Here is a 64178-nt window from a genome sequence, read left to right as displayed (position 1 = left end):
CGTGAAAGTGATTTACAGTATAATCGTAAATCTCCAAAAACGACTCACTTCTAAATCTTTTGTAGTTGTTTTTGTATTACTTTAGTGTAAATACATGTTCATTTGGATTAATATGTAGTTTTTTTCTGACTTTATTTGAACGAAAAGACACAAATTCGCCCGTTTTCTCATTGGAAATGGGTACATTTCAAAATATCACTGTCCTGGTCAAAAAAAGTTTGTAGGGAATAACAGACATTTTCTAGAATTTTGAGGCATAAGCAATTAGGGAATAACACTTTGTAACACTGTTAAAGGATGGGCAAGGAGGAGGCGAGAACCGGCTTGTCAACATAAACAATATTTAATGAAAACTTAAACCGAAAGCATCAACATAAACACACACATGACGGACATGCCCATAACTCACTCTCTCGAACCATCATCACCGGCCGCCTTTATCCTCCGTGCGCCTCATCAGGCCGATTGGGGACCGGGCGCGTGATATTCCGCCCCGGCCCCGCCCCCTTCCGCTCCACACTCCTCCCGGCGTTATCTCAGGCCGGGGTGCCACCGGCATGATGTACACCCCCCCTATCCCTGGGGCGGGGTGTATCTTGCGTCCCGCGTGGTCATCCCCACCTTCTTCGCCCTGGGAGGAGACAGGAGGGGAAGACAACAACAACAACAACAAAAAAATAGGTGAGGGCAAAGGCCAACACAGTGCAAAAGAGAAAGAGAGAGGAGAGAGAGAAGAAGGTCACTCACCGGTTCTCTGATGTACCGTCGCGTGGTCCTCGAACTCTCCTCCACACTCAGGTGGACGACAGCCGCGCCAACCCCGGGCGAACCGGAGTCAAACCTTCAACCCCCAGCGGGCAGAACGCCCCTACGCTTTTCTGGCAGCAAATGGGGACACTCCTCCGCCCCTGGCTCTACCGCTCCAGGCGATCGGAGAGTTTCTTCCCTCCTCCCCTCGCGGACGGGGGTCTCCCTCAACCCCTCCGCGTCTCTGGGGACGGCAGGGCACTCCTCCGCCCTCGGCAGCGGCTCCCTCGCTCCAGGTGGTCGCAGTATCCAGTCCCCACTTGCCCTGCGGATGATGGCCGTTCACCGCATCCGGGCGGTCGGGCTACTCCGTCACCCGGCAGATGGCAGCGGCGCTCCCCAGGGTGGACGGCAGTGTCGAGGACTCTGCGACGGGCATCCCTCCTCCTTCCCGGGTTTCGGCACCAATGTAACACAGTTAATGATGGGCAAGGAGGAGGCGAGAACCGGCTTGTAAACATAAACAATATTTAATGAAAACTTAAAACAAAAGCATCAACATAAACACACACGACAGACCGGCCACCTTTATCCCTCGCACGCCCCATCAGGCTAATTGGGGACCGAGCGCACGATATTCCGACCCAGCCCCGCCCCCCTCCGCTCCACATACTTACTACCCATGAACCATATATATATAATGTGTTACACCGAGTTATAATTTTCGAAGAATGGGGTAAAGTGGCGTGCTTTCATAATCCTCCATTTTCGATAAAGGAAGAATATTCTAGTGTGTATTAGAGGCACGAATGTAGCAAAATCAATGTGTTTTCAAACAAAAGCATATTAGTGTGAATGTGACCTAAAATCTACACTTCTATCAGTCCTAAACCATCATAACTATCTTCGTTTTGAAAAATTAAAGACATCTATAGCACACATCGTTGCCTAAATCTTCCTTGTGCCCCCTCAGAAAGCAAAGATGCAAAATGATCAAAGAGGAATCCTCCTCGGTTCGACAAAGAGACAAGATAAACACCTAAAAATCTAAATGACACCAAAGGTCACATCATTGCACACACACTATTAATATCACATCATACACAAACAATAGTGCCTCTTGTAAGAAATGAATTTGCATTCTTCCACTGCATGTTTGTAACACCGTCCAGCTGATTCATATATTTGCATGGATTTATAATGAGTACAACACTTGCACATGAACATAAATGTGGTACTTATCTGGTATACTTTAGATTATAATGCATTATAAGGTGTATTGTGAGACATTATGAATGCATTATACTCTAAATTATAACTATGAATAGGGGAAGACTTATAATGTATTATAACTGTAGTTATAATTATATATGAGATGTTATAACATATTATATGGTGTATTATAAGACATTATGAATGTATTATACTCTAAATTATAACTATGAATAGGGGAAGACTTATAATGTATTATAACTGTAGTTATAATTATATATGAGATGTTATAACATATTATATGGTGTATTATGAGACATTATGAATGCATTATACTCTAAATTATAACTATGAATAGGAGAAGACTTATAATGTGTTATAACTGTAGTTATAATTATATATGAGATGTTATAACATATTATAAGGTGTATTATAACTGTAGTTATAATTATATATGAGATGTTATAACATATTATAAGGTGTATTATAATACATTATGAATGCATTATACTCTAAATTATAACTATGAATAGGGAAGACTTATAATGTGTTATAACTGTAGTTATAATTATATATGAGATGTTATAACATATTATAAGGTGTATTATGAGACATTATGAATGCATTATACTCTAAATTATAACTATGAATAGGGAAGACTTATAATGTGTTATAACTGTAGTTATAATTATATATGAGATGTTATAACATATTATAAGGTGTATTATGAGACATTATGAATGCATTATACTCTAAATTATAACTATGAATAAGAGAAGACTTATAATGTGTTATAACTGTAGTTATAATTATATATGAGATGTTATAACATATTATAAGGTGTATTATAAGACATTATGAATGCATTATACTCTAAATTATAACTATGAATAGGAGAAGACTTATAATGTATTATAACTGTAGTTATAATTAGATATGAGATGTTATAACATATTATAAGGTGTATTATGAGACATTATGAATGCATTATACTCTAAACTATAACTATGAATAGGGGAAGACTTATAATGTGTTATAACTGTAGTTATAATTATATATGAGATGTTATAACATATTATAAGGTGTATTATAACTGTAGTTATAATTATATATGAGATGTTATAACATATTATAAGGTGTATTATAATACATTATGAATGCATTATACTCTAAATTATAACTATGAATAGGGGAAGACTTATAATGTGTTATAACTGTAGTTATAATTATATATGAGATGTTATAACATATTATAAGGTGTATTATAAGACATTATGAATGCATTATACTCTAAATTATAACTATGAATAGGAGAAGACTTATAATGTATTATAACTGTATTTATAATTATATATGAGATGTTATAACATATTATAAGGTGTATTATAAGACATTATGAATGCAGTATACTCTAAATTATAACTATGAATAGGAGAAGGCTTATGATGTGTTATAACTGTAGTTATAATTATATATGAGATGTTATAACATATTATAAGGTGTATTATGAGACATTATGAATGCATTATACACTAAATTATAACTATGAATAGGAGAAGTCTTATAATGTATTATAGCTGTAGTTATAATTATATATGAGATGTTATAACATATTATAAGGTGTATTATGAGACATTATGAATGCATTATACTCTAAATTATAACTATGAATAAGAGAAGACTTATAATGTATTATAACTGTAGTTATAATTATATATGAGATGTTATAACATATTATAAGGTGTATTATGAGACATTATGAATGCATTATACTCTAAATTATAACTATGAATAAGGGAAGACTTATAATGTATTATAACTGTAGTTATAATTATATATGAGATGTTATAACATATTATAAGGTGTATTATAAGACATTATGAATGCATTATACTCTAAATTATAACTATGAATAAGGGAAGACTTATAATGTATTATAACTGTAGTTATAATTATATATGAGATGTTATAACATATTATAAGGTGTATTATGAGACATTATGAATGCATTATACTCTAAATTATAACTATGAATAGGAGAAGTCTTATAATGTGTTATAACTGTAGTTATAATTATATATGAGATGTTATAACATATTATAAGGTGTATTATGAGACATTATGAATGTATTATACTCTAAATTATAACTATGAATAAGGGAAGACTTATAATGTATTATAACTGTAGTTATAATTATATATGAGATGTTATAACATATTATAAGGTGTATTATGAGACATTATGAATGCATTATACTCTAAATTATAACTATGAATAAGGGAAGACTTATAATGTATTATAACTGTAGTTATAATTATATATGAGATGTTATAACATATTATAAGGTGTATTATGAGACATTATGAATGCATTATACTCTAAATTATAACTATGAATAGGAGAAGTCTTATAATGTGTTATAACTGTAGTTATAATTATATATGAGATGTTATAACATATTATAAGGTGTATTATGAGACATTATGAATGTATTATACTCTAAATTATAACTATGAATAGAGAGAAGACTTATAATGTATTATAACTGTAGTTATAATTATATATGAGATGTTATAACATATTATAAGGTGTATTATGAGACATTATGAATGCATTATACTCTAAACTATAACTATGAATAGAGGAAGACTTATAATGTATTATAACTGTAGTTATAATTATATATGAGATGTTATAACATATTATAAGGTGTATTATGAGACATTATGAATGCATTATACTCTAAAGTATAACTATGAATAGAGGAAGACTTATAATGTATTATAACTGTAGTTATAATTATATATGAGATGTTATAACATATTATAAGGTGTATTATGAGACATTATGAATGCATTATACTCTAAACTATAACTATGAATAGAGGAAGACTTATAATGTATTATAACTGTAGTTATAATTATATATGAGATGTTATAACATATTATAAGGTGTATTATGAGACATTATGAATGCATTATACTCTAAAGTATAACTATGAATAAGGGAAGACTTATAATGTATTGTTCAAAAGGATAAAAACACAAAAAAGCCCAAAGGCTTGTTTCCATTGTGGTCCTTAAGATGGAAGATGAGTAACAGTACATGGATTAAAAACATTGAGGACATTGTATTATGAAACATTACTAATGCATTATAATGTCTAAACAATGCATCATAAATATGGGCTTCATAGAAAGTATTACCACTAATCGCTACAGTATATATTTGCATGATTCTTTGTGCAGTAATTTGAACTGTGAGGACAGTGTGTGTAACGGGAAACATTGAAATTCACAGTTAGGACTCAAATAAACTTGATTTGCATGTTTGCAAATGTTGTAGAGTCTCTCCGCGGTTCTGAGCTGCGACACATAATCATGTGGACTCATCTATGGACAGGTAAATATCTTTCACTTTCTCTGTTGTCTCTAATTGTTTTATTGTTTCTGTGATCTTCAGCAGAATATTCACTAACACTCTGACAGGACACTCGGAATAATGTTTCAACTAAAGCAGATTCTCTTGTGGGTGATGATCGTGTACTGCACAACATGTCAGATAAGTACGTTGCTTTTAAATTATTTGCATTAAGTCTGATAAGTGAGATGAATACGTTCTGTTTGGTGTAAAAAACAAAACTAAAAATTCTACCAACCAGATTTCCAATTTGACATTTATCAAATGATATTCTTTGACTAAAAGTAAAGGGGTTCTTTAAAGATTTAGACCAGGGGTGTCCTGTACTGGGGGTCAAATGCAAAAAGAAATAAGGTTTGAATAAAAGTCTTGATGCCACTATTGCATCATCTTTATCTTGTCTGCTGAATATTTAAATAAGTTTTAATGTCATTATGTGTTAATAAAGGATATTTCTCTCATCACTAACGCTTGTAGTAGAACAGTGATGCAGGGTCAGACATTAAGAGGGGCTTGATGCAAAACTGCCCCAAAACAAGTGACAAAAAAATGCCCTTATAAAATTCCCCCCTGAAAATGACATGCATTGGGCAATTATTGGCCGCGTTATGGAAAGGTTCATTTCTGACCATTCAGTAATGTAACAAATATTACACTGGATAACAAGTTAGATTTGGCATTTAAATGTTTTGACATTCATTCACTGTATCTGCACCGCACAAGAAGTTTTGGGTGTGACACATAATGATAATCCCAATATGTTGATGATGTGATTCAAGACATTACTTGATTAATGTAATAATAATGTACATAATAATTAATTACTCTAATTATTAGTAATTAAATCATAGTTTCTGTTCTGTACATTTTAATAGACTGTTCAGTCTTGACATCAATTTGTAGTCTAATGGAGTGGTGGTGGTGTAGTGGTCTAAGCACATAACTGGTAATCTGGTAATCAGGAGGTTGCTGGTTCGATCCCCACAGCCACCACTATTGTGTCCTTGAGTAAGGCACTTAACTCCAGGTTACTCCGGGGGGATTGTCCCTGTAATAAGTGCACTGTATAATACATTGGTACTCAGAAGGTTGCTGGTTCGATCTCCACAGTCACCACCATTGTGTCCTTGAGTAAGGCACTTAACTCCAGGTTGCTCCGGGGGGATTGTCCCTGTAATAAGTGTACTGTATAATACATTGGTACTCAGAAGGTTGCTGGTTCGATCTCCACAGTCACCACCATTGTGTCCTTGAGTAAGGCACTTAACTCCAGGTTGCTCCGGGGGGATTGTCCCTGTAATAAGTGCTCTGTAAGTCACTTTGGATAAAAGCGCTTTTGGATAAAAGCGACAAATGCATAAATGTAAATATAAATATAATTCGCCCTGGGTTCCCTCAGGAATTCCCGATGGTTTATTATAATGAGGGTTTTGAACCCAGAAAACCCCAAAATTTAAAATAATATTTTACTGTGTATATCCTAAATAATATTCATGAGTTTTGCAACTTCGCATCCCCGTGAGAGCGGCGAAAGCATCAAAAGTACGTGCATCTTGACACGAGAGGCTTGTCTTCTAGACACGACCGCGCCTCATCCGTGGAAATCTGAAGTATTCCAAACTCCTGAACTCTTCCAATGGATGAAGCTGCTGAAGCTGGTGGCAACTAAAGAGAACGCTCTAGTGGAGACGAACGCGCTGTGATATGTGGCTGTATGTGACAGACACACCCAGTGTTCAGAATAATAATTTCACATAACTTCTCAATAGCGGGTCAAATTATGTTGTATTTCCAAAATCTCTGGCGGGCCGCATATGTCCCACGGGCCATAGTTTGGACACTCCTGACTTCAGATCATGTAAATGTGCCCATCTACATTTTAAGTTGTGTGTCATTTAAATCTACAGTATCTGTAGCCTCATAATGATGTCTCTTTTGTGCAGGTTACACAAAAATAATGATAATTGCTGATAATTTGAAAGATTCACATTTCCAGAATTGTACCAGCACAGCCTTTCCAGGTAGATGTGAGATATATTATTGGGTGTGGGCATATTGACATATTGAGCTCCAAACTCATTAAGTTTATTATGTTTTTTCCAGAAATAAACAGGACATGTCCAAAAAGTTCTGACACATGGATGGGGAATCTTTGTCTAATGAACGTCGAACGTAACACAACATCCCAAGGTACAACTTGAGATTATATCATTCACAGAACATCATTAAGATCAAAGACTTTTAAAAAGCATTTTTTCATCAAATGTCAAATGTTTCAATTGTCTCTCTGGTTTCCAGGATATTGTAACATAACAACTAAAAAATACAGTTTCAGCATAACAAAACACGATGGGAATTATGAAGTAATAATGAATGAGAGAGTTACAGACATACAGATGTGGTTTTTGTCAGATGGTGTAAGATGTCTTCCATCACAAGTCCTGACTTCAACAGGTTTGTGTCACACAATGAATGAACACAAAAGATACACAGTGTTAAAGCAAACCGGTTCGCCAAAAATAATTAGTGATTATTGGGTCATTAAAAGAGGACAAGTTTACCAGTGCTTCGGTTCCAAGTTGGTACTGAAATGAAAAAGATGTCACAAGTGTTTCTACAGTACCGTTAATACTGCATGAGCATTAAATAAATAATCAGTTTAATAATTAGCAATTTATTTATAAAGCACGAGTAAAAACAACATAAAATGCAAAGGACCATAACACAGAAGACAAGTCAATATAAGCAAAAACCACTCAGCGGTGCCATGGTAACAACACAGAACACATTAGCAACCTCTCAGCAACGAAACAAATAGAACACACTAGCAGCCATCCAAAACACCCACATAGCAATACCGTGGCAACCACCCAGAACACCCTCGCAACAACTCAGTAATGCCCTAGCAACAACCCAGAACACCTTAGCAACCACTCAGCAATGCCCTCGCAACCACCCTGGAACACCATGATAATAACCAAGCAACCACTCAGCAATGCCCCGGCAACCATCCAGGCCACCCTCGCAAACACTCAGAAATGCCCAGACAACAACCCAGTACACCCTAGCAACCACTCAGCAACACCCTGACAACTACCGAAAACACTTTAGTAACCAACCACTCAGCAACAACTTTACAACTACCTAGAACACCCTCGCAACCACTAAACAACATCCTGGCAACCTTCCAGAAAAACCTAGCAACCACTCAGTAATGCCCTAGCAACAACCCAGAACACCCTCGCAACCACTAAACAACATCCTGGCAACCTTCCAGAAAAACCTAGCAACCACTCAGTAATGCCCTAGCAACAACCCAGAACACCTTAGCAGCCACCCAGAACACCCTCGCAACCACTCAGTAATGCCCTGGCAACAACCCAGAATACCTTAGCAACCACTCAGCAATGCCCTCGCAACCACCCTGGAACACCATGACAATAACCAAGCAACCACTCTGCAATGCCCTGGCAACCACCCAGAACACCCTCGCAAACACTCCGAAATGCCCAGACAACAACCCAGTACATCCTAGCAACCACTCAGCAACACTCTGACAACTACTGAAAACACTTTAGTAACCAACCACTCAGCAACAACTTTACAACTACCTAGAACACCCTCGCAACCACTAAACAACAGTGTGCAGCACATGCAGACTCTAGATATCACTCAAATACAGAATATGCAATTTAACAATCACACTGGGACATGTAGTGAACTGTTTATCCATCAGTGGAAGCAGTGAAGCTTCCGTCAAACCACACATCAAAATAAAAGCATGATTCAAAATAAAAGCATGAATCAAAATAAAAGCATGATTCAAAATAAAAGCATGAATCAAAATAAAAGCATGATTCAAAATAAAAGCATGATTCAAAATAAAAGCTTGATTCAAAATAAAAACATGAATCAAAATAAAAGCATGAATCAAAATAAAAGCATGATTCAAAATAAAAGCATGAATCAAAATAAAAGCATGATTCAAAATAAAAGCATGAATCAAAATAAAAGCATGAATCAAAATAAAAGCTTGATTCAAAATAAAAGCATGAATCAAAATAAAAGCATGATTCAAAATAAAAGCATGATTCAAAATAAAAGCATGAATCAAAATAAAAGCATGAATCAAAATAAAAGCTTGAATCAAAATAAAAGCATGAATCAAAATAAAAGCATGATTCAAAATAAAAGCATGAATCAAAATAAAAGCATGAATCAAAATAAAAGCATGATTCAAAATAAAAGCATGAATCAAAATAAAAGCATGAATCAAAATAAAAGCTTGATTCAAAATAAAAGCATGAATCAAAATAAAAGCGTGAATCAAAATAAAAGCATGATTCAAAATAAAAGCATGATTCAAAATAAAAGTATGAATCAAAATAAAAGCATGAATCAAAATAAAAGCTTGATTCAAAATAAAAGCATGAATCAAAATAAAAGCATGATTCAAAATAAAAGCATGAATCAAAATAAAAGCATGAATCAAAATAAAAGCTTGATTCAAAATAAAAGCATGAATCAAAATAAAAGAATGAATCAAAATAAAAGCATGACTCAAAATAAAAGCTTGATGCCTGAAATTGAAGTTATTGCAATAGAAATATATTACACCTGTATAGTAAATGTAATGTTCACCATATACATTTTTATATTAATACATAATTATAATAATAATAACAATAACAATCAAGCAATATATCACAAGCAAGAGTTGTACTAAAAACCTTTTCTTCAATGCAATGGTGTTGAAAAGTAATTGTTAATTTTTTATTTTTCAAAAGTCTTTTTAGTGAATCAAAGCAGACAGAGCAACTAATGTAGTCCTACAAACAAATGACTCTTTTGAACTGATTCTTTTTAGTGAATCAAAGCAGATAGAGCAACCAATGTAGACCGACAAACAAATGAATCTTATGAAATTATTCGCTTTAGCGAATCAAAACAGACAGAGCAACCAATTTAGTCCGACAAACAAGTGACTCTTATGAACTGATTCGCTTTAGTGAATCAAAGCAGACAGAGCAACCAATGTAGTCCGACAAACAAGTGACTCTTATGAACTGATTCTATTTAGCGAATCAAAGTAGACAGAGCAACCAATGTAGTCCGACAAACAAATGACTCTTATGAACTGATTCATTTTAGCGAATCAAAACAGACAGAGCAACCAATGTAGACCGACAAACAAATGACTCTTATTAAATGATTTGCTTTAGCGAAACAAAACAGACAGAGCAACCAATTTAGTCCGACAAACAAGTGACTCTTATGAACTGATTCTTTTTAGTGAATCAAAGCAGACAGAGCAACCAATGTAGTCCGACAAATGACTCTTATGAACTTATTCGCTTTAGTGAATCAAAGCAGACAGAGCAACCAATGTAGTCCGACAAAAGACTCTTATGAACTGATTCTATTTAGCGAATCAAAACAGACAGAGCAACCAATGTAGTCCGACAAACAAATGACTCTTATGAACTGATTCGTTTTAGCGAATCAAAGCAGACAGAGCAACCGATGTAGTCCGACAAAAGACTCTTATGAACTGATTCTATTTAGCGAAACAAAACAGACAGAGCAACCAATGAAGTCCGACAAACAAATGACTCTTATTAACTGATTCGCTTTAGTGAATCAAAACAGACAGAGCAACCAATGTAGCCTGACAAACAAATGACTCTTATGAACTGATTCGTTTTAGCGAATCAAAGCAGACAGAGCAACCAATGTAGCCTGACAAACAAATGACTCTTATGAACTGATTCACTTTAGTGAATCAAAACAGACAGAGCAACCAATGTAGCCTGAAAAACAAATGACTCTTATTAACTGATTCACTTTAGTGAATCAAAACAGACAGAGCAACCAATGTAGCCTGAAAAACAAATGACTCTTATGAACTGATTCACTTTAGTGAATCAAAACAGACAGAGCAACCAATGAAGTCCGACAAACAAATGACTCTTATTAACTGATTCACTTTAGTGAATCAAAACAGACAGAGCAACCAATGTAGCCTGAAAAACAAATGACTCTTATGAAATGATTCATTTTAGCGAATCAAAGCAGACAGAGCAACCAATGTAGACCGACAAACAAATGACTCTTATGAATCTGGATTGGCCTACAGATTGACATCACGAAGGAAGAAATAGCTGTATGTTTTAGTTCAGTAATATGAATCTTACTGTTGTATAAAAGTCCTAATAATGCTGATTGTGGGTTTCAGATAATTGCTGTACTCAATGCCTCTGTGGTCAGACAGGTATTGTAAATTATACACTTTTAAAATATTCTTCTGTTAGTCTTTTATTATCCTGCCAACGGTTTTGTTGCATTGACCTCCTCATTTATGATTGGATAAATAAGTTGTATTGTGTGTTGTCATGTTTTCTTGAGGTTGTTTGGAACTTCCTACTGTTGATCCTGGGAAGAGTTGTGAAAACGCTACATATAACGCATCTGTGTGCAGCGGTAAATATGAATGCTACGATTACTTATTAAGTAACTACTAAAATATCCCTCTGGTGACATTGTCATGCGAGATCCTCTCGGTGCAAACAGTTGATCACAATGGCTAAAAAACTTCTCGTTTATCTTTGAACTTTCCTCGTGTTAATTCAGAGACCAAATCTTACGTATAGATCTTAATTTCACTCCAAATGTCCATTTCCAAACTACCCAAATAAATAAAATCCACCCTCATTTATTGCTTTGTGTTGAAGGGAAAAGCGGAAACATATATGTTCTGAATGTAAATGGGAACCAAACAACATGTGTGAACTGCATTAATCAATCTGAGATGACATCTACTACTCCAGTGAAACCATCTCAGACAACAGCCACTGCCACAGAGTCAACAACCAAGGAAGAATATGAAGGGTTTCCAGTTGATGGGACTGTATACTTCAATATAACTGTAAATGTAGATGACCCGGATCCCTCAAAAGCATCGTAAGTGTACTCTGCTTTCACCATTGATTAAACAATTGCTCGTTTTTAACAAACTCTTCTGCAGAATAGCTTGTGATTTAAATCCTTTTTCAGAGATGCCTTGGACAATCTGGAAAACCTGACATACGTGATGGAAAAGGAAAATAAAAGCAGTGTGGCGATTGTCATCGGAGATGTTAAAGGTCTTCTGCACAGACAAGCCAAGAACAAAGAAACGCAAGACGTCAACATCTACTACTCGTCAAATCACGACTCTATGATTGTAAGGACTGAGAAACATTGACCGATGTCACTGTGGAGTTTGGTTTTAATAAGTCATGCATCTTGATCTTTTTCTCAGGCTGTTGTGGGTAAAAATTACCAGGAAGCAAGCATATCCTGGTCTGTGAAAATTTCCAAGGAGGCGTTTGATAAATCCCGTTTGGAAAACAACGGAAGTGCATTTGTTGGAGTTCTACGGTTCAAGAACATGGGAAACAATGTACACTTACACATTTATATTTGATACATTTCTACAGTATTTATTATTATAATCATTGTTAAGTGAATAGATTGACAAAAAAAATTTATTCTGTCATTATTTACTCATTGTGATGTTGTTTCAGTCCTGTACACTATTAGTTTTATGGGGAACACAAAAGGAGAATGCATGAAGATTCTTCAAGATTTCACATTTTGTGTTTCATGGAAAGAAATCAGACAATTTTGGACAAACTGTTCCTTTTACAGATTTGTGTCTTATTCATGTTTGAATTTGATTCATTATTCATGAAACTGTTTCTGATTAAGGATGGAAATCAAACGGTTTTAAACAATGAGGTTTACGGTATAACGATGGGCACCAATATCTCCAATCTTACCAACAATATTGAACTTTTCTTCAAACCATCAAAGAAACTGGTAATGAAGGTATTTTTTTACAAGCATACATTTCTATAATGACCAGACTCTGTGACCAAATATAAAATTAAACATGTTCTTGCAGGATGGTAACATATCCTGCAATTCCTGGGATGGGAGAGGTAAACACATTTACAGCTGCTTTCCACAATTCACTTAAACCCAATTTGTCTCTCTCTCACTCTTCTTTTCTTGTCTTTGAAGGAAAACTAGAATGGACCAAATTTGGCTGTAACACCACAATGATCAACAAGGACACCGTAAAGTGCTCATGTTCACATCTGACTTTCTTTGCAATACTTATGGTGAGAAGTCTTCTGAGAGGACAGTTGTATTACCATCTCATTAGAGTAATTTGTCAGTACTGTATGTTGATGATTTACTAAAAAGAACTGACTAAAAAGAAAAGAGTAATTTGTTCAATAACAGCCCAATGGCTGGGCTTTCACCCATGGGGCCCAGCCGTTTGGTACATGGAATGTGACCCTACTGGTGTGGACATAGCCGGAATTGGTGCGGGAGGTTGAGCGAAACCTCCCACCATGCACAGTTCTGGCTCTGGAACCATATTCCTGGATAAGGGTTGGACTCGCTCCTTCCCTAGAGTCCACCAGGGTGAGAGGTGCAGAGCAAGCGTGGGGATACTCACAAGCCACCAGCTCAGCATCATGAATTTGGAGTATAGCCAAAGTAGTTTAGAAGACAAGAGGGTGGCATAAATGCGACTTCGTGTTGCAGAGGGAAGGCTCTAGCTGTGGTCTGTACCTGTTTACCCAATCACAGTTCAGAGTATCCGGTCTTTTTGGAGACCCAGAGTGGTGCCCTGGACCCCACATGGGGAGTCCATAGTTCTGCTGGACAACTTCAATGCCCATTTTGGTGACTATAGGTGAGTGATTAGGAGGAACAGCCTTCCCGATCTGAACCTGAGCAGTCTTTTGGTTTCAGACTTTTGTGCTAGTCATTAACTGGCCATATCAAACACCATTTTTAAACAAAACATTATTCATAAGTGTACTAGGTACCAGAGCAACTTTATTGTTGTGTCATCAGATTTGCAGCCATATGTTTTGGACATTCGAGTAAAGGGATGAGCAGAGCTGCCAACTGATCACCACCTTGTGGTGAGTTGTATTAGATGGTGGGGGAGGCTGCCGGAAAGACCTGGCAAACCTAAGAGAATTGTGAGGGTGAACTGGGAACATCTGGTGGAGTCTTCTGTCCAGAAGATCTTTAACTCCCATCTCTAAAGGAACTTTTCCCACAACCTGAGGGGGGCTGGGGACATAGAGTCTGAATGGGCCCTGTTTAAAGCCTTCATTGTGGAAGCGGCTGCTTGGAGCTGTGGCTTGAAGGTTGTTGGTGCCTGTCATAGCGCCATTCCAAGAATCCGTTGGTGGACACAAGTGGGGAAGGAAGCCGTCAGGCTGAAGAAGTTGGCTGGCTGAGGTCACAGCGGTAGTAAAAAGCTCTGAAGTGGCAAGGCACCAGGAGTGGACAAGATTTGCCCTGAGATGCTGAAGCCCCTGGATTTTGTTGGGCTGTCATGCCTGACACACCTTTTAGCATTGCATTGAAGTCAGGGACAATGCTTGGGGATTTGCAAAAAAGTGTGGTGGTTCCCATTTTTAAAAAGGCGGACTGGAGGGAGTGATTCTAATTATCAAGGTATCACACTTCTCAGCCTATCTGGGAAAACCTATCCCAGGTTGCTGGAAGGAAGACTCTGACCAATTGTTGAACCTCAGCTAGAGTATCTGTCCTAGTCTTAGAACAATAGATCAGCTCTTTACCCTGGAAAGGATCTTAGAGGGGGCTTGAGATTTGCTTATCCAGTCTACTTGTGTTTTTTGGACTTGCAGAAGGCTTATTGGCAGATAGTCCATCGCAAAAAAGCACAGTAGTAATAACTTTATGAATTTATTTACTGAAAAAATTGAAATCATCAGATACAAAATTAGAATTATGCAACCATCTGCAATAGCACCTCTGAAGACAGTGTCTCATATTATTCCCCATGAGTAAAAATCCTTTGCTGATGTAGGACAGGAAGAGCTAAACAAAGTAATCGAAACATAAAATCAACAACATGTATGTTAGATTCAATACCTACCAAGCGATTAAAAGAGGTGTTTCCTGTAATCTCAGAACCTCTTCTTATTATTGTTAATTTCTCATGATCTTTAGGGAATGTCCCTAGATAATTTAAGATAGCAGTTATTAAACCTCTTATCAAAAAACCACAGCTTGATTCTGGAGATTTGGCTAGTTATAGACCAATCTTAAATCTCCTATTTATTTAGAATCAGTTGCCTCCACGTCTAAGACCATCAATCTGCGCATCTTATCATGTGGTTTGTTGAGCACGTTACCATGGATACGTAGTGCATGTGGAGGCTTCATGCTATTCTGTGTTGTGAAAAGCACTATACAAAATAAAGGACTTGACTTGACTAATGACCGTGTCCCCAGGGGTGTCTTGTGGGGGATTCTAAGGGAGTATGGGGTACCAGAGCAGTTAATGCGTGCCATCCGGTCCCTGTATAACTGGTGCGAGAGCTGTGTCCACATTATCAGCAATAAGTCAAGCTTTTTTCCAGTGGGTGTTGGACTCCACCAAGGCTGTCCCTTGTCACATATCCTGATTGTGATACTCATGGACAGGATTGCAAGGTGCAGCTGAGGTATGTTTGTGAGTGTGAAGCGATTGGGATGAGAGTCAAAACCTCCAAATCTGAAGCCATGGTTCTTTATCAGAAAAGGGTGGATTGTCCCCTCCAGGTAACAAGTGAGCTGTTTCCCCAAGTGGAGGAGTTTAAGTATCTCAGGGTCTTGTTAATGAGTGAGGGTAAATTAGAGCATGAGCTCGATATGCAGATCGTAGTAGCGGCAGCAGTAATGCAGTCGTTGTACCGGACCAGGGTGGTGGAGAGGGAGCTGAGTCTGCGGGCGAATTTTCATATTATCACTCGATATACAGTATGTCTCCACCCTCACCTATGGTCATGGGCTTTGGGTAGTGACTGAAATAATTAAATCATGGATACATGCGGGCGAAATGAGCTTTCTTCGTAGGGTGGCTGGGCTCACCATAAGAGATAGAATGCGGAGCTCAGACATCCGAGAGAGGCTTGGAGTAGAGCCGCTGCTCCTCAACATTGAAAGGAGCCAGTTGAGGTCCAACTGGGAAAAGACCCCGGGGCAGACCTAGAACACACAGGAGAGATTATATCTCTCGGCTGGCCAGGGAATGCCTTGGGATCCACCAGGAAGAGCGAGAGGATGTGGCCGGGAAAAAGACGTATGGGCTGTCCTGCTGAGTCTGCTGCCACTGCGACCTGGACCTGGATGAGCGGAAGAAATGGATGGATGGATGGCAGCGTTGTATGTTGTTGATTCACTAAAAGTAACTGACTCAAAAGAGTCATTTGTTTCAGAATCGGACAACAATGTTTGTGCTGTGTGTTGATGATTCCTGTTCAACCAAAACAAATGTGAAGTATAACATGATGAAATGTAACCGATAACTTTACAAACATTATCAATGGAAGTCACTCTGAAGAGGGTGAAGAATTCTTGCTAACAAACAACACGTGGCTTTAAATATCATCCAACTAATCAAAGTGTCTCCTTGTCTGTTGAACGATTCCTTCAGTCTTTGCCAGATTCAAACCTCACAGCGTCGCATGTGGAGTCATTGACCTACATCACCAATATCGGCTGTGGCTTCTCCATGTTCTTTCTGGGCATGGGCCTGTTCATGCATTTCCTGTTACGGTACAGTATACGTTTTGAAGTGCAACACATAAAATCCAATAGACTTGCATTGAAGAATGGACTCAAGAGTGGGCAAACACCACTCGCATTTCAGAGTTTCATAAAGGTGACCAAAAGTGTTTCTTTTATTTTCATAGGAAGGCAAAATCAAATCAGGCCACGAAGATCTTGATCAACATGTTTGTGGCTTTGTTTCTACTGAATTTGTCGTTTTTGTGCAATGAGAGTATAGCCAACACTCAAGACAACTCTGCGTGCATCGCCATCGCACTGATCATGCATTACTCGATGCTGGCGACATTCACCTGGTTCTTCATTCAAGCCCTTCACATGTACTTGTGGCTCATCAGACAGAACGTCACAACCAAAAACTACATGAGAAAAATCAACGTGGCGGGATGGGGTGAGATATAGTCCAGTTAGTCAAATTATTATTATTAATGTACTACCCGACCGGACCCGTCTATTATTTGAAAGCTGGGACCCGGACCCGGCCCGGGAGCCGCAGACCAGATCGACACCGATTTCACTGCTGATTTCTATTAACAAGTTAAACTTTGTGTCTTACCTAATGTAACGTTAGTAGCTTTCTCCCTTGTGCCTGGCCGTGATGCATATAATGCACCCTTGCCAAGAAAGTTGGTAAAACACGGATGACTTGTTTACAATCAGCTTTGCCGTATTTTTGTATCTTGTTTAAGATAACTTTGACTGTTTTCCCTTTTGAACTATAATAACGATTGCTCATTCATTGCCAGCTTGTTGTTGCTCCGCTCACCATTTTTCACCTTATTTCCGGCCGCACATTCTCATAATTATACAATGTTGCAAGTTACAGCACACATCATCATCAGCATGGTCTTCTCGGATCGACTTGGGCATTACCATAGACTGTAAAAAAAGATGGACGATGCCCCTTCGCTCTTTTCCATTGGTGAGAACTGAAGCCGCCAGTGTCCCGATATGACGCTGACATCTTGGGACTTGAGTCTGCACAGTTGCGATTTCGGGACCAGACCTGCGCAGTAGTGAGCAGGAAGTAAAGCCGCGAAATCAAGGCCCCGCCCTCACTCTCACTGAATCAATCGCAAGCACACGCCCCTGCACTTTTGACTTTTGACTTATGACGGTGTGAAATAATTAATTATAGAAATGTAGATATTAAATTTAACGCTCCAATCTCCTCAGTCCTCCGAAGATCCCGAAAAAAAGTCAGTTGGTGCTTCAGTGACTACTTCGCTCAGAGAACCTGTCAATCACAGCTGTCAATCATGATGTCACAGCAGCGTTTTTATAGCATCAAATAACTAAAAACAAACTTATTTTGAAAACAAACACTTGAAATGACATCAACGTGATAGAAACGACAGTAAATGACAGAAACTATCTTTGGAAAAATGATATGTGAAGTGTAATTTAATTGTTTAGTTGGTCTCACGTCCCATTGAATAACATGGAGGCGGGGTTTATGACCTATACTAGGTCCAGTCACCGGGGGGCGATCGAGACATTTTGGCTTCACTTTTGAGGGCTTGTGCAGCACGCTTGGGTATTACACATAATGTTAAACAAACCCGCAGCAATAGAAAGGGACCTGACCTGGACCTGGCTGACAGTATAAAACGTGGATCCAAACCTGTACGGGTCCCGGGTCGGGTCTTGGTCTGTATGCAATTCTGCCAAACCCACTTGCTCCTAGACCTAGTGTATGATTGCACGAAAATACCAAAACTTCAGGGCCATTCCCAATGACTTAAGGCATTGCCCCGCGCATAAAGCTTATGCTCATAAAATAGTGTCCAACTTGACTTTTCTATTTGTGTCATTCTATAAATATCCTCAGGGTTTCCATTTTGCCCTCAGTAAGGTGCATAATTAATTACTTGACCTCAAATTAGAGGATCTGAACGATCTTCAAAAACTGAATTTGTCTCCATTTGTTTTCAGCGTGTCCGGCTCCAATCGTCGTGATCATCGTTTCTATGGGAGAATATAAAACAGTGATCATACAATCAACAGCAAAAACCACACGAATGTAAGTTGAGTTTGAATGTCACTAATGCACGACTGAATGTAAATCAAACTTTAAACATTCTCCTCTCTTTTCTAATTACAGGTGCTGGATTACAAATCCTTACGTTCACTACATTGGGAACATCGGCTACTATGCCTTGGTTTTCATTTTCACGACAGGAATCTTCATCATGATGGTCAGAAAGATTCTCCAATCCAGAAACATTAAAGTCGGTGATGTGAAGAAAACCACGTTTAAGAAACAGCTAACGATGATTTTGAGTCTGTTCGTCCTGCTCGGCTTGACATGGGGAATCGCGTTCTTCAGTTTTGGACCGATGGTCATTCCATCATATTATATCTTCTGTGTGTTGAACTCGTTTCAAGGTATGTAACATCTCATATTAAATAACATTATGCATCATTTGTTGCTCAAACGAGTAGTCATGAAATGTTGTTTCTTTCCAATATTAACATTTTAATTTGATGTTAAAATGAAAGATTATTTGCACAGCAATAATAATTTTCTAAAAATCGTTATCTCAGTACATTTGTCTTGTTTCCAGTAAACAAATCTACACATCCTTAAAACAAGATTTACGTGCGTACTCCAGGTAGGGAAGGAGGTATTGCCCCAAGTGAAGGAGTTCAAGTACCTCGGGGTCTTGTTCACGAGTGAGGGGACAATGGAGCGGGAGGTTGACCGGAGAATCGGGGCAAAGCTCTCGATCTACCGGTCAATTTTCGTTCCTACCCTCACCTATGGTCATCAAGGCTGGGTCATGACCGAAAGAACTAGGTCGCGAGTACAAGCGGCCGAAATGGGCTTCCTCAGAAGGGTGGCGGGCTTCTCCCTTAGAGATAGGGTGAGGAACTCAGTCATCCGTGAGGAGCTCGGAGTAGAGCCGCTGCTCCTTTGCGTCAAAAGGAGTCAGTTGAGGTGGTTTGGGCATCTGGTAAGGATGCCCGCTGGGCGCCTCCCTAGGGAGGTGTTTCAGGCACGTCCAGCTGGGAGGAGGCCTCGGGGAAGACCCAGGATTAGATGGAGAGATTACATCACCACACTGGCCCGGGAATGTCTCAGGGTCCCCCAGTCAGAGCTGGTTAATGTGGCTCGGGATAGGGAAGTTTGGGGGCCCCCTGCTGGAGCAGCTGCCCCCGCGACCCAACTTCGGATAAGCGGTTGAAGATGGATGGATGGAAGATTATTTTTCAGAGAATAGACATTTTTCATACCGTATTGGTAAATTACCAAATACCAAATTATTATTATTATTATTCTTTTTATTTTTTTTGTCTGAAGCATAAATGTAACAAAAGATATTGAGGTTTATGCTTAAAACAAGAAAATTAGCCAATGTGGTAAGAAAAATAAGCTTAATTTTAAGTTCTATTATTTGAAAACAAGTCTTCATATCGTACACAACTTTTCTTCTCAAATTAATATATCTAGGTAGATAAATGTACTGGAAAATTGCCGAAAAAAAGGATAAAAAAATTTTCATATATATAAAATGACATCTGATTCCATATATTCAAATATGCTTAATTTGACCACACGTTTATGGATTAACATTGTGGTTAAATTAAACATTTGAGAAAACAATTAGAGTATAATTAAGGTTACAATTCTTAAAATAACGTAATTTTTTCAGGTTTTTCAGAAAACACAAAAAACTGAACCAAAGATCATGAGATGATTAAGGCAAAAAAAATCATTGTTGTCAAAAAATTACTTAGGACATTATTTTAGGAAGGTGACGATATGTAACCAGGGTACGTTCCGTATGACCATTAGGGGCACTGACTCACAGGACTCCTAGGACCAGGGCCCCTAATTGTCATTCGGAACATATAAAACCGTGGTTACATATGTAACCTTTGTTTATTTAGTTCCTTCGATCATTAGGGTTGTTAATTTATGGATTATTAATCTCGAGGGACCTAGTCATAAGTGCTGGTGTGGTCTGTCGACAAAACGACTGACCCCACACTGGATGTTGCAGCAATGTTGATGCTATAGAACCTAGCAAAGGTGCATGGAGATGCCCAAGTTTCTGCTGAACAAATGTCTGAAAGAGGAACACCTCTCAAAGCTGCCCAAAAGGTCGCAATCCCTTGTGTGGATCGGCCATGGGCAGGAAAGGGTAGACCATAACCCCCAGAGGCATATGCCTCTGCTATACAATCAATTTTGAAAACCTTTGAGCTGTTTGGGCACAGCCATTTGTTCTGCCATATCAAACAATCACAATTGGTTGACTTACATGAAATGGTGTGACCACTGTTGGCCAGAGAGCTGGGTTTGTTTGAAGTATAACTTTGGAATCCTCTGGTCGCCAGCACAGGAAATCTGGGCTAATGGAAAGGGCACAGAGTGTCGCAGGCAAAAGAAATGCTGTTTTCAAAGAAAGCCACTTTATATATGCTGTAGCAAGAGGTTCATATGGTGGTTTTGAAAGTGCCTGTAACACAAACGGGAGCCTGCAGAGACCTTGGTGGTCTCACTCTCTGAGAACACTTCAGGAAGCGATTAATAAGGTAATGTGAACCGACAGGGCTGCTATCTAGTTTAACAAGTCTCCTCGATATGGCTGAGGCATAAACCTTCAGAGTATTTGCAGTTCTGCCACCCTCAAGGAGAAACTGGAGGACACTTAATATAACTGTCACAGAACAGGACAGGATCTCCTCCTGGTGCTGCTGGCACCAAGAATAAAACTATTTCCACTTATAAGCATAGTTTCATCTTGTTAAAGGAGCTCGGGAATTTAGTTATGTCTGGAGGACAGCGGGATCACAATGTGCTAGCAAAGGGTCAGGCTCCTGAGTGGCCAGACACAGAACTGCATCCTGGCTGAATGTGGATGCCGGATTAGATTGTGCTCCTGTGAGAGAATGTCCACTCTGATGGGAATCTCCCCATGGTGTCCTGTTCAACAGACTGAGCAGCACTTGAAACTATAGCTCCATTGGCCATCTAGGTGCCACCTGGAGAAGATGATGGTAACCTATGCAGTCTTGATCAATAGCAGTGGTCGGAAGGCACAGAGAAGCCCTTCTGGCCAGTTGTGCGCTAAAGCATCTAGTCCTAGGGGACTTTAATTCTGTGTTATTGAAAACCACTGAGGACAATGAGTAATCTTGTTGCAAATAGATCTGTGTGAGCTTGGCTGAATTACTGCTATGTTGACTATATTGACCTCGGTATGATGTTGCCACTCTCCTGGGGGTATCTTTTGTCAATACAGAAAATCTGCTGGTCTGTTCTTGACACTCTGTATGTGCTCAACACCAGTGGATGCAAAACGGGATAGGCCCATGTGAGAATGTTCTGAGACACTCTCAGTAACTGGTGAGACCACACTCCACCCTGGTGGTTTTTGTGATAAGCAACAGAAGTGTTGTCTGTCTTCACCAATACATGCTTGCTCTTCAATAATGGCAGATAGTATCTGAGAGCTAAAAAGACAGCTCGGAGTTTGAGCACATTGATATGTTCCCATTGATGTTTGTCTGACCACACCCCCTGTACTGGCTGGTGGTCACAGACAGCTACCCAACCCACCCTCAAAGCATCTGTCATCACCTCTTCGCAGCAAGGCGAAGGAGATGTTTCCCAGTTCGATCCATTTGGTCAGAAAGCTCAGCTTCCACCATGGTGGAGCAGTGACTGGAAACGCTGGGATTGTCTTGTGGCAGTCCTATTTCGGCTGCAGTTTGAAAGCATTGACCCATAATTGGATTGGTCTGACTTTCAAGAGGCTCAAAGGAATGACTGTGGAGGATGCTATTATCAATCCGAACAGCCTCTAAAATATCTCCATATTTACCACTGCGTTCAGTTGGAACTGATGTAGAGTTTTATTTATGCTGGTTTCCCGGATGTGTGGCAGTGAGGCCAACATTTGACGTGAATCTAGATGAATGCCTATGTAAGTGATGATCTGAGTTGGGACAAGCTGACTTTTGGCATAGTTTACCCTGATACACAGGCTCAAGATATGCATTAGCACTATTTTTGTCAGATACAGGGCTGTTGTGTAAGATGGGTTGCATATAAGCCAGTCATACAGATATGGTAATATCCTGATCATCTGAAGATGTAGAGGAATGATCACTGCACCCATGCACCGTGTGAAAACACTATCATGTTGATACTCAACCTGCACTTAAGGTCTGTGAAGAAGAGGTGTGCCGTGTCTTCCGAAAACAAAAGACAAGGAATGCGCAGGGCCCAGATGGGGTTTCACCCACTTGTCTAAATTCCTGTGCTAACCAGCTGGACCCAATCTTTAAAATTGTATTCAATAGATTACTGGAGCGGTGTTAAGTCCCATGCGGCTTGAAATGCTCAATCATCATTCCTGTCCAAAATCACAGAACTTAATGAATACAGACCCGTCGCTCTGACATCTGTGGTCATGAAATCATTTGAGAGACTTGTGTTGGACCACCTGAAGCACATCACTGAACCCTTTCTAGATCCCCTTCAGTTTGATTACTGAGCAAACAGGTCTGTGGATGATGCAGTCAACATGGGATTGCATCATATCCTGCAACATCAGGACAGACCAGGGACATATGCAAGCATCCTTTTTGTGGACTTCAGTTCGGCTTTCAACACCATCATCCCAGCTATACTCTAGACTAAATTGCACCAGCTCTCTGTTCCCACGTCTGTCTGTCAGTGGATCACCAGCTTTCTGACAGATAGGCAGCAGCTAGGGAGACAGGGGAAATTTACTTCCAGCACATGTACAATCAGCACTGGTAACCCCCAGGGATGTGTGTTCTTCCCACTACTCTTCAAACGCATAAATGGTCCTGGGAAGGAGGAGGGATTCCCGTTGCGGAGTCCTCGACACTGCTGTCCACCCAGGGGAGCGCCGCTGCCATCCACCGGGGGAGGGAGTAGACCGACCGCCCGGATGCGAGGCGAGTTGGGACTGGACTCCCTGACTGCCTGGAACGATGGAGCCGCTGCCAGGGGCGGAGGAGAGCCCTGCCATCCCCCAGAAACGCGGAGGGGTCGAAGGAAGACCGCCGTCCACAAGTGGAGGAGGGAAGTGTCTCCCCGACTGTCTGGAGCGGTAGGGCCACTGCCAGGGGCGGAGGAGTGTCCCCATGAGTCGCTAAGATCGCAGAGGGGCGTTTTGACCGCCGGGGGTCATGAGTCTGACTCCGGTCCACCTGGGGAGAAGCGGCTGTCGCTTGCCAGAGAGGGTGGAGTAGTGATTGAGCACCATGCGATGGTGTATCGAAGAACCGGCTTGACAATATAAATAATATTTTAATAATAAACGTAAACAAAAGACAACAACACACACATGATGGACATGTCTGTAAACATTCTCTCTCTCGTCGCACCACAGTCTGCCATCGGCCTTTATCCCTCTCGGAGGCTTAATTAGCCTGATAAGGGGTCACATAGAGGTCATGGCCATGATGATTGTGGGTATAAGAGTCTTGATGCACAAGGTATGAATGATAAATCATTTAAGTACTTAATATAAATCTATTGCAAGTATTTGATGAAATTATCCATTTTTTCCCCAGGATTCTTTCTGTTCTTGTATTACTATCACATTCACAATGATGTTGATGGTCATTTCGCTGATGATCCGGACAGCAGCACCTCCAGTTCCACCAAAACACTTGAATCCAGCGTCGATCATGAACAAAGTAGTATTTAAAATCAGAAGAGGGAAAATAACGCTGGATACAACTGATATCTTTACAGTAAAGTGACCGAACACTAGATACTCTGTAATACAAGCGTCATCATATTATCAGTGCAACTTTTAAACTGATATTTTGAATATCTAACAGTTTTCCTATGCTTTATATATAGTTTTGATGCTTTTAAAGGGACAGTTCACCTAAAAAAAGAGAATTCTCTCATCATTTACTCACTTTCATGCCATCCCAGATATGTGTGACTTTCTTTCTTCTGCAGAACACAAATTAATATTTTTAGAAGAATACCTCAGCTTTGTAGGTCCATACAGTGCAAGTGAATGGGTACCAAAACCTTGACGCTCCAAAAAGCACATATAAGCAGCATAAAAGTAATCCATAAAACTCCAGTGGTTTAATCCATGTCTTCAGAAGTGATATGAGGTGTGGGTGAGAAACACATCAATATTAAAATCCTTTTTTACTATCAATTTCAACTTTTGCATTTTGCCTTCTTTCAGCATATCGTCACCTACTGGACAGGGAGGAGAATTTATGGTAATAAAGGGCTTTATTATTTATCCGTATCTCACCTACATGTATCGTATCTATTCTGAAGACATGGATTAAACCACTGGAGTCGTATGGATTACTTTTATGCTGACGTTTATGTGCTTTTTGGAGCTTAAAATTTCTGGTCACATTCACTTGAACTGTATGGACCTACTAAGCTGAGATATTCTTCTAAAAATCTTCATTTGTGTTCTGCTGAAGAAAGAAAGTCACATCTGAGATGGCATGAGGTTGAGTTAATAATGGGAGAATATGTATTTTTGGGTGAACTGTCCCTTTAAGACTAGAATATATTTTTCTCCAGGTTGTTGGGTGAATGTTAGCATGATTGACAGATGCATGTACTGAAACATGCTGTATATTATATTATTATATTATTCGATCATATCTGTAAGATTAAGGGCATTATAACACTAGTTATGAAATGAGCATTGTATGTAATATAATGTAATATATAATGTGCATTATTTCATCAAAGTGTCTATTTGGAGACTACTCTAAAGTATTAAAGCTTTAGTGTAGATATTATATTCATCTTTTTATAATTCACTGGGTTATTACAATTCATTTATACATTTTAAAGTTGCCCCGTGGCTTTCATATGTCTTGTGGCTTATAGATGTTAATAAATTTAAGATATTAAGGCATGATTTTTCATAAAGCTGCTTTTATGTACTGTAAAAAAAGCTATACAAATAAAATGACTTTAAAATATTAAATAATTCAAAAAGTTGATTCTTTTTTACACATATACACACACATATATATATATATATATATATATATATATATATATATATATATATATATATATATATAAATAATAAATGTAAGTATAATTTATTCATAGTAGTTCACTATTATTTCTGGCATTATACATTGATGGGCCAAAACATTATGACCACCTGCCTAATATGCCGTTGGTCCTCCACATGCCACCAAAACATCATCAGTCTGCCGAGGCATGGACTCTACAAGACCTCTGAAGGTGTCCTGTGGTATCTGTCACCAAGCTCAATCGAATTGAGATCTTGAGAATTTGGAGGCCAGGGCAACACCTTGAACTTTTCATCATGTTCCTCAAACCATTCCTGAACAATGTGTGCAGTGTGGCATGCTGCATTATCCTGCTGAAAGAGAGCACAGCCATCAGGGAATACCATTGCCATGAAGGGGTGTACCTGGTCTGCAACTATGTTTAGGTAGGTGGTCTGTGTCAAAGTAACATCCGCTTGAATGGCTGGACCCAGGGTTTCCCAGCAGAACATTGTCCAGGGCATCACACTGCCTCCACCAAATTGTCATCTTCCCACAGTGCATCCTCATGCCATCACTTCCCCAGGTAAACAGCACACACATACACGGCCGTCCACATGATTTAAAAGAAAACGGTACTCCTTGGACTAGGTGACCATCTTCCACTGCTCCAAGGTCCAGTTCCAATGCTCACGTGCCCATTGTAGGTGTAGGGGTCATCATTGGCACTCTGACCGGTCTGCAGCAGGGTGCAATGCACTGTGTTGTGAGATATTCTACCACATCATCATTAATCCATTTTCATTTGCAAACAGTTCAGTTTCCATATACTATTGTTTTTCAAAGAATGTGGTATGGAGAGTGCTTTTGAAATGCTCCTTTATCAGTTAAGGGACAATGTCATTCTAGTGTGGATGCGTACAGTAGCAAAATCAATAAGTTTTCAAACACAGAATTATTCTCATCATTAATTTGTTTTTGTTTGACCACTTCGTTTCCTAACGTATGTGGTAATGGAGAGTGGTAGGGTCAGGGGGCCTGGATGGTGGCCACAGAGCAGGGACAGGGTCAGAAGGTGGCCACAGAGCAGGGTCAGGAGACCTGGGTGGCGGCCGTTGGGCCGAGGCAGGGTCAGGAGGCCTGGGAGGCGTCCGTAGGGCCGAGGCAGGGTCAGGAGGCCTGGGAGGCGGCTGTATGGCCGAGGCAGGTTCAGGAGGCCTGGGAGGCAGCCGTATGGCCTAGGCAGGGTCAGGAGGCCTGGGAGGCGGCCGTATGGCCTAGGCAGGGTCAGGAGGCCTGGGAGGCATCAGTATGGCCGAGGCAGGGTCAGGAGGCCTGGGAGGCGGCCGTATGGCCTAGGCAGGGTCAAGAGGCCAGGGAGGTGGCCGTATGGCCGAGGCAGGGTCAGGAGGCCTGGTAGGTGGCCTTAGGGCCGAGGCAGGGTCAGGAGGCCTGGGAGGCGGCCGTAGGGCCGAGATAGGGTCAGGAGGCCTGGGAGGCGGCCGTAGGGCCGAGACAGGGTCAGGAGGCCTGGGAGGCGGCCGTAGGGCCGAGACAGGGTCAGGAGGCCTGGGAGGCGGCCGTAGGGCCGAGGCAGGGTCAGGAGGCCTGGGAGGCGGCCGTAGGGCCGAGACAGGGTCAAGAGTACTGGGAGGCGACCGTAGGGCCGAGGCAGGGTCAGGACCTGGGAGGCGGCCGTAGGGCCGAGGCAGGGTCAGGAGGCCTGGGAGGCGGCCGTAGGTCCGAGGCAGGGTCAGGAGGCCTGGGAGGCGGCCGTAGGGCCGAGACAGGGTCAAGAGTACTGGGAGGCGGCCGTAGGGCCGAGGCAGGGTCAGGACCTGGGAGGCGGCCGTAGGGCCGAGGCAGGGTCAGGAGGCCTGGGAGGCGGTCGTAGGACAGGGACAGGTGACCTAGGAGATGGCCGCAGGGCCAAGAAAGGGTCAGGAGGCCTGGGAGGCGGACAGAACCACAGAAGGAGGAGTCTTTGGGGTAGGGGGCGGAGCCGCGAGAGGAACAGTCTCTGGGGGGGTTTGTCTCTGGGATGAAAAACAATGCAAAATTTTTGCATGATTCTTTGTGCAGTAATTTGAACTGTGAGGACAGTGTGTGTAACGGGAAACATTGAAATTCAAAGTTAGGACTCAAATAAACTTGATTTGCATGTTTGCAAATGTTGTAGAGTCTCTCCGCGGTTCTGAGCTGCGACACATAATCATGTGGACTCATCTATGGACAGGTAAATATCTTTCACTTTCTCTGTTGTCTCTAATTGTTTTATTGTTTCTGTGATCTTCAGCAGAATATTCACTAACACTCTGACAGGACACTCGGAATAATGTTTCAACTAAAGCAGATTCTCTTGTGGGTGATGATCGTGTACTGCACAACATGTCAGATAAGTACGTTGCTTTTAAATTATTTGCATTAAGTCTGATAAGTGAGATGAATACATTCTGTTTGGTGGCAGAAAAAGATTTATCACATTAGAAACTAAACAGAAAATGCTACCAACCAGATTTACATTTAGATATTTATCAAATGATGATCTGTGACTGAAAATAAAAAGATTTAATCCATGTATATGTGCGAAACTAAACTCTGATACCTAAAGTAGAGTTTTATTTTCATGTCTAGTGCCTTCCTGAACCTTGTAAGTACACAAAGCGAACACCATTTCGGCAAGCAGCCCTGCGTTATCTTTCCTTTAATTCGGCACAGTGCCGAGGTGCCGAGTCATCTCATGCCTCCTTTTTTTTTTTTTTGAGAGAGAGAGATTAAACACATTTTTTAGAAAAAATGTATTTGTAGGACAGAGGCTCAGAAAGGCACAAGACACCTAAATGTATTATTTTTAAAAAATCACCTACTAAATTCTTTTTTTTCCACGGTGCGGTTCAGGGCTTCCATACTTCTGTAATCTGTAGCCTTATAATGTTCTTTTTTTTGTGCAGGCTGTGCAAAAATGATGATAGTTGGTGCCCATTTGACTCACCCTCATGCCATCCCAGATGTATGTCTTTCTTTCAGCTCTGTAGGTCCATACAATGCAAGTGAATGGTGACCAGAACTTTGAAGCTCCAAAAAGCACATAAAGGCAGCATAAAAGTAATCCATACGACTCCAGTGGTTTAATCCATGACTTAAGAAGTGATATGATAGCTGTGGGAGAGAAACCGATCAATATTTTAGTGCATTTTTACAATAAATCTACACTTTCACCAGCCCTCCTATGCACGTAGAAGAGTTCTTCTTCTGTTTTTTAACGATTTGCATTTTTATGGATATATTATCTACTGGGCAGGGATGAAAATAAAAAAGGGAGAGAAAAAGCAAAGAAAAACAATAAATAAATAACATTTGTATAAGAGCCCAGTAGGTGGCGATATGCACAAAAATGAGAATCGGCAAAAATCAGAAGAACTCTCGTGAGCGTGCATGGGAGTGCTGTTTGAAAGTAGATTTATAGTAAACAAGGTCTTAAATATTGAGCTGTTTCAAACACCACCAGAGTCATGAGGATTACGTTTATGTTGCCTTTATGTGCTTTTTGGATCTTCAAAGTACCTGTCACCATTCACTTGCATTGTATGGACCAACAGAGCTGAATTACTCTACTAAAAATCTTCATTTGTGTTCAGCAGAAGAATTTTATTCTCTTTTCTCATAATAACACAGTGAAAAGTATTATCTTTTATTATTTTATCAAAATGACAGTCAGTTTTATTAATCACGTCCTTTTATTTTTTAGTCATACCTCAAATTAATACTTTGAAACCATTGTGTGCTTTAAAATCCTTTTCTGCTAAAAAAAAAAAAGGCTTCAAAAGTCCAACGGTTGTCTTCTTGATTACCTGTCGTTCGTTAAGCATCTTGTTTTAATTGAAACTTAAGACGCATCTTAAAGCAGCTTAAGCTAGTTTGCTGTTCTTCCAATCTTGTCTGGTTTGCTGGTTTTAAGGGGTTAGCTAATTCATTTCAACTCGTTCCTCCTTTTCTTAAAAAAAAAAAAGCCAAATGTGTGTTCCAGTGAGACACTTCCAATGCAAGTCAATGGGGTTTAATCACACACAAGACATGAACAATATGTGTGTGAACATGATTTTACTGTGATAATATCACTGATCAACCTTTACAGGTTATATGCAATTTTACAACGTTGTTGCCATGACGATGATTTAACCCTTTAAGCTTTCAATGTGCTTTTAAAGATTTCCTGTTTCAGTGGCATACACGAAATTAAAGGCTAATAACAAAAAGAAAAAAAAGGAAAAAAACAAGGAGGGTCAAGTGATTGGTTTTTATTGTAAAGAAAACGTACATTTTTTAATGATATAGATTGTGATACATTCTGGGACTCTCAGCCTAAGAAACTGCTGAAAAATCACTTAACAAATTGAGCCAAAAATGTACTTAAAAAAAAAATTATAATTATATCTCTGGATGTAAATAAAGTGGCTCTGAAAAACTACTTTTGTTTTGTTCCCAATCATGTCAACTGTATCTGAGAAAAATTATAAAGCTATCAAAAGTAATAGCATTACAACATTTTTAATTTGTTTAATATATTTTAGTTTGTTTAATTTATCATAGTGTCCAAAAACATCTCTATGTGTCCAAACGCCTCATCAAACAAATAAAAGATAATAATAGTACATAAGAACTAATTACACATGCAAACACAACAATGACTAAAGGTTTGCATAGCATGCACACATGATTTTAGTCATGAGATTTCACAGAATGAGTTTCATTCTGTGTCATTTGAGTCATCATTGAGTCTGTGTCGTGTATTTGGCGCCATCTCCTGGTGGTCATATGTAACATTGTGCTTCATGTGGATTATCTAATGATCTATACATCTGATTATCTTGTGTGTGGACTCGATTGAAAGATAATCACAGACTCTAAATAATCATATGTGATGTTTTATGTTCTGTATATATTTCATGATGTTATAAGCAAAAACACGGCAACATAATTGTCAAAGACATGCAGTATCTCACAAAAGTGAGTACAACCCTCACATTTTTGTAAATATTTGATTATATCTTTTCATGTGACAACACTGAAGAAATGACACTTTGCTACAATGTAAAGTAGTGAGTGTACAGCTTGTATAACAGTGTAAATTTGCTGTCCCCTCAAAATAACTCAACATACAGCCATTAATGTCTAAACTGCTGGCAACAAAAGTGAGTACACCTCCAAGTGAAAATGTCCAAATTGGGCCCAAAGTGTCAATACTTTGTGTGGCCACCATTATTTTCCAGCACTACTTTAATCCTCTTGGGCACAGAGTTCACCAGAGCTTCACAGGTTGCCACTGGCAACATCACAGAGCTGGTGGATGTTAAAGACCTTGTGCTCCTCCACCTTCCATTTGAGGATGCCCCACAGATGCTCAATAGTTTTAGGTCTGGAGACATGCTTGGCCAGTCCATCACCTTCACCCTCAGATTCTTTAGCAAGGCAGTGGTCATATTGGAGGTGTGTTTGGGGTCATTATCATGCTGGAATACCGCCCTATGTCCCAGTCTCCGAAGGGAGGGGATCATTGGTCTGCTTCAGTATGTCAGAGTACATGTTGGCATTCATGGTTCCCTCAGTGAACTGTAGCTTCCCAGTGCCGGCAGCACTCATGCAGCCCCAGACCATGACACTCCCACCACCATGCTTGACTGTAGGCAAGACACACTTGTCTTTGTGCTCCTCACCTGGTTTCCGCCACACACGCTTGAAATCATCTGAACCAAATAAGTTTATCTAGGTCTCATCAGACCACAGGAGATGGTTCCAGTAATCCATGTCCTTAGTCTGCTTGTCTTCAGCAAACTGTTTGCGGGTTTTCTTGAACATCATCTTTAGAAGAGGCTTCCTTCTGGGACGACAGCCATGCAGACCAATCTGATGCAGTGTGAAGCATATGGTCTGAGCACTGACAGGCTGACCCCCCACCCCTTCAACCTCTGCAGCAATGCTGGCAGCACTCATACGTCTATTTCCCAGCCTCTGGATATGACGCTGAGCGCGTGCACTCAACTTCTTTGGTCGACCATGGCGAACCTGTCCTGTTAAACTGGTGTATGGTCTTGGCCACCATGCTGCAGCTCAGTGGCAGGGTTTTGGCAATCTTCTTATAGCCTAGGCCATCTTTATGTAGAGCAACAATTCTTTTTTCAGATCCTTAGAGAGTTGTTTGCCACGAGGTGCCATGTTGAACTTCCAGTGACCCGTTTGAGGGAATGTGAGAGCGGTGACACCAAATTGAACACACCTGCTCCCCAATCACACCTGAGACCTTGTAACACTAACGAGTCACATGACACCGGGGAGGGAAAATGGCTAATTGTGCCCAATTTGGACATTTTCACTTGGAGGTGTACTCAATTTTGTTGCCAGCGGTTTAGACATTAATGGCTGTATGTTGAGTTATTTTGAGGGGACAGTAAATTTACACTTTTATACAAGCTGTACACGCACTACTTTACATTGTAGCAAAGTGTCATTTCTTCAGTGTTGTCACATGAAAAGATATAATCAAATCTTTACAAAAATGTGAGGGGTGTACTTACTTTTGTGAGATACTGTATATTTAGCTGTTACTTGCTATATTTTTGTCTGTGAGTAAAACAAATACAACATATGACACATGAATATTTGATCAGTTTGATGGTTTTACTGATTACAATAAAATGTACTGTGCAAATTATTATTATTAATATTATTATCATTATTTTAAATTAAAACTGAACCCCACTGATTTGACTACAAATTTCAAAGCACTGGTAATAATGCCTGCATGCATTGTAAACTTTAAAAGCTTTAAAACTACACCAATTATGTGTTGGTCAAGACTGTAGTTATTCTTATTTTGACAATTATATTTTTTTTCTCCGAGCTTAAAGGGTTAAATACTTAACAGCTCAAATAATACATGAGTTTTAACAGAAGAAACTTTACATTTCTGCCTTTAAACCCTCCAAAAGTTGGCCCCATTCACTTACATTTTAAGTGCCTCACTGTAACCTCCATTTCTACTTTTCTAAAGAAAAGGAGGGACAATTAGAAATAATTTTTTGTGGCTATCAACATTATGTCACAAATGCTGTCGATGTGAGCTTAACTTGAATTGAACCTAGAATATTCCTTCAAATCACACCTTTAAAACACGATCAACTGTTGTTTTGAACTCTTTTTGTCTTCTCTGTTGGCCTTTTCTCAAGCCACGATCACACTAAATATTGTGCTCTATTCACTCCCATTAAAACACGGGAGAGCAAATACGGAAATTGTGTTTTCTGCTCAGTGGCGGAGCTATGGGGTGCCAGGGGTTGACCGAAGTCTGCCCACCCCATTGGCCAGTGTACCACCCCAAAGTACTGCTTACATCAGTAACCGAGACATTCCCTGTCTTCCCTTCCCTGTAGTGACACTAGGGGTCCCATTTACTAATCGCCACAGGCGCTGAACCACGTTGCGAGGTATGGCAGTGCGGACACATGTACGCTACTGCATGCCTCGCAGCGAGCCCTCGACCTTCCAGCGTGTCAGGAAAGGCGCCTAACTCGTCCCATAAAGGGTGGGAGGATGTACTTACCAGAGGAGGCTACAGGCGGGTTAAACCATTTCCCGCCAAGCAACTGATAGAATAGTGCTGGGGAAGTGCTCTTCCCTCTCCAGTACGGAGAGCACTACAGAGACCACATCCTACCGGAGGGAGGTTAACATGTGGAGAATACCTCACATGGACTTACCGACCGGGAAGTTCCCATATGGAACGAATCCCTGGGGAGGACCCTATCCAACGGGAGGGTACACAGCCACAGTGGCTGAGGGGAAGACACAGGGTTCACCAACAGGGAAACCGAACAGTGGAGATATATCATACAGGATTACCGAGGGGGGAATCACCACATATGGATCACTGAGCCCAAGTACACAGGCTCACCTGAAAAGGGCCATACCACGAGTACTGGGCCAGGCATCATTACTCCTCCGCCGAGTTCATCACCGCACAGTGCTTAAGAAATCCAGAAGGCATCCAGTGTTCACCCGTTGGGGTACTGTAATGGACAAGACAGTGCACATTATCAGGGGAAAGGCACTAATGCAAGCGATACACCCAACCGGCTGCCCGAACTTTACCTGTTGGTACCCAGTAACAATCGGGTAGAAACCGGTTCTATGCAGAAGTTGTAGAGCCTCACAAAGGTATTGGGTGTAGCCCAACCCGCCGACCTGCATATGTCTATTTGAGAGACCCCATTGGTGGAGTCTGGTGGAGTGCGCCCGAACTCCCAAGGGGCATGGCAGGTATTGTGATTGGTAGGCTGGAGAGCACCAACCAGGCAATCAGCCTCTGCGCTAATGGCACCAGAGGGGCGATCATTTTTATCATGTCGGGGGTGGGTGGTTTGTGGCGAGGTAGAGCTGATGCACCACCAGGAAGATCGTCTGGGGGTGGCATGCTGCTCTGCCGGCCCGCAACCGTGGATGGCGGTAGAGGTGGGTGAGCGGCTCAGAGAACCGCTGAACTTACGTTTGCCAGTTTCCCTTTCCCCCTAGTGTCCCAACATTGACAAAATGTTGAGTGAATGACAGACAGGGAACAGGTGATATTAATTAAACAACAATAAATAAAATAATTGTATTGTTCTATATTTAAAAATATTTTCTTCTTTAAATAGCTTTAATATTCTTTTTGTAGTTCAAATGTAGTGTAGGAAACTACTTTTTCAAAAGAATATACTTGCATGACTGTAGTTTAAATACTTAAAGTTATGAGTAGCTTGGGAAGCTACTGTCTCGAATTAGGTTCCCCAAAACTAGTAATTTATTTATTTATTCTTTATTTAAACCAGAAGCTCTCACACATGACATCTATCCTGTCCGTTGCAGTGTCCAAAATAATCTTGCATTTTGCTAGGTCTAGTGCGTCCACTCCTTTACCCTCTCAACTGTCTCTGATGACATGCTGTATTGCTTTGACTTCCTCATTTGTGATTTTATAGTTATGTTGTATTGTGTGTGTGTGTTGTCATGCTTTCAACGTTGTTTGGAAATTCCTCCAGTTGATCCTGAGCAGACATGTAAAAATGCTACATATAACGCATCTGAATGCAGAGGTAAATATACCAAACCTAAACCTAAAATCTGGATTTGAAAACATAAAAATTGCACTCCATTTTCCACTTTTCACTGCATGTCCATTTCTCAATGATCCATAAAGTATAAATAAAATGCATCCCTCATTAATTTCCATGTTTTGAAGGGAGAGAAGGAATCAAATATGTTTTCTTTGTAAAAGGGAATGGCACGATGTGTATGACCTGCAGTGATCAAACGACTACAGTGAATCAATCTGAAACAACATATACTGCTCCAGAGAATCAGTCTGAAAAAACATCCAATAATGCAGTGACTCAATCTGAAACATCTACTGCTTCTATTAATCAATCTCGAACTACATTTACTGTTCCAGAGAAACAAACTGAAACAACATCTACTGCTACATTAAATCAATCTGAAACAACATCTACTGCTCTAGTGAATCAATCTGAAACAACATCTACTGCTCCAGTGAATAAATCTGAAACAACATCTACTGCTCCAGAGAAACAATCTGAAACAACATCTCCTGCTCCAGAGAAACAATCTGAAACAACATCTCCTGCTCCAGAGAAACAATCTGAAACAACATCTACTGCTACATTAAATCAATCTGAAACAACATCTACTGCTCTAGTGAATCAATCTGAAACAACATCTACTGCTCCAGTGAATAAATCTGAAACAACATCTACTGCTCCAGAGAAACAATCTGAAACAACATCTACTGCTCCAGAGAAACAATCTGAAACAACATCTCCTGCTCCAGAGAAACAATCTGAAACAACATCTACTGCTCCAGAGAAACAATCTGAAACAACATCTACTGCTCCAGAGAAACAATCTGAAACAACATCTACTGCTCCAGAGAAACAATCTGAAACAACATCTACTGCTCCAGAGAAACAATCTGAAACAACATCTACTGCTCCAGAGAAACAATCTGAAACAACATCTACTGCTCCAGAGAAACAATCTGAAACAACATCTCCTGCTCCAGTGAATCAGTCTGAAACAACATCTACTGCTCCAGAGAAACAATCTGAAACAACATCTACTGCTCCAGTGAATCATTCTGAAACAACATCTACTGCTCCAGAGAAACAATCTGAAACAACATCTCCTGCTCCAGAGAAACAATCTGAAACAACATCTACTGCTCCAGAGAAACAATCTGAAACAACATCTACTGCTCCAGAGAAACAATCTGAAACAACATCTACTGCTCCAGAGAAACAATCTGAAACAACATCTCCTGCTCCAGTGAATCAGTCTGAAACAACATCTACTGCTCCAGAGAAACAATCTGAAACAACATCTACTGCTCCAGTGAATCAATCTGAAACAACATCTACTGCTCCAGAGAAACAATCTGAAACAACATCTACTGCTCCAGTTAATCAATCTGAAACAACATCTACTGCTCCAGTGAATCAATCTGAAACAACATCTACTGCTCCAGAGAAACAATCTGAAACAACATCTACTGCTCCAGTTAATCAATCTGAAACAACATCTACTGCTCCAGTGAATCATTCTGAAACAACATCTACTGCTCCAGAGAAACAATCTGAAACAACATCTACTGCTCCAGTTAATCAATCTGAAACAACATCTACTGCTCCAGTGAATCATTCTGAAACAACATCTACTGCTCCAGTGAATAAATCTGAAACAACATCTACTGCTCCAGTGAATCAATCTGAAACAACATCTACTGCTCCAGAGAAACAATCTGAAACAACATCTACTGCTCCAGTGAATCAATCTGAAACAACATCTACTGCTCTAGTGAATCAATCTGAAACAACATCTACTGCTCCAGTGAATCAATCTGAAACAACATCTACTGCACCAGAGAAACAATCTGAAACAACATCTACTGCTCCAGAGAAACAATCTGAAAAAACATCTACTGCTCCAGAGAAACAATCTGAAACAACATCTACTGCTCCAGTGAATCAATCTGAAACAACATCTACTGCTCCAGTGAATCAATCTGAAACAACATCTACTGCTCCAGTGAATCAATATGAAACAACATCTACTGCTCTAGTGAATCAATCTGAAACAAAATCTACTGCTCTAGTGAATCAATCTGAAACAACATCTACTGCTCCAGAGAAACAATCTGAAACAACATCTACTGCTCCAGTTAATCAATCTGAAACAACATCTACTGCTCCAGTGAATCATTCTGAAACAACATCTACTGCTCCAGTGAATAAATCTGAAACAACATCTACTGCTCCAGTGAATCAATCTGAAACAACATCTACTGCTCCAGAGAAACAATCTGAAACAACATCTCCTGCTCCAGAGAAACAATCTGAAACAACATCTACTGCTCCAGTGAATCAATCTGAAACAACATCTACTGCTCCAGTGAATAAATCTGAAACAACATCTACTGCTCCAGTGAATCAATCTGAAACAACATCTACTGCTCCAGTGAATCAATCTGAAACAACATCTACTGCTCCAGTGAATAAATCTGAAACAACATCTACTGCTCCAGTGAATCAATCTGAAACAACATCTACTGCTCCAGTGAATCAATCTGAAACAACATCTACTGCTCCAGTGAATAAATCTGAAACAACATCTACTGCTCCAGTGAATCAATCTGAAACAACATCTACTGCTCCAGAGAAACAATCTGAAACAACATCTACTGCTCCAGTGAATCAATCTGAAACAACATCTACTGCTCCAGTGAATCAATCTGAAACAACATCTACTGCTCTAGTGAATCAATCTGAAACAACATCTACTGCTCCAGTGAATCAATCTGAAACAACATCTACTGCTCCAGAGAAACAATCTGAAACAACATTTACTGCTCCAGAGAAACAATCTGAAAAAACATCTACTGCTCCAGAGAAACAATCTGAAACAACATCTACTGCTCCAGTGAATCAATCTGAAACAACATCTACTGCTCCAGTGAATCAATCTGAAACAACATCTACTGCTCCAGTGAATCAATATGAAACAACATCTACTGCTCTAGTGAATCAATCTGAAACAACATCTACTGCTCTAGTGAATCAATCTGAAACAACATCTACTGCTCTAGTGAATCAATCTGAAACAACATCTACTGCTCCAGAGAAACAATCTGAAACATCATCTCCTGCTCCAGTGAATCAATCTGAAACAACATCTACTGCTCCAGTGAATCAATCTGAAACAACATCTCCTGCTCCAGTGAATCAATCTGAAACAACATCTACTGCTCCAGTGAATCAATCTGAAACAACATCTACTGCTCCAGTTAATCAAGTTGAAACATCATCTACTGCTACAGTGAATAAATCTCAAACAACATCTACTGCTCCAGTGAATCAATCTGAAACAACATCTACTGCTCCAGTGAATCAATCTGAAACAACATCTACTGCTCCAGTGAATCAATCTGAAACAACATCTACTGCTCCAGTGAATCAATCTGAAACAACATCTACTTCTCCAGTGAATCAATCTGAAACAACATCTACTGCTCCAGTGAATCAATCTGAAACAACATCTACTGCTCTAGTGAATCAATCTGAAACAACATCTACTGCTCCAGAGAAACAATCTGAAACATCATCTCCTGCTCCAGTGAATCAATCTGAAACAACATCTACTGCTCCAGTGAATCAATCTGAAACAACATCTCCTGCTCCAGTGAATCAATCTGAAACAACATCTACTGCTCCAGTGAATCAATCTGAAACAACATCTACTGCTCCAGTTAATAAATTTGAAACATCATCTACTGCTACAGTGAATAAATCTCAAACAACATCTACTGCTCCAGTGAATCAATCTGAAACAACATCTACTGCTACAGTGAATAAATCTCAAACAACATCTACTGCTCCAGTGAATCAATCTGAAACAACATCTCCTGCTCCAGTGAATCAATCTGAAACAACATCTACTGCTCCAGTGAATCAATCTGAAACAACATCTACTGCTCCAGTTAATAAATTTGAAACATCATCTACTGCTACAGTGAATCAATCTGAAACAACATCTACTGCTCCAGTGAATCAATATGAAACAACATCTACTGCTCCAGTGAATCAATCTGAAACAACATCTACTGCTCCAGTGAATCAATCTGAAACAACATCTACTGCTCCAGTGAATCAATCTGAAACAACATCTACTGCTCCAGTGAATCAATCTGAAACAACATCTACTGCTCCAGTGAATCAATCTGAAACAACATCTACTGCTCCAGTGAATCAATCTGAAACAACATCTCCTGCTCCAGTGAATCAATCTGAAACAACATCTACTGCTCCAGTTAATCAATTTGAAACATCATATACTGCTCCAGTGAATCAATATGAAACAACATCTACTGCTCCAGTGAATCAATCTGAAACAACATCTACTGCTCCAGTGAATCAATCTGAAACAACATCTACTGCTCTAGTGAATCAATATGAAACAACATCTACTGCTCTAGTGAATAAATCTGAAACAACATCTACTGCTCCAGTGAATCAATCTGAAACAACATCTACTGCTCCAGTGAATAAATCTGAAACAACATCTACTGCTCTAGTGAATCAATCTGAAACAACATCTACTGCTCCAGTGAATCAATCTGAAACAACATCTACTGCTCCAGTGAATCAATCTGAAACAACATCTACTGCTCCACTGAATCAATCTGAAACAACATCTACTGCTCCAGTGAATCAATCTGAAACAACATCTACTGCTCTAGTGAATCAATCTGAAACAACATCTACTGCTCCAGTGAATAAATCTGAAACAACATCTACTGCTCTAGTGAATCAATCTGAAACAACATCTACTGCTCCAGTGAATAAATCTGAAACAACATCTACTGCTCCAGTGAATCAATATGAAACAACATCTACTGCTCCAGTGAATCAATCTCAAACAACATCTACTGCTCCAGTGAATCAATCTCAAACAACATCTACTGCTTCAGTGAATCAATCTGAAACATCTACTGCTCCAGTGAATCAATCGGAAACATCTACTGCTCCAGTGAATCAATCAGCAACAACATCCACTGTTCCAGTTAATAATTCTGAATCATCATCTACTGCTACTGTTTATCAATCTGAAACAAAAACTAGTGATCCATTGAATCAATCTGAAACAACAACTAATGATCCATTGAATCAATCTGAAACAACAACTAATGATCCATTGAATCTATCTGAAACAACATCTACTGCTCCAGTAAATCAAGCTGGATCAACATCGAAAGCTCCGGTGAATCAATCTCAAACATCTACTGCTCCAGTGAATCAATCTGAAACAACATCTACTGCTCCAGTGAATCAATCTGAAACAACATATACAGCGCCGGTGAATCAATCTGAAACAACATCTACTGCTCCAGTGAATAAATATTTAACACCTACTCCTACATTGAATCTATCTGAAACAACATCTACTGCTCCAGTGAATCAATTTGAAACATCTAAAGCTTCTGTGAATCGATCTGAAACAACATCTACTGCTCCAGTTAATCAATTTGAAACATCATATACTGCTCCAGTGAATCAATATGAAACAACATCTACTGCTCCAGTGAATCAATCTGAAACAACATCTGCTCCAGTGAATCAATCTGAAACAACATCTACTGCTCTAGTGAATCAATATGAAACAACATCTAATGCTCTAGTGAATAAATCTGAAACAACATCTACTGCTCCAGTGAATCAATCTGAAACAACATCTACTGCTCCAGTGAATCAATCTGAAACAACATTTAGTGTTCCAGAGAAACAATCTGAAACAACATCTACTGCTACATTAAATCAATCTGAAACAACATCTACTGCTTCAGTGAATCAATCTGAAACAACATCTACTGCTCCAGTGAATCAATCTGAAACAACATCTACTGCTCCAGTGAATCAATCTGAAACAACATCTACTGCTCCAGTGAATCTATCTGAAACAACATCTACTGCTTCAGTGAATAAATCTCAAACAACATCTACTGCTTCAGTGAATCATTCTGAAACAACATCTACTGCTTCAGTGAATCAATCTGAAACAACATCTACTGCTCCAATGAATGAATCGGAAAAATCTACTGCTCCAGTGAATCAATCAGAAACAACATCCACTGTTCCAGTTAATAATTCTAAATCATCATCTACTGCTACTGTTTATCAAGCTGGATCAACATCGAATGCTCCAGTGAATCAGTCTAAAACATCTAATTCTACAATTAATCTATCTGAAACAACATCTACTGCTCCAGAGAAACAATCTGAAACAACATCTACTGCTCTAGTGAATCAATCTGAAACAACATCTACTGCTCCAGTGAATAAATCTGAAACAACATCTCCTGCTCCAGAGAAACAATCTGAAACAACATCTACTGCTCCAGTGAATAAATCTGAAACAACATCTACTGCTCCAGAGAAACAATCTGAAATAACATCTACTACTACATTAAGTCAATCTGAAACAATATCTACTGCTCCAGTGAATCAATTTGAAACATCTGATGCTTTTTTGAATCAATATGGAACAACATCCGCTGCTCCAGTGCATCAATCTGAAACATCTACTGCTCCAGTGAATCAATCTGAAACAACATCTACTGCTCCAGTGAATAAATCTGAAACAACATTTAGTGTTCCACAGAAACAATCTGGAACAACATCTACTGCTCCAGTGAATCAATCTAAAACAATATATGCTGCTCCAGTGAATCAATCTAAAACATCTACTGCTCCAGTGAATCAATCAGAAACAACAACTAATGATCCATTGAATCTATCTGAAACAACAACTAATGATCCATTGAATCTATCTGAAACAACATCTACTGCTCCAGTGAATCAATCTGAAACAACATCTACTGCTCCAGTGAATCAATCTGAAACAACATCTACTGCTCCAGTGAATCAATCTGAAACAACATCTACTGCTCCAGTGAATCAATCTGAAACAACATCTACTGCTCCAGTGAATCAATCTGAAACATCTACAGCTCCGGTGAATCAATCTTTAACACCTACTTCTCCAGTGAATCAATCTGAAACAACATTTAGTGTTCCAGAGAAACAATCTGAAACAACATCTACTGCTCCAATGAATCAATCTGAAACATCTACTGCTCCAGTGAATCAATCTGAAACAACATCTACTGCTACATTGAATCTATCTGAAACATCATCTACTGCTCCAGTAAATCAAGCTGGATCAACACTGAATGCTCCAGTGAATCAATCAAAAACATCTACTGCTCCAATGAATCAATCTGAAACATCTAACTCTACAATTACTCAATATGAAACAACATCTACAGCTCCGGTGAATCAATCTGAAACATCTACTGCTCTAGTGAATCAATCTGAAACAACATTTAGTGTTCCAGAGAAACAATCTGAAACAACATCTACTGCTCCAATGAATCAATCTGAAACATCTACTGCTCCAGTGAATCAATCTGAAACAACATCTACTGCTACATTGAATCTATCTGAAACATCATCTACTGCTCCAGTGAATCAATCTGAAACAACATCTACTGCTCCAGTGAATCAATCTGAAACAACATCTACTGCTCCAGTTAATCAATTTGAAATATCATCTACTGCTCCAGTGAATCAATCTGAAACAACATCTACTGCTCCAGTGAATCAATCTGAAACAACATCTACTGCTCCAGTGAATCAATCTGAAACAACATCTCCTGCTCCAGTGAATCAGTCTGAAACAACATCTACTGCTCCAGTGAATCAATCTGAAACAACATCTACTGCTCCAGTGAATCAATCTGAAACAACATCTCCTGCTCCAGTGAATCAGTCTGAAACAACATCTACTGCTCCAGTGAATCAATCTGAAACAACATCTACTGCTCCAGTTAATCAATCTGAAACAACATCTACTGCTCCAGTGAATCAATCTGAAACAACATCTACTGCTCCAGTGAATCAATCTGAAACAACATCTACTGCTCCAGTTAATCAATCTGAAACAACATCTACTGCTCCAGTGAATCAATCTGAAACAACATCTACTGCTCCAGTGAATCAATCTGAAACAACATCTACTGCTCCAGTTAATCAATCTGAAACAACATCTACTGCTCCAGTTAATCAATCTGAAACAACATCTACTGGTCCAGTGAATCATTCTGAAACAACATCTACTGCTCCAGTTAATCAATCTGAAACAACATCTAATGCTCCAGTGAATCAATCTGAAACAACATCTACTGCTCCAGTTAATCAATCTGAAACAACATCTACTGCTCCAGTTAATCAATTTGAAACATCATCTACTGCTACAGTGAATCATTTTGAAACAACATCTACAGCTCCGGTGAATCAATCTGAAACAACTAATTCTACAATTAATCAATCTGAAACAACATATACAGCTGCGGTGAATCAATCTGAAACATCTACTGCTCCAGTTAATCAATCTTTAACACCTACTGCTACATTGAATCTATCTGAAACAACATATACAGCTCCGGTGAATCAATCTGAAACAACATCTACTGCTCCAGTGAATCAATCTGAAACAACATCTACTGCTCCAGTGAATCTATCTGAAACAACATCTACTGATCCAGTAAATCAAGCTGGATCAACATTGAATGCTCCAGTAAATCAATCAAAAACATCTAATTCTACAATTAATCAATCTGAAACAACATCTACAGCTCCGGTGAATCAATCTGAAACAACATCTACAGCTCCGGTGAATCAATCTGAAACAACATCTACTGCTCCAATGAATCAGTCTGAAACAACATCTACTGCTCCAGTGAATCAGTCTGAAACAACATCTACTGCTCCAGTGAATCAATCTGAAACAACATCTACTGCTCCAGTGAATCTATCTGAAACAACATCAACTGATCCAGTAAATCAAGCTGGATCAACATTGAATGCTCCAGTAAATCAATCAAAAACATCTAATTCTACAATTAATCAATCTGAAACAACATCTACAGCTCCGGTGAATCAATCTGAAACAACATCTACTGCTCCAGTGAATCTATCTGAAACAACATCAACTGATCCAGTAAATCAAGCTGGATCAACATTGAATGCTCCAGTAAATCAATCAAAAACATCTAATTCTACAATTAATCAATCTGAAACAACATCTACAGCTCCGGTGAATCAATCTGAAACAACATCTACTGCTCCAGTGAATCAGTCTGAAACAACATCTACTGCTCCAGTCAATCAATCTGAAACAACATCTACTGCTCCAGTGAATCTATCTGAAACAACATCTACTGATCCAGTAAATCAAGCTGGATCAACATTTAATGCTCCAGTAAATCAATCAAAAACATCTAATTCTACAATTAATCAATCTGAAACAACATCTAGAGCTCCGGTGAATCAATCTGAAACAACATCTCCTGCTCCAGTGAATAAATCTGAAACAACATCTACTGCTCCAGTGAATCAGTCTGAAACAACATCTCCTGCTCCAGTGAATCAATCTGAAACAACATCTACTGCTCCAGTCAATCAATCTGAAACAACATCTACTGCTCCAGTGAATCTATCTGAAACAACATCTACTGATCCAGTAAATCAAGCTGGATCAACATTTAATGCTCCAGTAAATCAATCAAAAACATCTAATTCTACAATTAATCAATCTGAAACAACATCTACTGCTCCAGTGAATCAATCTGAAACAACATCTCCTGCTCCAGTGAATCAATCTGAAACAACATCTACTGCTTCAGTGAATAAATCTGAAACAACATCTACTGCTCCAGAGAAACAATCTGAAACAACATCTACTGCTCCAGTCAATCAATCTGAAACAACATCTACTGCTCCAGTGAATCTATCTGAAACAACATCTACTGATCCAGTAAATCAAGCTGGATCAACATTTAATGCTCCAGTAAATCAATCAAAAACATCTAATTCTACAATTAATCAATCTGAAACAACATCTAGAGCTCCGGTGAATCAATCTGAAACAACATCTACTGCTCCAGTGAATCAATCTGAAACAACATCTCCTGCTCCAGTGAATCAATCTGAAACAACATCTACTGCTTCAGTGAATCAATCTGAAACAACATCTACTGCTCCAGTGAATCAATCTGAAACAACATCTACTGCTCCAGTGAATCAATCTGAAACAACATCTACTGCTCCAGTGAATCTATCTGAAACAACATCTACTGATCCAGTAAATCAAGCTGGATCAACATTTAATGCTCCAGTAAATCAATCAAAAACATCTAATTCTACAATTAATCAATCTGAAACAACATCTACTGCTCCAGTGAATCAATCTGAAACAACATCTCCTGCTCCAGTGAATCAATCTGAAACAACATCTACAGCTCAGGTGAATCAATCTGAAACAACATCTACTGCTCAGGTGAATCAATCTGAAACAACATCTACAGCTCAGGTGAATCAATCTGAAACAACATCTACTGCTCAGGTGAATCAATCTGAAACAACATCTACAGCTCAGGTGAATCAATCTGAAACAACATCTACTGCTCCAGTGAATCAATCTGAAACAACATCTACTGCTCCAGTGAATCTATCTGAAACAACATCTACTGCTCCAGTGAATCAATCTGAAACAACATCTACTGCTTCAGTGAATAAATCTCAAACAACATCTACTGCTTCAGTGAATCAATCTGAAACAACATCTACTGCTCCAGTGAATCTATCTGAAACAACATCTACTGCTTCAGTGAATAAATCTCAAACAACATCTACTGCTTCAGTGAATCATTCTGAAACAACATCTACTGCTTCAGTGAATCAATCTGAAACAACATCTACTGCTCCAGTGAATCAATCTGAAACAACATCTACTGCTCCAGTGAATCAATCTGAAACAACATCTACTGCTTCAGTGAATAAATCTCAAACAACATCTACTGCTCCAGTGAATCAATCTCAAACAACATCTACTGCTCCAGTGAATCAATCTGAAACAACATCTACTGCTCCAGTGAATCAATCTCAAACAACATCTACTGCTCCAGTGAATCAATCTCAAACAACATCTACTGCTTCAGTGAATCAATCTCAAACAACATCTACTGCTCCAGTGAATCAATCTCAAACAACATCTACTGCTTCAGTGAATCAATCTGAAACAACATCTACTGCTCCAGTGAATCAATCTCAAACAACATCTACTGCTTCAGTGAATCAATCTCAAACAACATCTACTGCTCCAGTGAATCAATCTCAAACAACATCTACTGCTCCAGTGAATCAATCTGAAACAACATCTACTGCTTCAGTGAATAAATCTCAAACAACATCTACTGCTCCAGTGAATCAATCTCAAACAACATCTACTGCTCCAGTGAATCAATCTGAAACAACATCTACTGCTCCAGTGAATCAATCTGAAACAACATCTACTGCTCCAGTGAATCAATCTGAAACAACATCTACTGCTCCAGTGAATCAATCTGAAACAACATCTACTGCTCCAGTGAATCAATCTGAAACAACATCTACTGCTCCAGTGAACATCTATCCAATCTCGAAACAACATCTACTGCTCCAGTGAATCAATCTGAAACAACATCTACTGCTCCAGTGAATCAATCTGAAACAACATCTACTGCTCCAGTGAATCAATCTGAAACAACATCTACTGCTCCAGTGAATCAATCTGAAACAACATCTACTGCTCCAGTGAATCAATCTGAAACAACATCTACTGCTCCAGTGAATCAATCTGAAACAACATCTACTGCTCCAGTGAATCAATCTGAAACAACATCTACTGCTCCAGTGAATCAATCTGAAACAACATCTACTGCTCCAGTGAATCAATCTGAAACAACATCTACTGCTCCAGTGAATCAATCTGAAACAACATCTACTGCTCCAGTGAATCAATCTGAAACAACATCTACTGCTTCAGTGAATAAATCTCAAACAACATCTACTGCTTCAGTGAATCAATCTCAAACAACATCTACTGCTCCAGTGAATCAATCTCAAACAACATCTACTGCTCCAGTGAATCAATCTGAAACAACATCTACTGCTTCAGTGAATAAATCTCAAACAACATCTACTGCTCCAGTGAATCAATCTCAATCAACATCTACTGCTCCAGTGAATCAATCTGGAACAACATCTACTGCTCTAGTGAATCAATCTGAAACAACATCTACTGCTCCAGTGAATCAATCTGGAACAACATCTACTGCTCTAGTGAATCTATCTGCGACAGCTTCCACTACTCCAGTGCTGAAAACCTTTGAAAAGTTATCAACTGATGGAACTCTCAATATGACTATAGATCTAAATGACCTGACTCCCTCAAAAGCATCGTAAGTGTACTCTGCTTTCACCATTGATTAAACAATTGCTCGTTTTTAACAAACTCTTCTGCAGAATAGCTTGTGATTTAAATCCTTTTTCAGAGATGCCTTGGACAATCTGGAAAACCTGACATACGTGATGGAAAAGGAAAATAAAAGCAGTGTGGCGATTGTCATCGGAGATGTTAAAGGTCTTCTGCACAGACAAGCCAAGAACAAAGAAACGCAAGACGTCAACATCTACTACTCGTCAAATCACGACTCTATGATTGTAAGGACTGAGAAACATTGACCGATGTCACTGTGGAGTTTGGTTTTTAATAAGTCATGCATCTTGATCTTTTTCTCAGGCTGTTGTGGGTAAAAATTACCAGGAAGCAAGCATATCCTGGTCTGTGAAAATTTCCAAGGAGGCGTTTGATAAATCCCGTTTGGAAAACAACGGAAGTGCATTTGTTGGAGTTCTACGGTTCAAGAACATGGGAAACAATGTACACTTACACATTTATATTTGATACATTTCTACAGTATTTATTATTATAATCATTGTTAAGTGAATAGATTGACAAAAAAAAAATTTATTCTGTCATTATTTACTCATTGTGATGTTGTTTCAGTCCTGTACACTATTAGTTTTATGGGGAACACAAAAGGAGAATGCATGAAGATTCTTCAAGATTTCACATTTTGTGTTTCATGGAAAGAAATCAGACAATTTTGGACAAACTGTTCCTTTTACAGATTTGTGTCTTATTCATGTTTGAATTTGATTCATTATTCATGAAACTGTTTCTGATTAAGGATGGAAATCAAACGGTTTTAAACAATGAGGTTTATGGTATAACGATGGGCGCCAATATCTCCAATCTTACCAACAATATTGAACTTTTCTTCAAACCATCAAAGAAACTGGTAATGAAGGTATTTTTTACAAGCATACATTTCTATAATGACCAGACTCTGTGACCAAATATAAAATTAAACATGTTCTTGCAGGATGGTAACATATCCTGCAATTCCTGGGATGGGAGAGGTAAACACATTTACAGCTGCTTTCCACAATTCACTTAAACCCAATTTGTCTCTCTCACACTCTTCTTTTCTTGTCTTTGAAGGAAAACTAGAATGGACCAAATTTGGCTGTAACACCACAATGATCAACAAGGACACCGTAAAGTGCTCATGTTCACATCTGACTTTCTTTGCAATACTTATGGTGAGAAGTCTTCTGAGAGGACAGTTGTATTACCATCTCACTAGAGTAATTTGTCAGTACTGTATGTTGATGATTTACTAAAAAGGACTCACTTAGAAGAGTCATTTGTACATGAACCACACCTTAAGTGGTTGTACTGTATCTTGATGATTCACCAAAAAGAAACGGCCCAGAGTCGTACTACACCGGTAACGCTGTGTATTTTAACAATCCCCCGGAGCAACCTGGAGTTAAGTGTCTTACTCAAGGACACAATGGTGGTGGCTGTGGGGATCGATCCAGCAACCTTCTGAGTACCAGATTACCAGTTATGTGCTTAGACCACTACACCACCACCACTCCTCCAACAGGGGAGGAGTGGTGGTGGTGTAGTGGTCTAAGCACATAACTGTAACCCTGTTACAGTAACAGAGACATTTTGCAGTGCCTCTGAATATTACAGTATTCTCTTCGCATGGTCAAAAGAATCGTTCCAGGGGGACCCCGGTCAGATGCCGAAATGTTAATGGTCTCCATTTGTTCTAAATGTATTCTTACTGATGTCAAGAGGAGACAATTGAGATAGTTTAGAGATTGCATATGGAGTGGTGGTGGTGTAGTGGTCTAAACCACATAACTGGTAAACTGGTAATCAGAAGGTCGCTGGTTTTATCCCCACAGCCACCACCATTGTGTCCTTGAGCAAGGCACTTACTCCAGGTTGCTCCGGGGGGATTGTCCCTGTAATAAGTGCTCTGTAAGTCACTTTGGATAAAAGCGTCTGCCAAATGCATAAATGTAAATGCATATGTGATTCTTTATTATGGGTTGTGAGATCATCAGAGGCATGTGTGTGTCTCAAAACAAATGTGAAGTATAACATGATGAAATGTAACTGATAACTTTACAAACATTATCAATGGAAGTCACTCTGAAGAGGGTGAAGAATTCTTGCTAACAAACAACACGTGGCTTTAAATATCATCCAACTAATCAAAGTGTCTCCTTGTCTGTTGAACGATTCCTTCAGTCTTTGCCAGATTCAAACCTCACAGCGTCGCATGTGGAGTCATTGACCTACATCACCAATATCGGCTGTGGCTTCTCCATGTTCTTTCTGGGCATGGGCCTGTTCATGCATTTCCTGTTACGGTACAGTATACGCTTTGAAGTGCAACACATAAAATCCAATAGACTTGCATTGAAGAATGGACTCAAGAGTGGGCAAACACCACTGCATTTCAGAGTTTCATAAAGGTGACCAAAAGTGTTTCTTTTATTTTCATAGGAAGGCAAAATCAAATCAGGCCACGAAGATCTTGATCAACATGTTTGTGGCTTTGTTTCTACTGAATTTGTCGTTTTTGTGCAATGAGAGTATAGCCAACACTCAAGACAACTCTGCGTGCATCGCCGTCGCACTGATCATGCATTACTCGATGCTGGCGACATTCACCTGGTTCTTCATTCAAGCCCTTCACATGTACTTGTGGCTCATCAGACAGAACGTCACCACCAAAAACTACATGAGAAAAATCAACGTGGCGGGATGGGGTGAGATATAATCCAGTTAGTCAAATTATTATTTACATGGACCACAGTCACTGCAAACACTTACAGGTTCACCATTTACTTGCTTACATAGTTAGTTGCAATGGCGTATTAAACATTAACCTGTTGATGAACACCATGAAAATGACACCCCTGAGGTTAAATGGTTGTATTTACGGGACCCTTTGGAGTTTGGACACAGTTGTAGCATCTTTTGAAAGAAGACACTTGTTTGTAGTTGTTTGTAGAATTTCGAGGAAAATAATGAATTTAATCCATTTTGGAATAATAAGGCTGTAACAAGAAAATGTGGAAAAAGTGAAGCGCTGTGAATACCAAACATACCACACAGGTTGAAGTCTGAGTCTGACCCCTGTGTGACAAAGTTTATGGGGGAATTTGTTGTTTAAACGGCAGGTAACACAATAAGTACTCTTTTTGTCTTTTTGTCTTTTCTCTGTAACACAGTCAGATTTGATTGTAATATCATGGTCAGGTTTGACCGCATATTGGAGCATCATTGAAAAATCTGACACTTCGATAAAAGATGGTTTAGAAAAAAAAAGCTACAATTTGTCTAAATATATATTCGATGCATATCTTGTGATAATATCTAGAAATTAAGTTTGTCACAACATTGGCTTATAGAGATCATCAGATTCATGGAGCACTGGAGTCATAAACTGAACAGAGATGTTATTTCATTTAGTTTTATTCCAGCAGACCCCCAATGCATGACAAATTGTTTTGACATTTTTTTAATTTAATGAAATGGTTTTTATTGAAGTGAAGATTTTATAGTAAATGAATGGCATAATTTAGTAATTAGCAAAAATGCAAATAAAAAAATAAAATGCAAAACGTTAGTGTTTTTACTTTAGTAAAATTCATGTTTTGACATATCAAAAAAAAAAAAAAAATGTAATATCATTTTTGACCCGTGAACAACATGAGTGTGACTTACGTACAAAAACACTACACAAGGGTTAAATTGAGCTTTTATTTTGACTAACCCTTCAAGCTTCAATTAAGCTTCAAGTCAAATTATTGATAACTCCAGTCTTGACTAACACAAATTAGGTATCGATTTAAAGCTTAGAAGCTCTACTTTACAATGCATGCGTTTTTGCTTCTAACTTCACAGGGGAAAAAAATGGAACATAAAATATCACATGCCGTTTTTTAGAGGAGGTGATTATCTTTCAAACGAGGTAATCAGATACATATATCACTCGATAATCCACATGAAGCACAATGTTACATATGACCACCAGGAGATGGCGCCAAACACACGACACAGACTCAATGATGACTCAAATGACACAGAATGAAACTCGTCCTGTGAAATCTCATTACTAAAATAAACAGAACATAAAATATCACATATGATTATTTAGAGTCTGTGATTATCTTTCAATCGAGTCCACACACAAGATAATCAGATGTATAGATCATTAGATAATCCACATGAAGCACAATGTTACATATGACCACCAGGAGATGGCGCCAAATACACGACACAGACTCAATGATGACTCAAATGACACAGAATGAAACTCATTCTGTGAAATCTCATGACTAAACTCATGTCTGCATGCTATGCAAACCTTTAGTCATTGTTGTGGCTAAATAATATAAATAATAGTTTCATATAAATCTTAACCTAAAGACAAACACACACAGGTGTCGGGCAGCTGCCCGTAAATCTCTCTCTCTGTCGCACTGCCGTCTGATTAGGGGCTGGGTGTGTAGCATCACGACCCTGCCACAGCTGAATATATGCAACTTGTGCTTGGTTAAAATTTTGAATATTATTTTATTGAAAATCCCCCTTTAAATCCATGTTTTTTGAGGTGTTTCTCTAAATCACCATTTCATTACATTCATGCACACCACCAAAAAAGTCTGTTTGACATTTTATAAGATATATTTAACGTCAATAAAAAGATCTCATTGTTTACATAACAAGCTATTATGAAGTCATCCTACCATAATATATTATTTCTATACTATAAATATCCTCAGGGTTTCCATTTTGCCCTCAGTAAGGTGCATACTTAATGACTTGACCTCAAATTAGAGGATCTGAACGATCTTCAAAAACTGAATTTGTCTCCATTTGTTTTCAGCGTGTCCAGCTTCAATCGTCGTGATCATCGTTTCTATGGGAGAATATAAAACAGTGATCATACAATCAACAGCAAAAACCACACGAATGTAAGTTGAGTTTGAATGTCACTAATGCATGACTGAATGTAAATCAAACTTTAAACATTCTCCTCTCTTTTCTAATTACAGGTGCTGGATTACAAATCCTTACGTTCACTACATTGGGAACATCGGCTATTATGCCTTGGTTTTCATTTTCACGACAGGAATCTTCATCATGATGGTCAGAAAGATTCTCCAATCCAGAAACATTAAAGTCGGTGATGTGAAGAAAACCACGTTTAAGAAACAGATAACGATGATTTTGAGTCTGTTCGTCCTGCTCGGCTTGACATGGGGAATCGCGTTCTTCAGTTTTGGACCGATGGTCATTCCATCATATTATATCTTCTGTGTGTTGAACTCGTTTCAAGGTATGTAACATCTCATATTAAATAACATTATGCATCATTTGTTGCTCAAAAGTGTTTTTAAATGGCAGTTTGTTTGTGTAATGCCACTGTTGTTCCCCTTCTGTCACTCACTCGATATACAGATAGCCTCGGATACCTTTGGATATGAAAAAGGCCAATGCCAAATTGGCAAACAGAATTTGCATGTCCCTCCCCCAGACATACAGGTATAAAAGGCCGGATGTGTCCTCTTTTTTCTGAGACACTCACTACTGTTCCACTCACCTCTAACACCATTGCTGTTGGATCCTACGGCGCATTACCAGCAGCTTTCTGCCTTCTCTGCACGCCAGTGCTCTCCACGGCCCAGGGCGCTTTGACAGCGTTTCCTAAAAGAGTATACTTCCTCTAAAAGAGTTTACACATTGGCGTTGAACGTCTTTTTAAAGACGCATCTTTTTCAAGATGCCTTTCCGCCTTTGTGTAATTCCTGGATGCGGTAGATATCTTTCTGCTTCTGACGGTCATGGACTGCGATCACACTGAGGCAGTGTTTATGAATGGTTCATGTTCTCATTACGAGAGCGTGACCATGGCAACGTTGCGGTTGTGGCTTTCCTTCCTTAAAGGGAACGCCACTCCAGCCGTTCCACAGGATTGAGGCCAACTCGGCCGGCGATGGAGGCGATTTGGGGAGTCCGGCGGGTGCGGTTTCAGTGGGTAAATCCCCATGGACCACCCGCTCCCCTGCATGCTCGTTTGCTTCCGTCCCTGTCCGATGTCTCCTTCAGACCCCCCGAGCTGGATGAGAATATCACCGCTACATCGGAGAGCGTCGCGGCGTCTGACACTGAGGACTGGTCTGGGCTGCCACCTTCATGGCTGCTTGCCCACTCTGAGACCGTCTTGCAGATGTCTGGCATGCTTGCCCTGGCCACCGAGAGCATTGGGCTGGACTGGAACTTCCCTCCCCCCACCCTAAGAACTTAAAGAACTGCACTTGGGTAGTCCTGATCCTGATGTGCTGCAGGAACTGCGCTCAGCGACCGACCTTGCCTTCAGGGCCACAGAGGTCACAGCGCAGACAGGCGATGGCCTCCCTTGTGGTCCAGGAACGTTATCTATGGTTGAACTTGGTCGAGATGCGGGAAACTGACAAAGCCGCTTTCTCAACACCCCCATCTCCCAGCTCAGTCTATACAGCGACACCGTTGAAGACTTTTCCCAGCAGTTCTCAGCTGTGAAAAAGCAGACGGAGGCCATCCAACACATCCTACCTCGGCGCCGGTCTACACCCAGCCCAACCCTGTCTGCTCGACGAGGGCGTCCCCCTGCGGCAGCAAGAAACCATGGGTAGCTCAGCCTCGGCTTTGAGCTACCCGCAGGAAGAGGACCAGGAAGGCTCCCAAGCATTCCCGAGATGGACCACCCAGGGGACGAGACTTTCGCACAGGAGCTGGGTAGTCGATTCCATCGCTGCCATCAGACCCAGGACGTGCCTGTCCCCTTGCTGGTTCGAGCACACTCTACAAGAAGTGTGGCATCCTCGTGGACACTGGCCAAATGGCAGCTCTCTAGCAGACATCAGTAGAGCAGTGGGCTGAGCGACAACCAATACCTTTGCGAGATTCTACAATCTCTGTGTTGAGTCGGTTTCATCCTGTGTTTTGTCTGGCTGAGCATGTAGAACCTGGTAACACAGGACAACAGCCAGGGTGTACCGCTTGTGCTAGCGATCATGTGCGCTGTTTCTCCCAGGAGAGTCCACTAAACTTGCGCTCCCTGGATGTCTTTCCGCCATAGCCCTCTGGTCCACGAATTCAGCGGAGGAATTCCCGACCAGACACACTATGGGTACTTATTACTCTGTACTGGAATAGGTGCTCCACAGGGTTTGCCTTCATGGATTAATCCCCCTGTGCATATTTTCTGTGGTACGGTCCCCCTACCGGCGGACCTGCGTCTCCCTTGGGCAGTCCCCTCTGTCCCTCGGTTGCTGTGTTTGTAGTAACTCCAGCAGGTAGGATCTACCACCACGCCACTACCACATGTGGCCTAAAAACCCTGTGAGGTATTCGCCACATTTAACCTCCCCCAATTCTGGGCAGGACCTGGTCTCCATGGGGTCTTTTCCCCCTGAAAGAATAGGAGCTGGAAAAGAACACCTTCCCCGATGCATGTTATAGCTAGATGGCCCCAGCCACATCTAACACTCTATGAGGAGAAACATAGATAAAAGGCCACGGCTGGCGCGGCCTGCTCCCATGCTTGCCATGTCGTTTGTTCCCACCCCCAAGGGAATCCTTGGCCGGATGCCGGGAACCTAATAAAAACAATATGACGTCTTAGTGGGGCGTCGGGGAGGGTTACGTGCAGTCTGATGCTCATGCGCCTTTGGCATGCTACAGCCTTCTGCACCAGCATCAGCAGATGACGTAACGCGGTCTGTAGGTGGCGCTATAGAATAGGGACCCCTTGTCTGACTACAATCGACACAACGTCGAGTGAGTGACAGAAGGGGAATGTCTATGTTACTAGTGTAACCCCCGTTCCCTGATGGAGGGAACGAGATGTTGTGTCCCCCTTGCCACAACACTGTACCAAGCCGCTGTAATGGCCGAACCTTATTCTCGGCTCCTCAGTGCAGAACCTGACTGAACAGAGGCACATCCCGCCATTTATACCCATATTTCCGAGAGCGGGACATGCAAATTCTGTTCGCCAATTTGGCATTGGCCTTTTTCATATTCAGAGGTATCCGAGGTTCCCGAAAGAAGCCCCTTGTGTCACTACAATGGACACCATGTCTCGTTCCCTCCATCAGGGAACGGGGGTTACACTAGTAACCTAGACGTTTTTTACACACACACACACACACACACACATTTCTCAATACACGCATACAAAACTCACTGTGACATCATACCAACACACCCACACACTTGTATCTGCATCATGTATTCAGTTGTCCTGCAGGTCTCTATAATACAGGAAACAGAGAATAGGGGAAAAGCTTGTATTTGCTCCACAGGATAAACATGAGGAAAATGGCGCCATCTGGTGGTAAATATGATAAAGTTTGAAGCCAGGGCTCCGGAATGAATGCCTAAAATAATAGAATTCATGATTTTATGCTGTAATGGCACTGGGATCAAATATTGCAGTTTTAATGGGTTTCAATGGGGACATTTTTGAAATAGTGTAACTATTTTCTGTACACAGTGTATTATAGGAACTGAGGTTGAAATATCAAAATTCTCCCAAAAATACCATTGGCAATACACAGCCGAAATTATAGAAAAAACAAAAAGACAAAAATGTCCCGAAGGTCGCACAAGGGTTAAGATCTTGCACAATTTTGCTTCTCAAGTTCATATATACATAGGCCATCACGGGGGGGTCGGGGGGGTCAGGACCCCCCTATCTGAGGGTTGTCTCCTCCTAAAATATAATTAAAATATGTGTATTGTAAATAATATAATGATATATTCTTAAAATAATTGTTTAAGAAATAAAATAATACAAATGCAAATGGGGCAACAACAAAAAAAACATTGGTGTCCCCTTCATAAATTGACCTTGAGAATTGTTATGTTTATTGTCCCCCCCAACATTTTGATGAAATTTTTGCCCCTGCATATATATATCGTTAAATACATTATATTTACTGGGAAATTTGAAAAAAAGTACAAATAACGAAAATCAATCATAACAATATAAAATGACACCTGATTCTATACATTCAAAAATGCTTAATTTGACCACACGTTTATGAGTTATAATGAATTCATATTGTGGTTAAATGTTCAATCTGACCCGTTTAAAAATCATTCAAAGTACTTAAAATAAATCTATTGCAAGTATTTGATGAAATGATCCATTTTTTTCCCCAGGATTCTTTCTGTTCTTGTATTACTATCACATTCACAATGATGTTGATGGTCATTTCGCTGATGATCCGGACAGCAGCACCTCCAGTTCCACCAAAACACTTGAATCCAGCGTCGATCATGAACAATGTTGTGTTTAAAATCAGAAGAGGGAAAATAACGCTGGATTTACATCTTTCTCAGAAAACTGATGCAGCTGATATCTTCACAGTAAAGTGACTGAACACAAGATACGCTGCAATACAAGCCTCATCATATTATCAGTGCAACTATATATATTTTTCTCCAGGTTGTTGGGTGAATGTTAGCATGATTGACAGATGCATGTACTGAAACATGCTGTATATTATATTATTATATTATTCGATCATATCTGTAAGATTAAGGGCATTATAACACTAGTTATGAAATGAGCATTGTATGTAATATAATGTAATATATAATGAACATTATTTCATCAAAGTGTCTATTTGGAGACTACTCTAAAGTATTAAAGCTTTAGTGTAGATATTATATTCATCTTTTTATAATTCACTGGGTTATTACAATTCATTTATACATTTTAAAGTTGCCCCGTGGCTTTCATATGTCTTGTGGCTTATAGATGTTAATAAATGTAAGATATTAAGGCATGATTTTTCATAAAGCTGCTTTTATGTACTGTAAAAAATTATATATATTGTGGAAACTGATCTATTGTCATATTAAAATATTGAACAATGCAAAATTTAAATAATTTATTCACTTCTATTTATTATTTTATCCTCTTTTCTCCCTATTTGTAACGGCCAATTCCCACTACTTAGTAAGTCCTCATGTTGGAGCGGTTACTCGCCTTGATCCGGGTGGTGGAGGACGAGTCTCAGTTGCCTCCACGTCTGAGACCGTCAATCCGCGCATCTTATCATGTGACTCGTTGTGCATGACACCGCGGAGACTCACAGAATGAGGAGACTCATGCTACTCTCCACGATCCACACACAACTCACCACACGCCCCATTGAGAGAACCACTAATCACCACCACGAGGAGGTTACCCCATGTGACTCTACCCTCCCTAGCAACCGGGACAATTTGGTTACCCTATGTGACTCTACCCTCCCTAGCAACCGGGACAATTTGGTTGCCCCATGTGACTCTACCCTCCCTAACAACCGGGAAAATTTGGTTACCCCATGTGACTCTACCCTCCCTAGCAACCGGGACAATTTGGTTGCCCCATGTGACTCTACCCTCCCTAACAACCGGGAAAATTTGGTTACCCCATGTGACTCTACCCTCCCTAGCAACCGGGACAATTTGGTTGCCCCATGTGACTCTACCCTCCCTAACAACCGGAAAATTTGGTTACCCCATGTTACTCTACCCTCCCTAGCAACCGGGACAATTTGGTTGCCCCATGTGACTCTACCCTCCCTAACAACCGGACAATTTGGTTACCCCATGTGACTCTACCCTCCCTAGCAACCGGGACAATTTGGTTACCTCATGTGACTCTACCCTCCCTAGCAACCGGGACAATTTGGTTACCCCATGTGACTCTACCCTCCCTAGCAACCGGGACAATTTGGTTACCCCATGTGACTCTATCCTCCCTAGCAACCGGGACAATTTGGTTGCCCCATGTGACTCTACCCTCCCTAACAACCGGGACAATTTGGTTACCCCATGTGACTCTACCCTCCCTAGCAACCGGGACAATTTGGTTACCCCATGTGACTCTACCCTCCCTAGCAACCGGGACAATTTGGTTACCCCATGTGACTCTACCCTCCCTAACAACCGGGACAATCTGGTTACCCCATGTGACTCTACCCTCCCTAGCAACCGGGACAATTTGGTTGCCCCATGTGACTCTACCCTCCCTAACAACCGGGACAATTTGGTTACCCCATGTGACTCTACCCTCCCTAGCAACCGGGACAATTTGGTTACCCCATGTGACTCTACCCTCCCTAGCAACCGGGACAATTTGGTTACCCCATGTGACTCTACCCTCCTTAGCAACCGGCCCAATTTGGTTGCCCCATGTGACTCTACACTCCCTAACAACTGGGCCAATTTGGTTGCTTAGGAGACCTGCCAGGAGTCATTCAAACCAGCAACTCCAGGTGTGATAGTCAACGTCTTTACTCGCTGAGATACCCAAACCCCCCAATCTTATTTTAAGTTGTGGGACCGACAGATGGCTGATGATCAAATTAGTTATTTTTTAGTGTTACGTCCTGAGACGTACTATTATTATTATTATTATTACGGTTGTTGTTTGTCTTTGTTTTGACGTTGCCTCTGTGTTGCCCTGAGAACCACAGAGATTCCTTTCCCTTGCCCCAGACATTTTGTTATAGTTCGACTGCTATTGTTGGAAATTCATTGATGTCATTCACATTGACACATTCTTACTCCATACAGAAGGACTGATAGAAAGAGTAACACTAGAGGGAGCTGTAAGGCTACACATTTAAAGTCTCATATTGATCTCAGTTGGAGTTCAGAGATGACTCTCACAGACCGACTCTTAACTTCATTCAGTGTCTGTAAACACTTAGCACGCGCAACTCTTCTACTTGCTTTTACAACCAGCTAATATTCATTGCATTTGTTATTCACACTGGGAAAAAACCCATGAGATGAGTTACACAGTTCATCTGTTGATGACACAGTGGATGGTTTTTATAGTTTCATGGTTGCTCATCATCATCACTGGTTAGTCAACACTTTATTCTCATTAACACGACTGATAGAGACGGCACCAGTCGTGGCATTGCGTGCCAGTGGATAATTTGCCCGATGCTGACCTCAGGGGTCACAACAACAGGTCAAAGTGTTGAGCGAGGTGACCTCATCTCTTGTAACCTCTCCCACCCCATGACCTGACCTCTGACCCCTGGTGCAGAAGTCTGTTAGAACGTAGACTGCGGCCGAAAGATCAAAACATGTCTGTGCTTCAATATTGCAAATTGTTATCTTCCATCATTTTACTTGGGCCAGTCAATAACCACCTAGCAACCACTCAGAGCACCCTAGCAACCACACAGCAACGCCCTGGCAACCACCCACAACACTACTGAATTCACACCATTTCTTCAGAAAATGATCAAATTCAGTTATTCTACAAACTTGGTTTTGTTTTTTTAAATAAAAAAATCGCTAAACCGAGACTGACATTTCTAACACTTACTCCAAGAGCTTTCAAGCCACATTCACAAACTTTGGCACAGACCTTCAGACTGTTATGAAATAGTGTGCTCTATCTTTTCTAACTCATCAGACTTCCGGTTTTTACACAGCGGACGATCAAATATCAGGAAAATCTCATAGGCTTTCATTGACGGAATGTTCAACGGGCCAACGGAATTCTCGTTAATTCAAACTACAATTATAAAATTCAGTTGTAAACAAACCCACAAAAAGCCTTTGATCTGCTCAAAGTGTACATATATGAGAGTCTGTAACGTATGTATAACCATTCAAACATTTTTTTAAAGAAAACAAATTATATATATATCTAAAACTTTTTTGGAGACTTTCTGAGTCAGAAAAAAACTTTTAGACAGAAAAACAAATTGACCAAATACATATTTTTAGATAATTAACGTTTTATATATATATAAACTGCAATTTAAAAAATTATATATATATAATTTTAGACAGAAAAAAAGCAATTTTGAGAAAGAAAAATAGACAAAAAAATATTTATATTACATAGGGTCATCAAACATTTTTCCCTCTTAATCTTTTTCTCTCAAAATATTTAGTTTTTTAATTCTCCCAAAAAGAATTTTGAGAGAAAACTAATTTGAGAGAGAGAGAGAAAAAAATGTTTAGAGAGCAAGACACTTTTTAGACAGATAAATAATTTTATGAATAATGTGCATAAAATTAATTCTAAAATTCAGTCAGTCACAATGTGTTTATTCTATAATAAACACATTGTAACTGTTGTTTATTTTATTAGATTTTTTTTTTAGATAGATAGATAGATAAATAATTTAATTAATAATGTGCATAAAATGTATTCTCATCTGGGTCAGAAATTAGCCAGAGCTCGGGGAAAATGCTACTAAAATTGACAAAAATGCCCCAAAAATAATTTCCTCTTTTTTTATTATTATTATTGTGACATTGATACATTGATATATTTCTTAGTATTCTATTTTAGGCCAAGTTATATTTCATTTCACATATTGACCAGTTTCAGATGGAGAATGCACTAATGAATTGAGAAGTATCTGGCATTTAAATGATTAGACAAAAACAGGCCCTCATAAGGGCAAATATTGCCCCGAAACAGAAACGTGGAGGGCAAATATTGCCCCTTAAAGGGAAAAGTTATTTTCTGATTTACATGCATCTCAGACTCTAAATGGTGTTACATTTTTATTGCCAAAAACGACATCTTGATTCTGAGAAACATGCCGAGACTCAGTCTAGCAGAACGGCATTTCAGTGTCATTTCTTGCGTTCTTCAAAACCGTACATCCGTGATGAGTTGAAGACCGCGGCATCCGGTCAGAGACGGTTTGCTTTGCCCACATTCAGACAACATCATGTCTGAGCGCTCGTCTGTGCAGACATGAGCAGAACTCTCCCTGTGTGGCTTCTGGAGACAGGAGGAAGACCGGGATACGGACCGCGGTCGCTGAGATTCCCAGGAATGTTTACATGGATGCAAGTTTCAGTGTGATGTGGCAGCAGTGGAGTCCGAGCAGGAAATAGTTGGGAAAGACCGTGTCTGTTGGGCAATCGCTGTGATGTATTTTAATATGAGACAGCATTGGCTCTGAAACAGGGTTGAGAGCTCAACAGGAGTTTGGCGGAGTGACACAGAACGAGCGATGTTTGTTTATCTGCAGATGATTAATCGTCTGAATTATTCCGAGTGCCAAGCCACAAGCAGAGTAATCACTGCCATGCATGTCTCAGGACTTCATTCTTTTGTCTCCAGTCAGTCAAGAGCACAGCGTGTTTATGTTGTGACTCGATAAAACAATAACCTGCTTTTGTTGCTTGATTTTGTTATAAAAATACATTTATACAACATTTCAAGCCCAGATGATGAATGGATGAGCCACGTCCGAAGCCATTGTGAATGCAGATTAATGCAGACGTGTGACCACACATGCTCTATTAATGTGCTCAAGTAACCACGGCAACCGAGACTTCTCAATGACCTAATAATTGGCCCTAATGGAAATACATTTAAATAAAACATTTGAACAAACAAAAATGTGCCAGCAAAATGTATTCATTAATTTTCATTAGAGTCATTCATTTGGGAATCAGACTACACCGGTCGGGCTGTGTGTTTTACGCTGTAGATTCAAAAGAACCGGTTCATAAGAGTCATTCATTTGGGAATCAGACTGCACCGGTCGGGCTGTGTGTTTTACGCTGTAAATTCAAAAGAACCGGTTCATAAGAGTCATTCATTTGGGAATCAGACTACACCGGTCGGGCTGTGTGTTTTACGCTGTAGATTCAAAAGAACCGGTTCATAAGAGTCATTCATTTGGGAATCAGACTGCACCGGTCGGGCTGTGTGTTTTACGCTGTAAATTCAAAAGAACCGGTTCATAAGAGTCATTCATTTGGGAATCGGACTGCACCGGCCGGGCTGTGTGTTTTATGCTGTTGATTCAAAAGAACCGGTTCATAAGAGTCATTCATTTGGGAATCGGACTGCACCAGTCGGGCTGTGTGTTTTACACTGTTGATTCAAAAGAACCGGTTCATAAGAGTCATTCATTTGGGAATCGGACTGCACCAGTCGGGCTGTGTGTTTTACACTGTTGATTCAAAAGAACCGGTTCATAAGAGTCATTCATTTGGGAATCGGACTGCACCGGTCGGGCTGTGTGTTTTACACTGTAGATTCAAACGAACCGGTTCATAAGAGTCATTCATTTGGGAATCGGACTGCACTGGTCGGGCAGATTCAAAAGAACTGGTTCATAAGAGTCATTCATTTGGGAATCGGACTGCACTGGCTGGGCTGTGTTTTTCATGCTGTGCAAATTTTCTGCATATCACGTTGCCATTTTGCGGCCCTCTTCAGCCAGTTGCGGCACGTTCGGCATAATGCAGCATCCCGTTTCAGCTTATCACCGTTACGCGGCTGCCCCATGGGAAATTATCCCAGTTCTCCCTATGGCCAGTCTGCCCCTGTGTGTGTGTGTGTGTGTGTGTGTGTGTGTGTGTGTGTGTGTGTATGGAAGTGTAATCACAGGGCAGCTGAAGTCATCAGTCATGTTTATAGTGACCATGTAAGCTGCTAAACACAGTAACTTTTGCACGGTTTGCACAAGAACACAAGAAAAGTTCTGTTTACTCAGCGCAAACTTCACCCATATGAATTACATTAGTAGCACACAATCAAACTTTACAGCTCAAATAAGACATAAGAATTAATATTGTGCAATAACAAAACTCTGTGCTTCATATTTCCGCTTTTAAATCCTCCGGAATGTCTTTCCCAATAGACTTCTAATGTAAATACATTCAAATGCATAATTCATTTTTAACAAACTACTGTGGCACGTCACAGATGCTGTCCATTGAGCGTAACTTGCATTAAACCCAGAATATTCCTTGAAGTAGCTACAAAGGTCGTGCCATCCCAGTGAGGATAACTCCAGCATTACGCTATCAGAGAATTGCATTTCACTGCTATTAGATGCACGCTGGATTCAGGCAGATCCACTCTTTTACTTTGATCATAGTCGCTTTAAACTGTGCATCAAAGGCTTCTCCAGTGTGGCGGATCAGTTATACGGTACATGAAACTGTGATTCTGCTCCAAAATATAAAGACAAAAGCACACTGTGATTAAATGATAATGGCCGGCACTGATAGATCAGAGTTCCCTGTTCTGCAGAGCCTCAAATGTGTATCTGCGGTCTGGACGAGGTCCAAATGGTATTTCAGTGTTGGCAGACATTTTCACATTCCTACAAACACTCGTTAGAAAAGTGCATTTAACGATCATTACTCAGAGTCAGCGTGGCATACTAACATATCACTCAAACTATTTCTGGAGACTATATTATCAGATTCATTGCCAAGTGTTCTCACGTACACCAGGACTTTATTTGTGTTGATAGGAGAACAACTGCACACAGAACACTGAATATAAAACAAGGTATTATAGGAGACAGGATTGAATTTAAAAGCTTGTTTTGTTTTTTGGGGACTCTTATTTTGGATTGGATTTATTGGCCTTTGGCTTGAGACTTTTATTTTGACATTTACCCAGGTCACCTGAGGAGTTAACATGGGGTTTTTGGGAATCAGACTGCACCGGTCGGGCTGTGTGTTTTATGCTGTAGATTCAAAAGAACCGGTTCATAAGAGTCATTAATTTGGGAATCGGACTGCACCGGCCGGGCTGTGTGTTTTACGCTGTAGATTCATGTGCACGTGAGAGAGAGAGAGTGTGCGTGTGTGTGTGTGTGTGTGAGAGTGACAGAGTGTGCATGTGCGTGTGTGTTTGTGTGAGAGTGTGCGTGTGCGTGTG

General features: G+C 40.0%; 1 protein-coding gene across 10 annotated transcripts; it reads left to right on the top strand.

Moving 5' to 3' along the window:
* Positions 1-5449: 5449 nt before the first annotated feature.
* LOC127656918 (adhesion G-protein coupled receptor G6-like) lies at positions 5450-57308 on the top strand. 10 transcript variants are annotated; one of them, XM_052145471.1, is made up of 17 exons: positions 5450-5525; positions 7324-7401; positions 7484-7570; positions 7679-7834; positions 11616-11651; positions 11786-11860; positions 12112-12340; positions 12434-12602; positions 12681-12821; positions 48267-48377; positions 48462-48498; positions 48581-48681; positions 49691-49812; positions 49949-50214; positions 52341-52428; positions 52510-52793; positions 56666-57308. In XM_052145471.1, the coding sequence occupies exons 1-17, from the start codon at positions 5462-5464 to the stop codon at positions 56800-56802; spliced, it is 2181 nt and encodes a 726-aa protein (XP_052001431.1). In that variant the 5' UTR covers positions 5450-5461; the 3' UTR covers positions 56803-57308. The 10 variants fall into 10 exon arrangements, with proteins under 10 accessions (XP_052001431.1, XP_052001432.1, XP_052001433.1 ...); XM_052145472.1 differs by lacking the exon at positions 48267-48377 and adding an exon at positions 13130-13240; XM_052145473.1 differs by lacking the exons at positions 48267-48377; positions 48462-48498 and adding exons at positions 13130-13240; positions 13326-13362.
* The last annotated feature ends 6870 nt before the right edge of the window (positions 57309-64178 follow it).

Source organism: Xyrauchen texanus, chromosome 16, assembly GCF_025860055.1.
Source record: "Xyrauchen texanus isolate HMW12.3.18 chromosome 16, RBS_HiC_50CHRs, whole genome shotgun sequence".
Classification (NCBI taxonomy): domain Eukaryota; kingdom Metazoa; phylum Chordata; class Actinopteri; order Cypriniformes; family Catostomidae; genus Xyrauchen; species Xyrauchen texanus.
Note: the sequence above shows the minus strand (reverse complement) of the source record. Positions and strands in the feature narration are given on the sequence as shown.

Coding starts and splice junctions, on each gene's coding strand:
- LOC127656918 (XM_052145463.1), top strand. CDS start 5,462: ATGTTTCAACTAAAGCAGATTCTCTTGTGGGTGATGATCGTGTACTGC. Junction 11,861..12,111: donor TAACGCATCTGTGTGCAGCG/GTAAATATGAAT, acceptor TTTGTGTTGAAG/GGAAAAGCGGAAACATATAT. Junction 50,215..52,340: donor AATCAACGTGGCGGGATGGG/GTGAGATATAAT, acceptor ATTTGTTTTCAG/CGTGTCCAGCTTCAATCGTC.